The sequence below is a fragment of the Heterodontus francisci genome, chromosome 5, assembly GCF_036365525.1.
Source record: "Heterodontus francisci isolate sHetFra1 chromosome 5, sHetFra1.hap1, whole genome shotgun sequence".
NCBI classification, from domain to species: Eukaryota; Metazoa; Chordata; class Chondrichthyes; order Heterodontiformes; family Heterodontidae; genus Heterodontus; species Heterodontus francisci.
In genome coordinates, this window is record NC_090375.1 from 76518030 (window position 1) to 76590118 (window position 72089).

The 72089-nt window shown below is 43.5% G+C and overlaps 1 protein-coding gene across 3 annotated transcripts; it reads right to left on the bottom strand.

The window, feature by feature from the left end:
- Positions 1-6997: 6997 nt before the first annotated feature.
- On the bottom strand, positions 6998-57617 carry e2f5 (E2F transcription factor 5). Of its 3 annotated transcripts, none has more exons than XM_068031664.1 (9): positions 57380-57617; positions 46440-46549; positions 42370-42532; positions 39567-39597; positions 32434-32498; positions 19729-19993; positions 16400-16609; positions 11563-11607; positions 6998-9232 (listed from the first exon to the last, which is right to left on the bottom strand). In XM_068031664.1, exons 1-9 carry the CDS (start codon positions 57536-57538, stop codon positions 9117-9119), a joined length of 1164 nt encoding a protein of 387 aa, XP_067887765.1. In that variant the 5' UTR covers positions 57539-57617; the 3' UTR covers positions 6998-9116. The 3 variants fall into 3 exon arrangements, with proteins under 3 accessions (XP_067887765.1, XP_067887764.1, XP_067887766.1); XM_068031663.1 differs by having other exon boundaries at positions 39567-39608; positions 42369-42532; XM_068031665.1 differs by lacking the exons at positions 6998-9232; positions 11563-11607; positions 16400-16609; ... (1 more) ...; positions 32434-32498; positions 39567-39597 and having other exon boundaries at positions 42358-42532.
- Positions 57618-72089: the final 14472 nt, after the last annotated feature.

Below are 72089 nucleotides of genomic sequence, written 5' to 3' on the forward strand. Positions count from 1 at the left end.
TTTGCCTTGTTTAACCTCCCCAAATGCATCACCTCACACTTCTCTGCTCTGAATCCTATCAATATCAGGGGTGGCACAGTGGCGCAGTGGTTAGCACCGCAGCCTCACAGCTCCAGCGACCCAGGTTCAATTCTGGGTACTGCCTGTGTGGAGTTTGCAAGTTCTCCCTGTGTCTGCGTGGGTTTTCTCCGGGTGCTCCGGTTTCCTCCCACAAGCCAAAAGACTTGCAGGTTGGTAGGTAAATTGGCCATTATAAATTGCCCCTAGTATAGGTAGGTGGTAGGGAAATATAGGGACAGGTGGGGATGTGGTAGGGAACATGGGATTAGTGTAGGATTAGTATAAATGGGTGGTTGATGGTCGGCATGTTTCAGTGCTGTATCTCTAAACAAAATATCTTCCTGCAGTCTACAGCTATTCTCCTCGCTATCTACCACACGGCCAATCTTTGTGTCATCTGCAAACTTCTTGATCATGCCCCCTATATTTATGTCCAAATCATTAATATACACCACAAAAAGCAGGGGACCCAGTACTGAGCCGCAGAACGCCACTAGAAACAGCACTCCAGTCGCTAAAACAGCTGTCAACAATTACCCTTTGTTTCCTGCCACTGAGCCAATTTTGTACCAACCTTGCTGCTTTTTCCTTGCTCCCCTGGCATTTTATTTTTTTAATCAGTCTGCCATGTGGGACCTTGTCAAAAGCCTTGCTAAAATCCATGTAGATCATGCATTACCCTCTGTTTCTTCAAGTAACTAAAGTGAGCATTGGTCCCTTCGGGGGTAAGACTGGGGAATTAATAATGGGAAACAAGGAAATGGCAGAAGTGTTGAACAGATGTTTGGTGTCTGCCTTCACTGTTGACGACACAAAAAACATGCCAAGAATACTTGAAAATCAAGAGGTAAAAGGAAGGAACTTAAAACAATCACAATCACTAGGGAAAAGGTATTGGGAAAACAAATAGAACTAAAGGCTAACAAAACCCCTGGACCTGATGGTTTGCATCCTAGGGTCTTAAAAAAAGTGGATGCAGTGATAGTAGATGCATTGGTCGTGATCTTCCAAAATTCCCTAGATTCTGCAAAGGTCCCAGCAGATTGGAAAACGGCAAATGTAACACATTTATTCAAGAAAGGAGGGAGACAGAAAGCAGGAAACTATAGGCCTGTTAGCCTAACATCTGTCATAGGGAAAATGCTAGAATCAATTATTAAGGAGGTAGTAGCAGGACATTTAGAAAATCATAATGCAATCAGGCAGAGCCAACATGGTTTTGTGAAAAGGAAATCATGTTTGACTAATTTATTAGTGTTCTGTGAGGAAATAAGCAAGGTGGATAAAAGGGAACCTGTAGATGTGGTGTACTTGGATTTCCAAAAGGCATTCAATAAGGTGCCACATCACAGGTTACTACACAAATAAGATTCATGGTGTAGGGGGTTACATATTAGCATGGATAGAGGATTGGTTAGCTAACAGGAAGCAGAGATAGGGATAAATGGGTCATTTTCGGGTTGGCAAGTTGACAGATGGGGTTTGTCACAAGGAACTTGTTAGTGACTTCCTGTGTTTCCCATTCCTTGGTCCAAAGGATGTCTGCTGGTAGATCTTGCTCAGGAAGGTTGCTCCATATGGGGTGCCGAGTTGGAAGGCAGACAGTAGGTGGATTGAATCTGTCATTATGGAGTGGTAAGTGAGGTGCAGCATGGATGGTTTCAACCAGCTTGTGGGTTTTTGTCAGTTGGTGGATGTGTGAGGGAGGGATGTTCATGAGGTCAGGAAGTCAGGGGAGGGGTGTTGATTGGAGGGTTCCAATTATGATGCACATTGTTGCATTCAGTTGGTATAAACAAGATGTGTGTGTGATGACCTAGGCCAGATAGGTGCACTGTACTCTGCTGCTGAGTACGATAGGGCAAGTGATGAGGTCCAGAATGTTGTGGCAGCAGTGCCCCACATAGATCCAGCAAGTTTGTTTAATAGGTTGTTTCTGGTTTTGATATTTGCTGCTGTTTCCTTCGGATGCTCCAGAGGGACAAAGTCCTATCCCGAGTCATTCCCAAGTATGCTGGGTTGGGATTATGCTTTAGTCTCTGAACATCTATGTACTCAGTCCTTTTTTGGCAGTGGCATTGTGGAGGTGGCATAAACTGGATGTGGTTTTAAAGGGATTCACTGTGAGACACCATGTGCTGCAATAGTCCATCAACTTTTTAACATCTTCATTAAGGATCTGGTCCAGGGTGAAGAAGGATGGAGCTTGGGTGGCACAACAGATGTCATGAGCATAGATGAACTTGCAAGAAATGGTTGTTGGCAGGTCATTTGTATATATGTTGAACAGCATTGGGGCTATCAATGAATCCTGTGGTAGTCCGTTGGCCAGTCTTCTCCATACATCAACTCCTTGAGCTTGCTACATGGAGAAGATGACTAGCAACTTGGATCGGGTGATTTTTGGGCTACTCCAAGGTGGTGTATCGGGCCCCTGTGCAGCCAACCTCCACTGCTGGGGCTGCAGTATTTGTATATGTATTTGTGGAGAGACACAAACAATGCTGCACATTACCGCGGAGTGTCCTCTCTGCAGACTAAGTGGCGGAGTAATCACCTTAAATTCAGCACATGAGGAGGCTATCGCTTGGCTCTGGGGATTTGCATTCGCTAAAAAATAAAAATAATAATGAGAACTTGTGGAATATTAAATCATTAGTCAAAAAGAAAAAGGAAGCATTTGTAAGGGCTGGAAGGCTAGGGACAGATGAAGCACTTGAGGAATATAAAGACAGTAGGAAGGAACTTAAGCAAGGAGTTAGGAGGGCTAAAAGGGGTCATGAAAAGTCATTGGCAAACAGGATTAAGGAAAATCCCAAGGCTTTTTATACATATATAAAGAGCAAGAGAGTAACCAGGGAAAGGGTTGGCCCACTCAGGGACAGAGATGGGAATCTATGCTTGGAGCCAGAGGAAATGGGCGAGGTGCTGAATGAGTACTTTGCATCAGTATTCACCAAGGAGAAGGACTTGGTGGATGATGAGCCTAGGGAAGGGAGTGCAGATAGTCTCAGTCATCTCATTATCAAAAAGGAGGTGGTGTTGGGTGTCTTGCAAAGCATTAAGGTAGATGAGGCAGAAATCTTTGCATCCTCATTGGCTACAGGTGAGGTCCCAGAGGACAGGAGAATAGCCAATGTTGTTCCTTTGTTTAAGAAGGGTGACAAGGATAATCCAGGAAATTATAGGCCGGTGAGCCTTACATCAGTGGTAGGGAAACTATTAGAGAGGATTCTTCAGGACAGGATTTACTCCCATTTGGAAACAAACGAACTTATTAGCGAGAGACAGCATGGTTTTGTGAAGGGGAGGTCGTGTCTTACTAATTTGATTGAGTTTTTTGAGGAAGTGACGAAGATGATTGATGAGGGAAGGGCGGTGGATGTTGTCTATCTGGACTTTAGTAAAGCCTTTGACAAGGTCCCGCATGGCAGACTGGTGCAAAAGGTGAAGTCACACGGGATTAGAGGTGAGCTGGCAAGATGGATACAGAACTGGTTCAGTCACAGATGACAGAGGGTAACAATGGAAGGGTGATTTTCTGAATGGAGGGATGTGACTAGTGGTGTTCCGCAGGGATCAGTGCTGGGACCTTTGCTGTTTGTAGTATATATAAATGATTTGGAGGAAAATGTAGCTGGTCTGATTAGTAAGTTTGCGGACGACACAAAGGTTGGTGGAGTTGCGGATAATGATGAGGATTGTCAGAGGATACAGCAGGATATAGATCGGTTGGAGACTTGGACGGAGAAATGGCAGATGGAGTTTAATCCGGACAAATGTGAGGTAATGCATTTTGGAAGGTCTAATGCAGGTGGGAGGTATACAGTAAATGGCAGAACCCTTAGGAGTATTGACAGGCAGAGAGATCTGGGTGTACAGGTCCACAGGTCACTGAAAGTGGCAACGCAGGTGGATAAGGTAGTCAAGAAGGCATACGTCAGCTTGCCTTCATCGGTAGGGGCACAGAGTATAAAAATTGGCAAGTCATGTTGGAGCTGTACAGAACCTTAGTTAGGCCACACTTAGAATATTGCGTGCAATTCTGGTCGCCACACTACCAGAAGGACGTGGAGGCTTTGGAGAGGGTACAGAGGAGGTTTACCAGGATGTTGCCTGGTCTGGAGGGCATTAGCTATGAGGAGAGGTTGGAAAAACTCGGATTGTTTTCATTGGAACGACGAAGGTGGAGGGGTGACATGATAGAGGTTTACAAAGTGATGAGCGGCATGGACAGAGTGGATAGTCAGAAGCTTTTTCCCAGGGTAGAAGAGTCAGTTACTAGGGGACATAGGTTTAAGGTGCGAGGGGCAAAGTTTAGAGGGGATGTGCGAGGCAAGTCTTTTACACAGAGGGTGGTGAGTGCCTGGAACTTGCTGCCAGGGGAGGTGGTGGAAGCAGATACGATAGTGACGTTTAAGAGACATCTTGACAAATATATGAATAGGAAGGGAATAGAGGGATATGGGCCCTGGAAGTGCAAAAGGTATTAGTTTCGGCAGGCATCAAGATCGGCGCAGGCTTGGAGGGCCGAGTGGCCTGTTCCTATGCTGTACTGTTCTTTGTTCATTCGAGAGGATGGTGAACTTTCCCAACTTGCACAGAGATGCAATTTCATTGGATCACTACTCCTAGGATGCCTTAAGCAGATATCAACTTAATCTATATGTTAGTGCTGGCAGTTGATGGTGCTGTTGATTTAGTGAACAGGATTTGACTAAGACAGGTCTATGATTTGGAAGTGTGGTTAAACAGTTAAATGGCTACAGGTTGGCTGGTACATTCCCAGTTAAATTTTAAAGGACATCTTCAGTCTGAGCTGTATAGTGTTTATCATTAACAGTAAATAGTAATGATCTTCCGCATAGCCAACTTCTAGCTGTGGGAGAAAAATATTTAAGGTGTATGGTGACATACAACCTAAAATGTTCAACGCTGAAGGTAGAAAGAGAAATTAAAAAGCAATTTGTTTCCTACTCATCTGAAGATACTTTTAGTACCTTAACCATTGATCATGTGTGAGTTTAGGAGTGCAAATATACGACCTTGAGAGAGAGCAACACAAGAGACTCGAATCTCATCTTTGCTGCCTGTTCATGCATGGTAGGTAGCATAGTGGTTATATTACTAGTCTAGTAGTCCAGAGGGCTAAAATAACATTACAGAAAATCTAAGTTCAAATTTCAGTTTGAGAATTTTAATTTTTTTTTTAAAAGTTGGAAATAAAAACTGGGATCAACATAAAAAGTGACCATGCTCTGTCCTCTGAAGTGACTTAGCAAACCACTCAAGTCATCTCAAAAAATTTCTTCAACAAGGACACACTACTGTGTTCACCCACACAAGCAGTGTGTGAACCAGATTTTAATGGTGCCTGAGGAATTACAGTAAATTAGTCAGCACATAACCACCTTCTCAGGGATGGACAATAAATGCCAGCTTTGTCAGCAACACCCACATCCTGAGAACAAATTTAAAAAATGAATTTTCCAGCAACGATTCTTGCTTCTTCCCCTTAGCCCATGGATACTCTATGTTCCTCTGCGTGATATAATTCATAGGTATGGGGCACATGTCTGCTGATGATAACCAGTTCTCTTCCACTGCCTCTGTGCCGTCAGACTGCTCATCTGACTTGCAGTCTTGGTTGAGATACAATTAATTCCTGTTAAATAGTTGGAAGGTCAAAGCCATTGTGTTCAGTCGCTGCCAGAAACTCTGTGCCCTTTGTGCAATCCCATTCCACAGCTATTTCCTCAAACCGAACCAAGCTGTTTGCAATCTCTGTGCCCTAACTAATTTCAAGCAGGGCTTCAAGACCTCATATCCTCTCCATCATAAATGCCACCTCGGTGATATCACCCATCTCTGTCCCTGCTGAAGGATTATCATTTTTAATCCAAGACTCTATTCGCCAGGCGTAAAACCCCAGTTTTGGGAAAATGGCTGCGAAAAGGACCCTGTTAAAAACACAGTTACCAAAGGACAGGCTGTTGGGCTCAGACCAGAAAGGAGCTTTTTAAATGCTAAACCAAAACCCACCCCACCCAACAGAGGCATTTGCCTTCTGCTCTCAGCCAGCCACCCACATCATCACTGGCTCTAAACTGGCTAAGGAGACAATGAAATCTGAAACAAAAACAAGAAATGCTGGATTCACTCAGCAGGTCTGGCAGCATCTGTGGAAAGAAAAGCAGAGTTAACGTTTCGGGTCAGTGACCCTTCTTCGGAACTGAGACAATGAAATCCATTGGTTGATATAATCAAGTCAATCGGTCTGGACAACAGAACCCATCGGAAACAGTTCACACCTCACATAGTACTCAACTAGATGACACAAGACCAGCAGTTCCCATTGTTCCCCCCCCCACTCCCATCCGAAACCAGCTAGATGAGAGGCGGGAAAATTTCAAAGAAAGCTTTCTCTCCAGGGACCAATCGAAGCATTTTGCACCGTCTGACAAGATCAATCAGAAAACAAGGGAACATTAGGTTTTGGCGAAAAAAGACAAGACCGCTGAAACAGTAGAACTGAAGCAGCCCGAGGAAGGAGAGGAGGGTCGAACAGTTGATGTCAAACAGACACCAGCCACACAGCTCTACAGGACAGAAGATCAGAGCACGCTGCTCTCTTTACAACCAGAACCAAAGGAAGTCGCATGACCTAAGGAACGGGTACAGCCCTCAAGGACTTTGATCGTAGAAGACTCGACCCGGCAGCCAAAATCAGCAAGGTGAGCATTTCATCCGCAGCCTGCAGAATACTCAACTCACAGCTGCGTGTCCCGACCAAACCTTAGAAAATGGGGTTAGTGTAGTGTTGGGAGTTAACCGACCGTGAGTGGCTTAATTTAAGAAGTCCAAGGGGAAGTAATCTATTTGTTGTTAGTCATATAGGAGCGTTAGCATCAGTTTTACCACATTAATATTCGCTGTGCACATTAAACATACTTTTATTATTCGAAATCTGAAACCTGTGTTGATTGCATCATTCATCATCCTTCATTGTGACTCACAAGGGTAAGCCCAGACCTTCGACTGTAAATAAGTGGGTTCGGTTGTGACCAGCAAGGCTGAACGACCCTCACACAATCGGAAATACCCTACACTGCCTCAGTTCATCTGCTATTGAAATACTTGGTGCCTTTGTCACTTCCAAAGTGAACTATTCCAATACTCTACTGGTTGGCCTTTCATCATCCATAAATTTCAGCTCATCCAAAGCTCGGCTGTCTGTATCCTATCCAGTCCTGGAACACATAGGAATGCTGGCACAATCAGAGATCAGTTCACTTATAAAGAGGGAATTTTTTTTTCTTTTGCCTGACATTACAGCCAATCTCTATAGTAATCTTGATTTAGAAACTGAGAATGGTAACATCCAAAAAACCCCAGAAAATGCTGGAAATACTGAGCAGGTCTGGCCCCATCTATGGAGAGAGAAACAGAGTTAACGCTTCAGATTGATGATCTTCCATGAGTATTTCCAGCATTTTCTATTATTTCAAATTTTCAGCATCCGCAGTATTTTGCTTTTGTAATGGTAACATCCACATTGCTCAATGGTGGAGCCCTGGGAATTTGCAATGTAGTAGGTAGCCTGCACGGTGCAGCCACTTGTACTTGAAGCTGGTGAGGAGCTTTCCCCATAGGCAAGGAACATTTTAGAGGGAAAGTCATCATGGACTGCGTTTATAGTTCCTTTTGGTTAGAGCAACAGGATTTTGACAGAACGAGGACAGGTAATCTACCCATCGCCTTAAAGGATTTAATGTATGACTTTTGAAGCCATTTAAAGCAAAATTACAGATCGAGGAGAAATTATGTGAAGCTGTGACAAATCATCTGGATTTCTTTCAGAACCTAATAAAATACTGCTGCAGCCAGAAGGCTGTAACTCCATAGTCTTGCTCCACTGCTGTAAGTACAGCACTGAGAGAAACCGGATACATTGATAACCCGTAGTTTACTATACAGACTTGTTTTAAGGAAAAAAGGACTAACAGCAGAGACACAACACTAATCTTTTTAAAAAAAACAGCTTTGGTCAATATAAAAACTGAATAGTACAAAGAACTTTCTGGTTTGTAATTCTATACTAGAGGCACTCCAGGGGATAATTTTATCCACTTATATAAAATACATACTGTAAACATTTCATGAGATGTACAAGGTAGTCCAGCCCAAGCAAACATTTAGACCAACTGAATTATCCAAGTTATGTCACAAATCCATTTGAACACTGAACAGTTAGAGGAGGCAGGGCATATTTAAAGTTATCTGCAGAACAACCAATAGGCTACCAAAAACTAAACAATCCATTTACTGTCTTTTGTTGTAACCTGCACAGTGATTAGTCACATTGGTGTGCATCCTACTCACCAGTAGATTTTAGTACATACTGTATATATGAAAGACTTTGCAGCTGGATTAAAGTAAGGTCTTTTGGCCACATTCTGCTATTAGATATCCTTCCTCCACGCACACCTTCCCTTCAATCTGAAAGTGTGCTGGAATAGCAGAAATATAGTGAAATTGGTCTAAATAGACTACTTCTTTATAGAAACAAACATTTTTGTGATCAACTAACAGCACATTAGGAGACTACTTAAATCAGTTCTAAACAGGTTTTCCTGTACATTATAAGGCAAAAATCTCTCCTAAAGTGCAAGAACCAAAAGGCACTTTAAAAAATTGTGCAGTATATAAAAATAATCAAATTTCTCTGCCATCCTATTAAAAAAAGGCAGTAGAAAAGTAATTAGTGAAGTAAATATTTTTGCCGCAACATTAATGGGATTATTCCATGGCAGTATCACATTCAATTATAAGAAAAAAAGATGCTACATGGCAGTGCTATGAAACAAACGCAACCAGGCTATAAAAATGTCCGTGTAGGACTTAAACATGTAAAAAGACACAAGTTCAGAAACCTTAAACTTTTGTCTTGACCTTAATGCTGTACAGAACTTCACAAATAGGAACTAAGTAGTTTATGAAGGCTGAACTGGTGGTCCAGAGGTAGATACAATATCTCGGGATGGTGGTCACACTAATTAAAAGCGGCAATTCAAAATCTGTACATCAAAAAGATCACAGACACCTTCATTTTCATCCAGGTTGAAATTGTATTCATCAACTGGTGGAGGAGAAAGTCGAAGGAGAGGAAAGACTGTAAGATAAACAGAACACATTAATGGGGGAAAATTACTGGCTAAAATTAAAACAAAACTTCAGTCACCAGCTGTAACAGCTCCTTTTTCTTGTCACCAATTCTCTCCCGTATTTTGAAGACATGTGCCTGCTCCTCACTGGGGTATGTTTTTCTCTGTTGCAGATTCCACACAATAGCTTGCCCAAGTGGCTATTATTAATTTGTGAGCCTTAATGAGTAACGGCAGGTTGTGCAATTGTAGGAGCATCACAGCTGAATCCAATTCTGTTCTCAGCCAGTCTATACACATGCTCTTTCAAATGCAACTCTGATTTTTCATCCCTAGCCTGGAGCATTGAGGCCAATTGCAACTCTTTTACCAGCCCACTCATGTTGGAGATCAGCAGATGCAGCACTGACTGGGGTAAAATCTGGGGGGAATTTTCACAGGAATCTAGGGTTTCCATGGCTCTTTTGTCAAAGTTAAAGAGGATGAGCAGGAGAAACCCCTGAATTTCTCTTACAGGCTGTAATAATTAAGGTACTCACTGGTTGAACTCGCTGAGCACCAGTTTAAGAACAATTTGTCATTTAACTCAATGATCATCCCACTAATAACCTGACTCTACAGTTAGGGCATCTGGCTTCACTTTGAACATCCTCATCTATTTGCCTCTATCACCCTACCTGGCATATTATAAACAAGATTTAGAGACACTGGAGAAGGTGCACGAAAATATTCACAAGGATAATACCAGAACTGAGGAGATATACTTATCAGGAATGGCTGAACAGGCTTATCAGAAAAAGAGAAGGCTAAGGGATGACCTGATAGAGGTCCTTAAGCTTATGAAAGGATTTGATAGGGTACACATCTATGTTCCCTCTAAGGTGCGCGGGTGTACAGACGCACAATGAACAGACAAGCTGGCCATGCCAAGAAAACAGCAATTAGAGGGAACTTTGGTAGATGTAGAAAAAAGGCTTCCACTTGAGTGGGAGGCCAGAATGAGGGACCATAAATATAAGGTAGTCACTCATAAATTCAATAGGGAATTCAGGAGAAATTTGTTTGCCCGGATAATGGTTAGAATATGGAACTCATCATCACAAGGAGCAATTGAGGCAACTAGCATAGATACATTTAAGGGAAAGCTAGACAAACACATGAAGGCGAAAAGAATCAGACATGTTGAAGAAGTTAAATGAAGTAGGGTAAGAGGAGGCTAGTCTGGAGCATAAATACCAGTATGGATCTGTAGAGCTGATCGGCCTGTTTTCATGCTGTAAATAATATTTAAGATCCACACTGGACTTCAATCTACATGGACACTTCACTATGGCCATTTTGTGGACAGTATACAAAGAATAGAGGTAATTCACGATCTGGCATTTCCAGCAGGGAGCAGCATGTGCAAGGAATATGTGTTGGGAAATCACATACATGCATTAAAATTAATACTTGGAAAATAAGGGGCTGCACGCTAATAATGCTCTGTGATGTGCTTTGAGAACTGTTCTCTAAACAGGCAGCAGATGAGGGAATCACCAATATCTGGTGAGGATGTCTACAAAATGGTGGACTGAAGCAGTATGTGTGCCTTTAGCAGTAAGCATTACAGTTTATTGTACGCTATCAAGTGAACACAGTAATTTGGTGTTATGTTTCAAACTGGGCTGATAATTTCCTTTCCCGTTCATAGAATAATAGAATAGTACAGCGCAGGAGGACATTCAGCCTATTAAGTCTGCGCTGTACTATTCTTACTCTTACGAAGAGTAATCCAGTTAGTCCCACTTCCCTACTCTTTCCCCATAGCCCTGCAATATTTTTTCCACATAAGAATTTTTGTTCTCCTTCAAGTTCTGCACTATTTTGATATTTTTTTGTGGCGGCTGAACAAATGAGGGAAAATCTTAGTTTCCCTCCTGTAGCTTTGGCCTTTAAAAGGAATTCAACCATCAAGTGCAAAGTTTCTTTTGTTTGCTTACATCTCATCTTTTCCTCTGACCTGGCATAGCTTGAATCTGCTTTAAAATTTAGTGTTCTAGTGCTTTTGTCCATTGGGTCTTAATGTTGCTTCCTCTGGTCAAGGACATTGTCCAGAATGATGCCTACATAGAACAGTGAGATTCATTCAACTCTGTCAAATGTCTTAAAAGTTATGGCTTTTTTTTGTTTAAAGTGTTTTACCCTGTGGATCAACAAAAAAAAATTCTTATATTCATCTGGAGGCTAATTTTTTTCAAAGGATGAGCAGGGTCATACTTGTTGGAGGTACAATGGTCTTTTGAAAAATAAAACCAAATCCAAGTTACACAGCAGTGACTGATGAGATCAAACTTACCATCTGATGACATGAATTCATCCATAATGTCTCCATCAATAGTTCCTGAAATAAAAAATTTGTTACAGGTTTAGTTAGAAAACAAAGTCAAATGCCACATAACCGGAGATCTCCAAAAAAAATCACAGAATTATCCAACACATTGGGCTGAACTTTTGATCAGGGGTCAAATTGGTATATATTAATGGTTTGGACTTAAATGTGGGAGGCATGATTGGGAAATTTAATGATACAAAAATTGGCCGTGTAGTTAATAGTGAGGAGGAAAGCCGGATATCAATGGTTTGGTTGAGTGGGCGGAAAAGTGGCAAATGGAATTCAATCCAGAGAAGTGTGAGGTATTGCATTTGGGGAGGGCAAATAAAGCGAGGGAAGACATAATAAACGGGATGATATTGAGAGGGGTAGGAGTGAGAGACCTTGGAGTGCATGTCCACAGGTCCCTGAAGGTGGCAGGGCAGGTAGATAGAGTGGTGAAGAAGGCATATGGATTGATTTCCTTTATTGGCCAAGGTTTAGAGTACAAACGCAGGGATGTGATGCTGGAACTGTATAAAACGCTGGTTAGGCCACAGCTGGAGTATTGCATACAGCTCTGATCACCACATCACGGAAAGGACATAATTGCTCTGGAGAGAGTACAGAGGAGATTTACAAGAATGTTGCCAGGGCTTGAAAGTTGCAGCTATGAGGAAAGATTGGATAGGCTAGGGTTGTTTTCCCTGGAACTGAGGAGGCTGAGGGGTGACTTGATTGAGGCGTACAAAATTATGAAGGGCCTAGATAGAGTGAGCAGAAAGGGCCTGTTTCCCCTGCTGGGGAGGTCAGTTACCAGGGGACACAGATTTAAGGTGATTGGTAGAAGGATTAGAGGGGACATGAGGGAAACGTTTTCACCCAGAGGGTGATGGGTGTCTGGAATTCGCTGCCAGGAATGGTGGTGGAAGCAGAGACCATCAATTCTTTTAAAAGGTACCTGGACCTGTACCTGAAGTGCTGTAACCTGCCAAGTGCTGGAAGGTGGGATTAGTTTGAACGGCTAGTTTTCTGATGGTCACTGACCTGAAATGTTAACTCTGCTTCTCTCTCCACAGATGCTGCCAGACCTGCTGAGTATTTCCAGCATTTCTTGTTTTTATTTCAGATTTCCAGCATCTGCAGTATTTTGCTTTTATTTTAGTTGGCAAAGACATACTGATTACTTCAAGTAGTTGTGTTGATATCTCAGACTGTCATGAGTGTCTTATTTTTCTTATTGAAGAAACTTAATGGACTAAAATCTGACAAATCTCCAGGACCTGATGGCCTACATCCTAGGGTTATAAAAGAGATAGCTGCACAGATAGTGAATGCGCTAGCTTTGATTTCCCAAAATTCCTTCAATTTAGGAATGGGAATCAGTTGGCAAATGTTACACTGCTTTTCAAGAAAGGAGGGAGAAAGAAAACAAGGAACTACAGGCCATTTAGCCTATCAGGCATTGGGAAAATGCTGGAATCTATTATTAAGGAAGTCTTAACAATGCACTTAGAAAGTATGATTAGAACAAGTCAACATAGTTTTACTAAAGGGAGATCCTGTTTGACAAATTTATGAGAGTTTTGTGAGGATGTAACTAGTAGGCTAGATAAGGCGGCACAGTGGCTCAGTGGTTAGCACTGCAGCCTCACAGCTCCAGGGACCCGGGTTCGATTCTGGGTACTGCCTGTGCGGAGTTTGCAAGTTCTCCCTGTGTCTGCGTGGGTTTCCTCCGGGTGCTCCGGTTTCCTCCCACATGCCAAAGACTTGCAGGTTGATAGGTTAATTGGCCATTATAAATTGCCCCTAGTATAGGTAGGTGGTAAAGAAATATATAGGGACCGGTGGGGATGTTATTGGAATATGGGATTCGTGTAGGATTAGTATAAATGGGTGGTTGATGGTCGGCACAGACTTGGTGGGCCGAAGGGCCTGTTTCAGTGCTGTATCTCTAAACTAAACTAAAGGGGGAACCAGTAGATGTAGTATACCTGGATTTTCAAATGGCATTCGATAAGGTGCCACACAAAAGGTTAATAGGCAAGGTAAGGGCTCATGGAGTTGGGGGTAATACATTAGCATGGATAGATGATTGGTTAACAGACAGGAAACAATGGGTGGGCATAAACAGGGCATTTTCAATTTGGCAGGCAGTAAACAGTGGAGTGCTGCAAGGATCAGTGCTGGGGGCTCAGCTATTTACAATCTGTATTAATGACTTAGATACATTACCCTGTCTCTTCATCTAAGTTTGCTGATGATACAAAGGTAAGTGGAAAGATAGCTGTGGGGAGGACACAGAGATATGGACAGGTTAAGTGAGTGGGCATCAAGATGGCAGATAGAGGGAAATGTGAAGTTATTCGCTTTGGTTGTAAGAATAGAAAAGCAGAATTTTTTTTTAAAGTTTGAAACTTTTAAGTGTTGATGTTCAAAGGGGGAAAATGGAGTGGAATCCTAAGATTAGCCATGATTGTTTTGAATGGTAGAGCAGGCTTGATGGTCATATGGTCTACTCCTGCTCCTATTTCTTGTGTTCTTGTGTTACTGTACTAGTATCCAAATTTCTTCAGCTGATTTGCATCTTGCTACCAGGTTGCATTAATAGGAGAATAATTTGACCAGCTGATGTTATTTGTTCAAAAGGGAACAAATAATTAAGTTACAAATATTTAGTACTATAAATTAACATAATTTGGATCCCACACCCCAATTCATTGGATATAATTGAATGCAACCTTTCTTCTCATGACTGTAAGCATCAGGATAGGCAAAGAGCACTTGCTCAAGTTTAGAAGAATTTTAGATGTGGGTCTAACTCTTGGAGTCAGCCAGATGGACCAAAGTGGCTTACATTCCAATGCGACTGATTACCTTAACCTGTGAAAGTGGGCTCGCACTCAGTTAAGTTGAAAGTCAGAGCAGCAAAAAATGGATCAAAACTATAAAAACATTTCAACTGAGGATTAATTATTTGCACTTTACAGACAGTGGATTGTACAAGCTTTTAATAATTAAAAAAATGAACATTACAAATGTTGCACTGTACTCAAATCGTGCATTCTGCCATTAGTCTGCACAGTGGTACATATTAACTATTTGTTTAGCTACAGGTTACATATTGGCAAAAACGCAAACTGTTAATCCCAAAATTAAGATAAACTAGTAAGTTTGCAGACTATTTTATGTAACACAAGTATTTCCACTTTTAAGTGTGACAACAGACTCAATTCCTGACTCTAAAGTTTTTCCAACATTTAATAGGCTCAAATCACAAGTGTAATGGAATACTTGCTTGAATTGGTGCAGCCAGAGCAACACTCAAGTGGTTCAGTATCATCCAGGATAGAACAGTCTGCCTGACTGATACGAAGGCTATTGGATCCAACCCCCCTCCACACTGTGGCTGCAAAGTACTATGTATAGTATGTACTAAGGAGAGCAAGAGTTCACCTACCTAGGCTCAACTATCACCAGTAACCTGTCTCTAGATGCAGAAATCAACAAGCGCATGGGAAAAGCTTCCACTGCTATGTCCAGACTGGCCAAGAGAGTGTGGGAAAATGGCGCACTGACACGGAACACAAAAGTCCGAGTGTATCAAGCCTGTGTCCTCAGTACCTTGCTCTATGGCAGCGAGGCCTGGACAACGTATGTCAGCCAAGAGTGACGTCTCAATTCATTCCAACTTCGCTGCCTCCGGAGAATACTTGGCATCAGGTGGCAGGACCATATCTCCAACACAGAAGTCCTCGAGGCGGCCAACATCCCCAGCTTATACACACTACTGAGTCAGCGGCGCTTGAGATGGCTTGGCTATTTGAGCCGCATGGAGGATCCCCAAAGACACATTGTACAGCGAGCTCGCCACTGGTATCAGACCCACCGGCCGTCCATGTCTCCGCTTTAAAGACGCCTGCAAACGCGACATGAAGTCCTGTGACATTGATCACAAGTCGTGGGAGTCAGTTGCCAGCGTTCGCCAGAGCTGGCGGGCAGCCATAAAGGCGGGGCTAAAGTGTGGCGAGTCGAAGAGACTTAGCAGTTGGCAGGAAAAAAGACAAAAGCGCAAGGGGAGAGCCAACTGTGTAACAGCCCCGACAAACAAATTTTTCTGCAGTACCTGTGGAAGAGCCTGTCACTCTAGAATTGGCCTTTATAGCCATTCCAGGCACTGCTCCACACACCACTGACCATCTCCAGGCGCTTACCCATTGTCTCTCGAGATAAGGAGGAAAAGATGGAAGGAGGGCAAGAGCAGTAATGTCATAGGAACATCACCAAATTGTTAATTTTGGTCAATACTTTCAGATTTTTAAAAAAAAAACATTTGCCCCAACTGTCTTGAAGATAAACACACTGGGTATTCCATAGGCGATGCCAATCCTCTGGTATCTTGCCTAAGCAGTTATCTTTCAGGAGTCAGACTAAAGTAAATAAGACAGCACTAGTCAGAGGCAATGGACACAAACAAAGGATACTGTGCTAGCCCGTGCCTCCAGAGGCAGCACTACCTCTAAAGATAACATACAATGCAGACTAGAAAGAGTTATGATTCATTATTAGTGGCAGAAGACTGGCGTGCTTGCTCCAACCATGTATAGGTTAGTATTGTGAAGTTCTAATTTTTGCAGCCCAGAATGAAGAGGGAGATACAATTTAAAATTATACATCAGTGCATCATACAAACAAAAAAAAAATCAAGCTAAGACAAACCTAACAGACGAGAACAATAAAGGGTCAGAAAAAAATCTTGGCAGTTTTAAGTACTGCTTGTGCTATACAAACTCCATTACGATTGCCCTAGATTTTTCCTTACCACTTGAATCGTCCGTCTTTGTTTGCTCATATGACGTTGGAGGATGCTTGAGAATGCTCCCAATGTCTATGGGAAGCAGTGATTGTAATCCATTCTGTTCCCGAATGTTCTGTAGTGATTCAGTTGTCATCCCTCTGTAAGTTTCTGGTGTATCTGCCATGGTTGAGTAAGGGACAGCTGATGCAACACCAGGCAGCTGGAGGCCACAATCTAATTTTAAAATAGTCATATTTAAACCAGCACTTAGAAACAGACGTTGCCTTACCTTTCCTTTTAAGGGCAAGTGAAGAAAACAGTAATACTATAGCCGCAAGGCAAATCATGACCTATGATGTTGCAAATGTTAAGTACGAAGATTTTTGGAAGAATATTACTTGTATGCAATAAGAAAGTTACAATTATTGTTGCTCCATTAGTGTTATTTATATATTTTAGATTTATGACTCAAATTAAAGTGATGATCAGTTGACATCAGTAGTAGGAAAAATGTTGGAATCTTGTGATGTCAGTAGTAGGGATAATGTTGGAATCTATTATAAAGGATGAGATAACTGGACACTTGGAAAATAATATGATTGGGCAGAATCAACATGGATTTGTGAAAGGGAAATCACGTTTGACAAACCTGAGTTTCTGGAGGATGTTACTTGTAGCATAGATAAAGGAGAACCAGTGAGTATAGTGTATTTGGATTTTCAGAAGGCTTTTGATAAGGTCCCACACAGGAGGTTAGTAAACAAAATGAGAGGACATGGGATTGGGGGTAATATACTGCAATGGATTGAGAATTGGTTAACAGACAGAAAGCAGATAGTAGGAATAAATGGGTCATTCTCAGGGTGGCAGGCTGTTACTAGTGGGGTACTGCAAAGATCAGGGCTTGGGCCACAGCTGTTTACAATCTATATAAATTACCTGGATATGGGGACCAATTGCAATATTTCCAAATTTGCAGATGATAAAACTAGGAGGGAATATAAGTTGTGAGGAGGATGCACGGAGGCTTCAAGATGATTTGGACAGGCTAAGTGAATGGGCATGAACATGACAGATGGAATATAATATGAATAAGTGTGAAGTGATCCACTCTGGTAGAAAAAATAGAAAGGCAGAGTATTTCTTAAATGGTGAGAGGTTGGGAAGTGTTGATATTCAAAGAGACCTGGGTGTCCTTGTTAGTGAGTGACTAAAATGGGAAAATACTGAGGAGTGTAGAGGAAGTGAGGGACCTTGGAGTGAATGTCCACAGATCCCTGAAGGTAGCAGGACAGGTCGATAAGATGGTTAAGAAGGCATATGGAATCCTTTCCTTTATTAGCTGAGGTATAGAATATAAGACCAGGGAGGTTACACTGGAACTGTATAACTCAGTGGTTAGGCCACAACTTGAGTACTGTATGCAGTTCTAGTCACCTCATTACAGAAATGATGTAATTGCACTAGAGACAATACAGAGGAGATTTGCAAGGATGTTGTCAGAACTGGAAAAATGCAGCTCTGAGGAAAGATTGGATAGGCTAGGGTTGTTCTCTTTGGAACAGAGAAGACTGATGGGAGATCTGATTGAAATGTACAAAATTTTGAGGGGCTTGGATAGAGTGGAGATGAAGGGTCTATTCACCTTAGCGGAGGGGTCAGTGACGAGGGGGCATAGATTTAAAGTGATTGGTAGAAAAATTAGAGGGGAGATGAGGAAAAACTTTTTCACCCAGAGGGCGGTGGGGGTCATACAGTAATACAGCACAGAAACAGGCCCTTTGGCCCATCGTGTCTGTGCCGGCCATACAGCACCCAACTTTTCGAATCCCATATTCCTGCACTTGGCCCGTAGCCTTGTATGCTAATGGCGCTTCAAGTGCTCATCGAAATACTTCTTAAATGCTGTGAGGCTTCCTGCCTCCACCACCTCTTCAGGCAGTGCGTTCCAGATTCCAACCACCCTCTGGCTGAAAAAATGCTTCCTCAAATCCCCGCTAAACCTCCCGCCCCTTACCCTAAATCTATGCCCCCTGGTTCTTGACCCCTCCGCTAAAGGAAGAAGTTTTTTCCCATCTAACCTATCAATGCCGCTCATAATCTTGTACACCTCAATCATGTCCCCCCCCCCCTCAACCTTCTCTGCACCAAGGAAAACAACCCTAGCCTTTTCAGTCTCTCTTCATAGCTGAAATGCTCCAGCCCAGGCAACATCCTGGTGAATCTCCTCTGCACCCTCTCCAGTGCAATCACATCCTTCCTACAGTGTGGTGACCAGGGTCTGGAACTCACAGCTTGAAAGGGTAGTTGAGGCAGAAACCCTCAACTCATACAAAAGGAGTCTGGAAATGCACCTCAAGTGCCGTAATCTACAGGGCTACGGACCAAATGCTGGAAGGTGGGATTAGAATAGCTGTTTTTCGTCCGGCACAGACACAATGGGCCAAGTGGCCTCTTTCTGTGTCTTACACCTGCTATGATTCTATAAAAGCTAGTATACAGATGCAGCAAGCAATTAAGAAGGCAAATTGTATGTTGGCCTTCATTGTAAAGGGATTTGAATATCAGAGTAAAGATGTATTGCTTCAATTGTATAAAGCATTGGTGAGACTGCACCTGGAGTACTGTGTACTGTTTTGGTTTCCTTATCTAAGGAAGGATATACTTGCCATAGAGGAGATGCAAGGGAGGTTCACCAGGCTAATCCCTGGGATGGCGGGATCGTCTTATGAGGAGAGATTGAGAAAACCGGGCTTGTATTCTCTAAGAGTTTCAAAGAATGAGAAGTTATCTCATTGAAACTTACAAAATTCTTACAGGGGACAGGGTGGATGTGGATAGGATGTTTCCTCTGGCTGATGAGTCTAGAACAAGGGGACACAGTCTCAGAATAAGGGGGCAGGCCATTTAAGGCTGAGATGAGGAGGAATTTCTTTCCTCAGAGGGTGGTGAATCTGTGGAATTCTCTACCCCAGAAGGCTGTGGAAGTTCAATCATTGAGCATGTTCAAGACAGAAATCAATAGATTTCTGAATACTAATGACATCAAGGGATACAGAGATAGTGGGGAAAAATGACGTAGAGGTAGATGATCAGCCATGATCTGTATGAATGGCACAGCTGGCTCGATGGCCGAATGGCCTATGCCTGCTCCTATTTCCTATGATCTTATGATCCATTTTGAACTAGAGTCATGTAGCAACTCAAATTTTAACTTGACTTCACTTTCTCCTAATTCAGTTTTATATTGTCACATACAATGATATTTATCCGCAGAAAAAAGCGTACTGAAGACTGGGCATCTTTTGTACATAACCTGTGTAAATGTAAGTCACTAATTTTCCAAAACTCACCAGAGGATTGTCTTGGTAATGGTACCTGAACGAGGTACGGCTCCTTTATGGAGACAACTCGGTCTGACGGAAGTGGAATCGAAGAGAATTTTTCTGGGGATGATGGTATTGCAAGATCTTGTTGTGGCTGCATTAGGTCGTCTGGTGGAGGAACTGGAAACACTACAGGCTTCGAGGAGTTGGACTCTTTATTAATAAGTAGAACGTGAATAGGTCCTGATTGACTCTTCAAATTAATCTGGTATTTTTTTTGTCCATTTGGTCCCTTTTATTGGGAAGAGAAAACAATTTTATTTTAATTCCCAAGGTTAATACAAATAATTTGTATATAAAATGGAATTATATATTTGAGTATTTTTAAAAACAAGATACCAGTTGATCTCATGTACCTGCTCACAAACAGTTGATGCAATTGATGCTACCTGTATCACACTAATTCTTTCACTCCATAGTTCACCCATTTAAAAAAAATTCATTTGTGAGTAGTGAGCATCACTGGCATTTACTGCACATCTAATTATCCTAAGGTGGTAATAATAGGCCTTTTTCTTGAACCGCTGCAGCCTTGCAGTGAAGTTGCAGTGGTTTGATACAACTGAGTGACATGCGAGGCAACTTCATAGGGCAGTTAGGAGTCAGCTACATTGGTGTGGGACTGAAGTCACATATAGGATAGGCTGGATAAGGACTTTAGTGAAGCAGTTGGGTTTTTAATGACAATTGTTTTTCATTCTTTCATGGGATGTGGGCTTTGCTGTCAAGACTAGCGTTTGTTGCCCATCCCTAATTGCCCTCGAGAAGGTTGTGGTGACCTGCCTTCTTGAACCACTGCAGTCCATCTGGTACAGGTACTCCCACAGTGCTGTTAGGGAGTTCCAGGATTTTGACCCAGCGACAGTGAAGGAACAGCGATATAGTTCCAAGTGAGGATGGTGTGTGGCTTGGAGGGGAAGTTGCAGGTGGTGGTGTTCCCATGAGCCTGCTGCCCTTGTCCTTCTAGATGGTAGAGATCACAGGTTGGGAAGGTGCTGTCAAAGGAGCTACATGGTCACTTTTACTCATACCAGTTTTTAAATTTCCAAACTTAAGTTAAAAAAAATCTGTATTCAAATTATCAAACTACCATGATGGAACTTGCATTAGCTGAATTATTATTCTGGACCTTTGGATTACAAATGCAGTAACAATAACCACACCACCATTTTCATTATTAACTTTATGTCTTTGGCTTCCTTCCTCTTTCTATTTAAAGGTGCTCCTTTGTGTATTTCGTTTTATGTGTGCCCCATGTTCTGTCAGGTAATGAGTTATTCCATATTTAATGCCTACTCTTAGATGAGAAGTATTTCATATAGGCCACCGAATAGTGAATACCTTACTCCATATTTAGTGTTGCAGCTGTTGTGTTGGTAGTAATTAAAAAATGCAGGATAAAATTTCTCATATCCTCAGTATTTCCATATAGGTACATTTAATCAAATATGCTAATCACAGAGCTATCCTACAGAAATCCTTCATTATAATTAATCAAAGGTGCACTGTAGTTTCCAAACTTTCTTTTGAAGAAAATATAAAAAAAACTTTAAAACTCTATTAACCTTTTGATAAAAGCTTCCAAAATCAGGCAGGGCAGTCTGATCTCTGCAGTCGTTAGTAGCTCAGTGTCACAACTGTATACTGCACTTCACATTCTCGATTACAAGCGGTAAGATCCAACTGGAATGCCATGTATGGTTGAGAAGATAGTCTCTCTCTACCATGCAGATAACATTTCTGGGTCCCACTGTGCAGTTCCCCTGCCGTTAAAATAAAGTTTACCACAGATCAAGTCTAGGCCTTGGAGGGTGCATGAGTCTCTGAGCCTCCACATATGCAAGTAGGGGGCCTAATGCCATTTTGAGGTCCCAACTTAAAGACTGGGTTGTGCTCAATAAAACTAGAGCTTGCTTACCTAAACTTGGAATCAGGATGAACAACAGTGCCCCTCCTAACCTCATATTTAATGAAAAGCTCAAAGCTGCTCCAGAATCAACCCTGACATCCTCTCATGACCCTGGCCATGATCTTATTTCTGATAACAACCCAGGCACATTCCAGCCCCCTCCATCTCAGGATCTGAGTCCACCCCGGATCTCAGACCAGGCCCACTTACTGGGGGAGCTGCTGTGACTACAGCAGTGACCGGATCTTGCACTTGTTATGGCCACGTGCTGAGGGGTTTGGGTGGTTCCCATTGTTCAACTCCCACCTGACTGCAGAAAGCATTTTTGTTATTTGGGTTTAACCCCTTTGTGTTTTATTTGTCAAATAAACAGACAGAGACAGGTTTTCTTGTAGGTTTAAAACAGAAAATCAATTATTTATTGATCAATATGCCTTATTGTCGCAACTGCATCCACTCATTCATTCACTCCTCACACACACGCATGAAGTGACAAATAGAGAGGAAAAGGGGTCAAGTGGGTTTTAGTGGGGATAGGTCTCAGGGGTCATGGTAAACCTGTTGCATTCTCCTGGAAGACAAGTTCTCTTTGGTTCCAGGCCTGAGGCGTTTGTAGGTTTCCCTCTTGGTTGAAGGTTCAGTTGAAGACAGTGGATCACTTTTAATTCACTGCTGCATAAATATATATGTAGAATTCCATAGCAGGGTGCTTCCCTGCTGGCTTGCTGGGTTTCTCAAAGCTCCTGAGTTGGAAACAAGCTTCTTGGAAGCTTCTTTCTGGGTGTCTGTCTCTCTCTCTCCCCCTAGGGCTGCCTTTTAAGCTGGGAGATAAGGATCCTCTTCCCTGTAGTGGCCGACAATGGCCCAGGACGTGGCTGCTTTACACCGTCTTTGTTTTGGAAGAACCCATTCAAATCAGGACTGTTTCAGGATGGGTGCAGTTGACATCTCTTAGCTTTGAAGGTTTTTTTGTCCCCGTTGGACTGTTTGAATATACAAAGGCCAGGCCGCTTACCTTCAGTGGCCACTTTTATCAGCGTTGTCTGTTTTAAAAAAAAAAGTCAATTTTAAAACTCTTCAGTTTTTCATGATTTTTTTTCATCATCACACTTCTTGTATGCACGACGCCTTCTCCAAAAGGGGGAAAAAGTTAAATTATTTCATTTTTTATGCTGTTTGGTTTTTAGAAAGGAAAAAGTAAGATGGTTTAGGGGTCATACCATTGCACACATACCTCAATCTCACAACTGCTACAACTGGCCTCATCTGTAACAGCCATTTCTTGTTCAAGTCTAAGTTTTCTCATCATCCATCCTTTGGATGAGGTACCATTAAAAAACTGCATTTCTTTTGGTTATGTACTGTCAGATGGAGTTGTAGTTTCTCTAGCATCAGTTTCTAGTATTTTGGGAACATTAATCTCAATAAGCATGTGGTTGCTGGTGAAACTTGTAGTATGCAAATTTCTATTACCGTTGGTGGCAAGTTTCCCTGTCTCCTGTACAAGCTTTAACCCATTTAACTGCTGCTTCCACAACACATGGGTTTAACAATTCAGGTTTTAGCACATTGATAATTCTTATCTCTAGGGTGTTAGTGGGTGATAAATTGTTCTTTAGTCTCTGTGAGGTGTCTGAGATTTCCTCCTGCCCTTGTTCTTGCTGAGATCTGAATCTAAATTATTGGATTTGAATAGCTTTGGATTTGGAACTTGATTGCTTGATTCTTCAGTGGGTAGATCTACATTGACCTCACTTTTAGTTTTCTTGTGCTCAAGTACTGTTTACATTTGGGTATTTTACCTTCCCTGTTCCTTTTACTTCGGGGATGAGTTTTTCCCTAATCTGCCCTATGTTCCCTGTGGCTCTTCAACTAGGTGAGGCATCTTCCTCACTTTCGGCTTGCCTGCTTGGGAAATTTCCTCGTCCCTTTTTAAATCTTTAAAGAAGGTTTCGGCCAATCATATCTCTGGCGCTTTTTCTTCAACCTTTCCTTCTTTTATCTTAGCTTTTTAAAATGCTTCTGGCTTTATCTTGGCCTCTTTAAATTCCACTGGCTTTCCTTTACCCTCTTTAATATTTACTGGTCCAACACCACCCTCCCACCCACTCCCCACAAACTTTGTGGGATTTTTGGGACTTTCTCAGCCCTCTGCAGCTGTACAAAGTTTTGTTTGTTCTCCTCAGTTTCTCCAGTCTCCGTGGACTGTCCTGGACCCTCTGGGTATAATACTGTGCTTCCTGCCAAGTCACTGCCCAGCAATAGGTCGATCCCCTGCATTGGTATGCTTGAAATGATCCCGACGATCACTATACCAGTGACCAACTTACTCTGTAGGTAAACTTTAACTAAGGGAAGCTTCAAGCATTTGCCAGTAAGCCCTTTTACCAATACTGTGGTATTTGTTCTGCTTTCCGGTGGCATTTCTGTAAATTTGCTGCCAGTAGGGTTTGAAAACAACTGGTATCCCTGAGGATGGTTGTCTCCTTGCCTGGTGCCTGGGATACAAAAGGAGTCATTTTTCCTTTTTGTAAAAATTTGTGGGATGTGTTCTGTTCTTGGGTTATATTAGAACACAGACTTACCACTTTCATAGCCACAGACACTGGTTTGACTGCAGCGCCTCCTATTGGTGTTTTGGAATACTAACAATTTGCCTGGACATGCCCAGTTTTGCCACATTGAAACACACTGGGCTGACCCCTACTGGTTTATCACCTGGGTTCCTTCTTTTAAAAGTTGGAGACTGATCTATTTTCCTTCCCTACTCTCCTTTTCTCTTGAGCACATTTCTGCTTCCTTTGCATCCCTGCCATCTCTCCCTGCTTGTAAGAGTTACTAGATCCAAATTTATTCTGAGTTAGGGGTTTGTGAATTAATTCAATCATCAGCCATTTTTGTTGCTTCTCTTACCCTTGTGATTCTTTGTTCTTTGATGTGGGTCCTTATACTAACTGGGATGCTATTTTTAAATTCTTCCAGCAACATCACTTCTCTCAAATTTTCATATGAGGGTTCTAGCTAAGAGATTGTATCCAGCGATCAAAAGCCATACGTTTAATTCTTTCGAAGTCAATGCAAGTCTGTGTGAGTCTTTTCCGGGTATGGTTGAATTTCTGTCTATATGCTTCAGGGACTAGCTCATATGCATTTAGAATTGCAGTTTTAGTTTGTTCATAGTCAGAGGAACTCTTTTGTGATAACAGAGAAAAAGCTTCACAAACCCTACTCACAAACTCGCCTTGTAAGAGGAGAGTTCAAAATTCTTTTGGTCATTTTATCCTGGTAGCTATTTTCTCAAATGAGTTAAAATATGACTCAACCTCCTCTTCATTACATTTTGGCAGTAGTCTTGAGTGTTTCAGTACATCAAAGCTTTTGCTCTGAATTGGGGATAAGGTTCGAGTGGCTGGTGGCATTTTCATTTTAGGTTTGCAGCCTTGCTCACTCAAACAGTTTCACCTCTTTCCTCCTTTTCCTTCTGAAACTGCATCTCCTCTCTTCAACTGAAATTGTATTTCTTCCCTTTTCAACTGAATTTTAGCTAGGACTATCCTTTCAGTTTCAGATTCCATACTTTCTTCTTCTGGTTCAGGGGTAAGTTTAAAATGGTTAGCTAGACTTTTCACCAGTTCAGGTTTCTTTGCTTTTTGTTTGAAAGTGATCCCTATTTTCTGTCGCTAAGCTTTTTAAATCAACACTTATCTTGGGATATAGCTCCCTGCTCTACAAACTCCACAGCACTAAATGCGGCCATCTCTTTTGTTTCTAGCGCCGTAGTGAAAAAACAGAGTACAAAAAAACCTGTTTGTTTACTTTTCCACAATTCAGAGGTCAATCTTCCAAATCGCTCATTTGTCTGGTGGTTCAGATCCTGGCTTTGAGCCCCCAATTTGTTACGGCCACATGGTGAGGGGATAGGGTGGATCCCACTGTTCAACTCCCAACTGACTGCAGCAAATGTTTTTGCTAATAGGGTTTAACCCTTTTGTGTTTTGTCAAGTAAACAGACAGCGACAGGTTTCCTTGCTGGTTTAAAGCAGAAAATCAATTATTTATTGATCAATAAACCTTGTCCTGCAACCACATCCACTCACTCATTCACTCCTCTCTCTCTCTCTCTCTCTCTCTCTCTCTCTCAGACACACACACACACACACACAAATATAGACAAAAGACAGACAGCGAGGAAAAGGGGTAAGTGGGTTTTTAGTGGGGGTAGGTCTCAGGGGTCACAGTTAACCTGTTGAATTCTCTCAGAAGTCAAGTTCTCGTTGGTTGCAGGCCTGAGGTATTAGTAGGTTTCTTTCAATTGAAAGTTCAGTTGAAGACTGTGGATCACTTCTAATTTACTGCTACATAAATTTAGATGTAAAGTTCTACAGCAGGGAGTTTCCCTTCTGGCTTGCTGGATTTCTCCCAGCCCTTAGCTAGGAACAAACGTCTTGGGTGCTTCTTTCTGGGCGTCTCTCTCTCTTTCTGCGGCGGCCTTTTAAGGTAAAAGTTTGTTACATTTCGTCTCTGCTGGGAGATAAGGATTTTCCTAACTTTAGTGGCCAATAATAGACGGGATGTGGCTACTTCACACCTTCTTTGTTTTGGAAGAACCTATTCAATTCAGGATGGGTTTAGGATGGATACAATTGACACCTCTTAGCTTTGAAGGTATTCTATGTCACTGTTAAACATTTTTAGCAGCATTGCCCATTTTCTAAAATGAACATAGAACATAGAACAGTACAGCACAGTACAGGCCTTTCGGCCCACGATGTTGTGCCGACCCTTTAACCTACTCTAAGATCAAACTACCTACATACCCTCATTCTACGATCATCCATGTACCTATCCAAGAGTCGCTTAAATGTCCCTAATGTATCTGCTTCTACTACCACCGCTGGCAGTGCATTCCACGCACCCACCACTCTCTGTGTAAAGTACCTGACATCTCCCCTAAACCTTCCTCCAATCACCTTAAAATTATGCCCCTTGGTGATAGCCCTTTCCGCCCTGGGAAAAAGTCACTGGCTATCCACTCTATCTATGCCTCTCATCATCTTGTACACCTCTATCAAGTCACCTCTCATCCTTCTTCACTCCAATGAGAAAATCCCTAGCTCCCTCAACCTTTCTTCATAAGACATGCCCTTCAGTCCAGGCAGCATCCTGGTAAATCTCCTCTGCACCCTCTCTAAAGCTTCCACATCCTTCCTATAATGAGGCGACCAGAACTGAACACAATATTCCAAGTGTGGTCTAACCAGGGCTTTATAGAGCTGCAGCATCACCTCGCGGCTCTTAAACTCAATCCCCCTGTTAATGAAAGCCAACACCCCATACGCCTTCTTAACAACCCTATCAACTTGGATGGCAACTTTGAGGGATCTATGGACGTGGACCCCAAGATCCCTCTGTTCCTCCACACTGCCAAGAATCCTGTCTTTAAGCCTGTATTCTGCATTCAAATTCGACCTTCCAAAATGAATCACTTCACACTTTCCCAGGTTGAACTCCATCTGCCACTTCTCAGCCCAGCTCTGCATCCTGTCAATGTCCCGTTGCAACCTACAACAGCCCTCCACACTATCCACAACTCCAGCAACCTTTGTGTCATCGGCAAACTTACTAACCCAGCCTTCCACTTCCTCATCCAAGTCATTTATAAAAATCACAAAGAGCAGAGGTCCCAGAACAGATCGCTACGGAACACCACTGGTCACCGAGCTCCAGGCTGAATACTTTCCATCTACTACCACCCTCTGTCTTCTATGGGCCAGCCAATTCTGTATCCAGACAGCCAAATTTCCCTGTATCCCATGCCTCCTTACTTTCTGAATGAGCCTACCATGGGGAACCTTATCAAACGCCTTGCTAAAATCCATATACACCACATCCACTGCTCTTCCTTCATCAATGTGTTTTGTCACATCCTCAAAGTATTCAATAAGGCTTGTGAGGCATGACCTGCCCCTCACAAAGCCATGCTGACTATCTCTAATCAAACTATGCTTTTCTAAATAATCATAAATCCTGTCTCTCAGAACCCTCTCCAATAATTTGCCCATCACCGACATAAGACTGACTGGCCTGTAATTCCCAGGGTTATCCCTATTCCCTTTCTTGAACAAGGGAATAACATTTGCCACCCTCCAATCATCTGGTACTACTCCAGTGGACAGTGAGGACGCAAAGATTATCGCCAAAGGCACGGCAATCTCTTCCCTCGCTTCCCGTAATAACCTTGGGTATATCCAGTCTGGCCCCGGGGACTTATCTATTCTCATGTCTTTCAAAATTTCCAGCACATCCTCCTTCTTAACATCAACCTGTTCAAGCATATCAGCCTGTTTCACACTGTCCTCACAAACGTCCAGGTCCCTCCAACTAGTGAATACTGAAGCAAAGTATTCATTAAGGACCTCCCCTACCTCCTCCGACTCCAGGCACAAGTTCCCTCCACTATCCCTGATCGGCCCTACCCTCACTCTGGCCATCCTCTTGTTCCTCACATAAGTGTAGAACGCCTTGGGATTTTCCTTAATCCTACCCGCCAAGACTTTTTCATGTCCCCTTCTAGCTCTCCTAAGTCCATTCTTCAGTTCCTTCCTGGCTACCTTGTAACCCTCTAGAGCCCTGTCTGATCCTTGCTTCCTCAACCTTAAGTAAGCTTCCTTCTTCCTCTTGACTAGCTGTTCCACATCTCTTGTCATCCAAGGTTCCTTCACCCTACCATCCCTTCCTTGCCTCATCGGGACAAACCTATCCAGCAAGTGCTCCCTGAACAACCTCCACATTTCTGTCGTGCATTTCCCTGAGAACATCTGTTCCCAATTTAAGCTCCCCAGTTCCTGCCTAATAGCATTGTAATTCCCCCTCCCCCAATTAAATATTTTCCCATCCCGTCTGCTCCTGTCCCTCTCCATGACTATAGTAAAGGTCAGGGAGTTGTGATCACTATCACCGAAATGCTCTCCCACCGAGAGATCTGCCACCTGGCCTGGTTCATTGCCAAGCACCAAATCCAATATAGCCTCCCCTCTAGTCAGCCTATCTATATATTGAGTCAGGAAACCTTCCTGGACACACCTGACAAAAACTGCTCCATCCAAACTATTTGCACTAAGGAGGTTCCAATCAATATTAGGGAAGTTGAAGTCACCCATGACAACAACCCTGCTACTTCTGCACCTTTCCAAAATCTGCCTCCCAATCTGTTCCTCCGTGTCTCTGTTGCTATTGGTGGGTCTATAGAAAACTCCCAATAAAGTGACTGCTCCTTACCTGTTTCTGACTTCCACCCATACTGATTCAGTAGACAAACCCTCCTCGACGACCTCCCTTTCTGCAGCTGTGATACTATCCCTGATTAGCAATACCACTCCCCCACCTCTTTTACCTCCCTCCCTATTCCTTTTGAAACATCTAAACCCTGGAACATCCAACATCCATTCCTGCCCCTGTGATATCCACGTCTCAGTAATGGCCACAACATCGTAGCTCCAAGTACTGATCCATGCTCTAAGTTCATCACCCTTATTCCTGACACTTCTTGCGTTAAAACAGACACACTTCAACCTATCATACTGGCTGCAACTTTGCCCTGTCAACTGTCTAACCTTCCTCACAGACTCTCTGCACTCTGTATCTGCCTGCTCAACAGCTACCCCATCCACTGATCCGTAGCTCCGGTTCCCATCCCCCTGCCAAACTAGTTTAAACCCTCCCGTAGAGCTCTAGCAAACCTCCCGCCCAGGATATTGGTGCCCCTCCAGTTCAGATGCAACCCGTCCTTCTTGTACAGGTCCCACCTTCCCCAGAAGGTATCCCAATGATCCACATATCTGAAGCCCTTCCTCCTACACCAGCTCTGTAGCCACGTGTTCAGCTGCACTCGCTCTCTGTTTCTAGCCTCACTAGCACGTGGCACCGGTATCAATCCTGAGATCACTACTCTGCTCGTCCTGCCTTTTAGCTTCCAACCTAACTCCCTATATTCGCTTTTCAGGTCCTCATCCCTTTTCTTAGCTATGTCATTGGTACCGATGTGTACCACGACTTCTGGCTGCTCCCCGTCCCCCTTAAGAATCTGTAGACTCGATCCGAGACATCCCTGACCCTGGCACCCGGCAGGCAACATACCATCCGGGAGTCTCGTTTGCGACCACAGAATCTCCTGTCTGTTCCTCAAATCATTGAATCTCCTATCACTATCGCTCTCCTATTCTCCCCCCTTCCCTTCTGAGCCACTGAGCCAGGTTCAGTGCCAGAGACCTGGCCGCTGTGGCTTTCCCCTGGTAGGTCGTCCCCCCCCAACCGTATCCAAAACGGTATACTTATTATTGAGGGGAACGGCCACAGGGGATCCCTGCACTGTGCGCCTAATCCCTTTCCCTCCCCTGACGGTCACCCAGCTACCTTTATCCTGTAACTTAGGTGTCACTACTTCCCTATAACTGCTCTCTATCACCCCCTCAGCCTCCTGAATGATCCGAAGTTCAACCAGCTCCAGTTCCCTAACGCGGTCTGTGAGGAGCTGGAGTTGGGTGCACGTCTCACAGGTGAAGTCAGCAGGGACACAAGTGGTGACCCTCACCTCCCACATCCTGCAAGAGGAGCATGCAACTGCCCTAGCTTCCATCCCCTCTGCTCTAAATTGACAACAGAGAATAAAAAAATAAAATAAAGGAAAACCTTACCTTATCAAACCCTCCACACAAGAGTCCTTTTTTTTTTGGTTAGTGGAGGAGGATGGGTGGGAGACACTACACGTGTAGTGTTTCGGGTTTAGCCACTGCCCGAATATATAAGTTCACTTACCCAGCAGTCCCCGTGTCCGCGTCCGCCGAATCACGAGGTAAGTACTTTATAGCTCAACTTACCTTCCCGTTGCTCCTGCTGCTCCTCGGGCTGTTCTGGCTCCTCTCACTCTCTCCCTCACTGGTTTTGGCGTGCTTTTTGAAACCTCCGGTCCTGTTGCTCCTCGGGCTGTTCTGGCCGAGTCAATTTTTATAACTCTTCAGTTTTTGACTTTTGATTTTTCATTGTCGCACTTCTTGTACGTGTGGCACACTCCTCATTGTCAGCTGGCTGTTGCGTCTCGCTAGCTCCATTATAATGTGGCCCGATATCAGGAGTGCCTTTGGGCTTCACCATTTAGGTGCAGGGCATGAACTCTGTGTGCTCCCCAGGCCACTGTTGCTTCCCTCCCATTCCTTTTTCTCCCCACCAAACACCACCCCCCCCCACCATCGTTTCATCCCACAAATGCCCTTGCTTATTTTTGTTCATTATTGAAGAAGGGTATTTGCCGAAACACTAATCTGTTTTCTTCTCTTTACAGTTGCTGTAATTTCCAGCAATGTATTTTTATTTCTGATGGTTCAGTTTAAAAAAAACAATGTGCATAAGGGTTTTTATTTCACATTTCAGAAATGTTTCAAACTAAATGCAATCATTTAATCAAGTACTATAGGGCTGCTGTGCTATAAGCAGATTACTCATTTAAGTATTCAAAAGATACCAACAGGCTTACCTCAAGCAGTAGTTATAGGACTTTATTACAGCTATTTATAAAATCTTAAACTGATCCTGACAGCTAATCACTTGGAGAGTTTACATAACCATGGTCTTCAGTTTCTTTGAAGCCAGGCCTCAAATTATAAGAATGCAAGGGACAAACCCAAAAATATATTCTTCTGTATTCTCAGTATAAGTGACACGACTATCTCATGCCTTTTTCATTACAAGTTAGAAGTGCTTAAAGTGTTTTATTGTACATTTTAAAGTGACATTATCAGTAACTGGATTTAGATCATTTGTTTGCATGTAAGCAGCACCTTAGTGCTGATGTCATAACGCATCCTTAAAATACTGTTTTAAGATTTAGGGATTACCCATTTTATTCCTAGAGCTGTGCCATATTTCAACTAATTATTCCTGAATTCAACTAATCTGCATTACACGCCTTTATAACTAACCTGCTTTCGCAAGCCTAATGGATAATTATCCGAAGAGAAAAAATTTGCAGGGCTATGAGGAAAAGGCAAGAGGGTGGGACTAGGTGACCTGCCCTTGCAGAGAGCCGGCACAGACACAATGGCCGAATGGCCACCTTCTGTGATATAACCATTCTATGATTCATAGTACACAGAATATTTATAGTATCAAACTGTCATAATGAATTACACGAGGTGTAGTGACTTATGTGAGCAAATGCAATGGCCATTCTGCGGTTGAGGCATTCCACAAACAGTAATATGACGACTGGCTAATTACTCAGTTTAGTGAGGAGTGTTGACCAAGAAAATTCCTTCTTCAAATAGTCTCAGAATCCTAACGTTCACCTAATCAGATATATAGACCCGAACTCAATATCTCATTCAGTGGGATGGCACCTCTAGCAATGCTTTAATAATACACTGGTGTGTTACTCCATGTTAAATTTATGGCATAGGGCTTGAATTTAGCACCCTCTGACCCAGAACTGAGCGACACAAACTGAACTAAGGATAGTATTTTTTAAAAGTGCAGACAAGGTTACAATTAAACTATTATACAAATTAGATGCATTTAGGTTATTGTATGGACCTGACAGTTTCAAAACGATAATATCAACGAAGTCTGAACATGTGAAGCAAAGGAAAATTTGTTCAAACCTGGAGTGCACATGTATCTTCACTCCACATTAAATGTTGACTTATAATGGGAACATGAGAATGATCAATCTAACAGTGAAAGGGGAGTGAGTATTTGACAGTGAAACATACCAGTTCAGGAATTGGAACCTCCAGTTGTGTACCAGAAGGGGCCTGGATGGCAAGAAGTGTATCACCTGTTGTGGAAGCACGAATGGGTTAGAACTTTGTTTCTTATGAATTCTAAGTTGCAATCAAACTTTTATCATAGTTATATAAATGGATTAAGAATGCATACATTTTAAAAACAGTTACTTCAAGATATTGATTCTTCAAAAAGGATGCTTTCATCCAGACAACAAAAACATAAGACTGAATCACAGAATAATACAGTGCAGAAGAGGCCCTTCGGCCCATGGAGTCTGCACCGATGCATTAAAACACCTGACCTGTCTACCTAATCCCATTTGCCTGCACTTGGCCCATAGCCTTGAATGTTATGACGTGCCAAGTGCTCATCCAGGTACTTTTTAAAGGATGTGAGGCAACCTGCCTCTACCACCCTCCCAAGCTGGGCGTTCCAGACCGTCACCACCCTCTGGGTAAAAAAGTTCTTCCTCAAATCCCCCTTAAACCTCCTGCCCCTCACCTTAAACTTGTGACCCCTCGTAACTGACCCTTCAACTAAGGGGAACAGCTGCTCCCTATCCACCCTGTCCATGCCCCTCATAATCTTGTACACCTCGATCAGGTCACCCCTCAGTCTTCTCTGCTCCAGCGAAAACAACCCAAGCCTATCCAACCTCTCACATCCTTCTTATAATGTGGCGACCAGAAATGCACACAGTACTCCAGCTGTGGCCTTACCAAAGTTCAATACAACTCCAACATGACCTCCCTGCTTTTGTAATCTATGCCTCAACTGATAAAGGCAAGTGTCCCATATGCCTTTTTCACCACCCTATTAACCTGCCCTTCTGCCTTCAGAGATCTATGGACAAACACGCCAAGGTCCCTTTGTTCCTCGGAACTTCCCAGTGTCAGGCCATTCATTGATTACTTCTTCCAAAGTGTATCACCTCACACTTTTCAGCGTTAAATTCCATCTGCCACTTTTCTGCCCATTTGACCATCCCGTCTATATCTTCCTGTAACCTCAGACACTCCACCTCACTGTTAACCACTCGGCCAATCTTTGTGTCATCCGCGAACTTATTGATCCTACCCCCCACATAGTCATCTGTGTCGTTTATATAAATGACAAACAATAGGGGACCCACCTCTGGACACTGGCTTCCAGTCACTAAAACAGCCGTCTGTCATCACCCTCCGTCTCTGAAAGCTAATCCAATTTTGAATCCACCTTATCAAGTTACCTTGTATCCCATGTGCATTTGCTTTCTTGATAAGTCGCCCATGTGGGACCTTGTCAAAGGCTTTGCTGAAATCCATCTAAACTACATCAACTGCACTACCCTCATCTACACACCTGGTCACATGCTCAAAAAATTCAATCAAATTTGTTAGGCATGACCTCCCTCTGACAAAGCTATGCTGACTATTCCGAATCAAATTTTGCCTCTCCAAGCGGAGATAGATTCTCTCCTTCAGAATTTTCTCCAATAGTTTCCCTACCACTGACGTGAGACTCACTGGTCTGTAGTTCCCTGGCTTATCTCTACAACCTTTCTTAAATAGTGGGACCACATTAGCTGTTCTCCAGTCCTCTGGCACCTCCCGTGGCCAGAGAGGAATTAAAAATTAGGGTCAGAGCCCCTGCAATCTCCACCCTCACCTCCCACAGCATCCTGGGACACAAATCGTCCGGACCTGGAGATTTGTCCACTATTAAGCCTTCTAAAACCTCCAATACCTTGTCACTCCCTATGACAATTTGCTCAAGAACCTCACAGTCTCTCTCTCTGAGTTCCATATCTACATCCTCATTCTCTTGGGTGAAGACAGATGTGAAGTATTCATTCAACACCCTACCAATGTCCTCTGACTCCACCCACAAATTTCCCCCTTGGTCCCTAATGGGTCCTACTCTTTCCCTGGTTATTCTCTTCCCATTGATATACTTATAGAATATCTTGGGATTTTCCCTACTTTTACCAACCAGAGTTTTCTCATATCCCCTCTTTGCTCTCCTAATTGCTTTCTTAAGCTCCATCCTACACTTTCTGTATTCCTGATCAGGGGAATTTTTAAACACTGCATTATAACATCTTACGTCCTTGTATAAGTCTAAAGGAGATGTAGGTAATATAAGCAAATTTAAAATTAACAAAATTTGAATTTCCCAGAAATATCAGTATGCCAATGAACCAATGAATTCAACTTAATATCTCATACAAGGCCATTTTCTCTGCTTCCCTTTTTCTCTTTAGATTTTTCTGTGCTGTACAACAGGAATCAACTTCCATCAATATTTTTAATAAACAGAAAAGAGCAATGCCGTTTTCCACGCTGCCAGGGTAAGCAACATGACTCAGTTCCCTCAGGCTGTTCACATAAGAATAGAAAACTCAGGTTAAACTTCTCCTAATACTTCATGATAGAACAATAGGTTCTATGAGGAACTCCATAATATCATTAGTAGCATCCCCAACACCGAACACCTACTCCTGCTGGGGGACTTTAATGCCAGGGTTGGGGCCGACCATGACTCATGGCCTTCCTGCCTTGGGCGCTATGGCATTGGAAGGATGAATGAGAATGGACAGAGACTGCTTGAGTTGTGTACCTATCATAACCTCTGCATCACCAACTCATTCTTTCACACTAAACCCTGTCACCAGGTTTCTTGGAGGCACCCAAGATCACGTCGTTGGCACCAGTTGGACCTCATCATCACAAGGCGAGCCTCTTTAAACAGTGTTCAAATCACGCGCAGCTTCCACAGTGCGGACTAGGACACCGACCACTCCCTGGTGTGCAGCAAGGGTAGCCTCAAACCAAAGAAGCTGCATCACTCCAAGCAGAAGGGCTGCCCGTGCATCAACACTAGCAGAATTTCTCATCCACAGCTGTTACGCAAGTTTCTAAATGCACTTGAAAAAGCCCTCCAAAACACTCCCACAGGGGATGCAGGGACCAAGTGGGCCCACATCAGAGATGCCATCTATGACTCAGCAATGACCACCCATGGCAACTGTGTGAAGCAGAATGCAGACTGGTTTCAATCTCACATTGAAGAGCTGGAACCTGTCATAGCCACTAAGCGCATTGCACTGCTGAACGACAAGAAAGCCCCCAGCGAGTTAACATCTGTAGCACTTAAAGCTGCCAGAAGTGCTGCACAAAGAACAGCCAGGCGCTGCGCAAATGACTACGGGCAACACCTATGCAGTCATATTTAGCTGGCCTCAGACACAGGAAATATCAGAGGGATGTATGATGGCATTAAGAGAGCTTTTGGGCCAACCGTCAAGAAGATTGCCCCCCTCAAATCTAAATCAGGGGACACAATCACTGACCAACGCAAGCAAATGGACCGCTGGGTGGAACACTACCTAGAACTGTACTCCAGGGAAAATGTTGTCACTGAGACCGCCCTCAATGCAACTCTGTCTCTGCAGTCATGGATGAGTTGAACGTACAGCCAACAAAATCGGAACTCAGTGATGCCATTGATTCTCTAGCCAGCGGAAAAGCCCCTGGGAAGGACGGCATTACCCTTGAAATCATCAAGAGTGCCAAACCTGCTATACTTTCAGCTCTGCACGAACTGCTTTGCCTGTGCTGGGATGAGGGAGCAGTACCACAGGACATGCGCGATGCCAATATCATCACCCTCTATAAGAACAAGGGTGACCGTGTTGACTGCAACAACTACCGTCGAATCTCCCTGCTCAGCATAGTGGGGAAAGTCTTCGCTCGTGTCACTTTTAACAGGCTCCAGAAGCTGGGTGAGCGTGTCTATCCTGAGGCACAGTGTGGCTTTTGAGCAGAGAGATCCATCATTGACATGCTGTTCTCCCTTCGCCAGCTACAGGAGAAATGCCACGAACAACAGATGCCCCTCTAGGTTGCTTTCATTAATCTCACCAAAGCCTTTGACCTCGTCAGCAGAAGTGGTCTCTTCAGACTACTAGAAAAGATTGGATGCCCACCAAAGCTACTAAGTATCATCACCTCAGTCCACGACAATATGAAAGGCACAATTCAGCAGAGCGGCACCTCATCAGACCCCTTAACAATCCTGAGTGGCATGAAACAGGGTGTGTTCTCACACCTACACTGTTTGGGATCTTCTTCTCCCTGCTGCTCTCACATGCATTCAAGTCCTCAGAAGAAGGAATTTTTCTCCACACAAGATCAGGTGGCAGGTTGTTCAACCTTGCCCGTCTAAATGCGAAGACCAAAGTACGGAAAGTCCTCATCAGGGAACTCCTCTTTGCTGACGATGCTGCATTAACATCTCACACTGAAGAGTGTCTGCCGAGACTCATCGACAGGTTTGCGGCTGCCTGCAATAAATGTGGCCTAAATATCAGCCTCAAGAAAACGAACATCATGGGACAGGACGTCAGAAATGCCCCATCTATCAATATCGGCGACCACACTCTGGAAGTGGTTCAAGAGTTCACCTACCTAGGCTCAACTATCACCAGTAACCTGTCTCTCGATGCAGAAGTAAACAAGCACATGGGAAAGGCTTCCTCTGCTATGTCCAGACTGGCCAAGAGAATGTGGGAAAATGGTGCACTGACACAGAACACAAAAGTCCAAGTGTATCAAGCCTGTGTCCTCAGTACCTTGCTCTGCGGCAGCGAGGCCTGGACAACGTACGTCAGCCAAGAGCGACGTCTCAATTCATTCCAACTTCGCTGCCTCTGGAGAATCCTTGGCATCAGGTGGCAGGACCATATCTCCAACACAGAAGTCCTCGAGGTGGCCAACATCCCCAGCATATACACCCTACTAAGCCAGCGGCGCCCGAGATGACTTGGCCATGTGAGCTGCATGGAAGATGGTAGGATCCCCAAGAACACATTGTACTGCGAGCACGTCACTGGTATCAGACCCACCGGCCGTCCATAGCTCCGCTTTAAAGACGTCTGCAAACGCGACATGAAGTCCTGTGACATTGATCACAAGTCGTGGGAGTCAGTTGCCAGCGATCGCCAGAGCTGGCGGGCAACCATAAAGGTGGGACTAAAGCGTGGCGAGTCGAAGAGACTTAGCAGTTGGCAGGAAAAAAGTCAAAAGCGCAAGGAGAGAGCCAACTGTGTAACAGCCCCGACAACCAATTTTATCTGCAGCACCTGTGGAAGAGTCTGTCACTCTAGAATTGGCCTTTATAGCCACTCCAGGCGCTGCTGCACAAACCACTGACCACCTCCAGGCGCTTACCCATTGTCTCTCGAGACAAGGAGGCCAAAGAAGAAGAAGAATACTTCATGATAGAACCTATTGTTATACTATCACAGGACTTTGCAAATTCCAGCTCCTGGCAATACAGCTCGAAAAGCCAAGGTAACCCAGTTCTATTTGTTCTTATAGCTCTTTTTGATTTGTCCTATTTGAAATTTGTGGGTTTGACATTTGGAATGGGCTGTTCTTCGCAGTTATCTCATTGTGGCTAAATCCTAACTTAAAAAAAATGACAGCATCAACAGGATTTATACAGATTAATGGAAAAAAAAATTTTTATGTCAGGTTTCCAAGTCTCCATTATACAAACCTTTATGGCCCACAAAGATAAAAATCTTGGAGATCACTGTACAAGAAAACTATTTGGCTAGTAACAACTTATATTGCACCTTTAACATAGCAAAATGTCCCAACACGCTTCATTGGAGCATTATCAAACAAAATTGACACCGAGCAACACAGATATTAGGACTGATGACCAAAAGCTTGGTCAAAGAGGTAGGTTTTAAGGAGCATCTTAGAGGAAAGAGAGGAACAGAGGTTTAGGGAGGGAATTCCAGAGCTTAGGGCCTTGGCAGCTGAAGGCGCGGCTGCCAATGGTGGAGTGTTTAAAATCAGGGATGCTCAAGAGGACAGAATTGGAGGAGCACAAATATGCTGGAGGGTTGTGAGGCTCGAGGAGATTACAGAGATAGGGAGGACCGAGGCAATGGAGGGATTTGAAAACAACAATGAGAATTTTAAAAGTGAGGCATTGCTATACCAGGCATCAATGTAGGTCAGTGAGTACAGTGATGTGTGAATAGGACCTGGTGCAAGTTAGGATACGGTGACCAGAGTTTTGGATGATCTCAATTTTACAGAGGGTAGAACGTGAGAGGCCAGGAATGTGTTACAATAATCAATTCTACAGATAACAAAGGCATGGATGAGGGGTTTCAGCAGCAGATGAGCTGAGCCAGGGGGCAGTGAAACACAGAAGTTGGGCGATGTTACCGAGGAGGAAATAGGTAACTCATCTAAGGGTCAAATATGACACAGCCTGGTTCAGCCTCGGACAGTTGCCAAGGAGAGAGATGGAATCACTGGCTAGTGAACAGAGCTCGTGGCAGGGACCAAAGACAATGGTTTTGCTCTTCCCAATATTCAGTCGGAGGAAATTTCTGCTCATACTGGATGTTAGACAAGCAGCGTGATAATTTAAAGACAGCAGAAGGGTTGGGAGAGGTGGTGGTGAGATAGAGCTGGGTGCTGTCACTGTTCATGTGGACACTGACATTGTTTTCAGATGATGTTGCTGAGCACCAGCATGTAGGAGGGGCGCAAGGATCGACCTTTGGGGGACACCAGGGATAACGATGTGGGAGCGCGAAAAGAAGTCACTGCGGGTGATTCACTGGCTACGATTGGACAGATAAGAATGGAACCAGGTGAGTGCAGTTCCAGCCAGCTGAACGACAGTGGAGAGGCACTGGAGGAGGATGGTGTGGTCAACCATGCCAAACACTGCACAGGTCGAGAAGGACAAGGAGGGATAGTTTACCTTTGTTAGTCTTATAGGATGCCATTTATGACTTTGATAAGAGATTAGTTACTGAAATAAGCAACAACGCATGCTGGTGACAGTTTATTCACCACTGCACTGGTTTAATTCCAATCTGACACCTTTGAGCTGCTCAGTGGAGCAGCATGATATCTCCTCACTAGGGGTGTAGAAGGAAAGTAGCGCTGTCCCTGGATCACGATCACCATCTCATAGCAGGTGGCTCAGAGTAGTATTGGTCTTGGAGTAGGTTGGACACATGTCGATGCACAGTTTAGACAGAAATAGAAATTTGGGAGACTAAACAACTGACAAAGAATGGTAAAGATGTATATCAACAAACCTTGAAAGCACTTGCAGACATCTTCATGAGTTGTATAGGCCAATGTAAAAAGTTAAGGAGATTGAGAAAAAGCTATAAACACATTTAAGCAGCATTTTTGTACTAAGCTATTAGTTTACCAAAAACCCTTCAGATCCTTCTTCCCCTTCACTTTCCTCTGACCCTATCCCTTCTTCCAATCTCAAACCTTGCTGTGTTTCAACTATCCTCTCTGACCCCGAAATATGAGTCCTCAGCAAAGGCTTGAATTTAATCTCCTTATGTCCCCACTTTAAGTTTGGCACAACACAGTTCTTCTTCAGCCACCTTTGCACACAATTCTTTGGCTAGGAGTCTTTCCACCCCAGAATGGACCCTTTCTCCTGTCTTCGTTTCACCTGGAGCCCTCCCTCTGGCCTCTTTAGATATTTTCACTGGGAACTGCCGGCTTGACATCAGCAGTCTTAATTTCTCTGCTCCCCTGATTCACTCGAACCAATCTTTCTGAACTTGTAGCATCTGTTCGCTCGGGTTTAACCCGAACATCGTCTCTGCACTTACTGTCAAGGGTGGCATTGTTTTTGTTTGGTGAACCAACCTTCACTAGCAGAGGTTGATCGTCAACTCTCCAATACCTCCTCAGGACCATGACTCCACCACTAAAAATCAAGCCATCGTTTCCAAGACTGTAAGTGAACTCATCGCCTCTGGAGATCTTGCCCCACTATAGCCTCCAACCTCAGAGTGCCCAACCCTTTACAGTCCGCTGCTACCTCCTTCCCAAGAACCACAAACAGGACTGCCCTTGTAGGCCCATCATTTCAGCCTGACCCCGCCCCATGGAAGGGATTTATCTAAATTATTTTCGTTCTCCCCTTGTCCAGTCTCTTCCTACTTACATCCGCCACTCATTCGACATCCTTCCCCACCTTAATAGTTTCCAGCTTCTGGGCCCTGTCTCCTTTGCATCATGGGCATCCAACCCTTCTACATTTTCACTGTCCACCAGGACAGCTTGATTGTTTAGTCCCTTCCTTGAACAGAGGCTCAACCAATCCCCATCCACCAGCATCCTCCTCTGCTTGGCTGAACTTGTTCTCGTATTGAATAACTTCTCCTCTGACTCCACTCAATTCCTCCAATAAAAGGTGTTGCGGTGGCCACCCATATGGGTGCTAGCTATGCCTTTTTTTGTGGCAAATGTGGGACATTCTTTGTTCCAGTCCTACTCAGGCCCCCTCCCTCACCTCTGTTGCCAGTACATTGATGACTGTGTTGGTTCAATTTCCTGCCTTCACTCCAAACTGGAAAATTTCATCAACTTTGCTTCCAATTCCACCCCTCCTTCACCTTCACAAGGTCCATCTCTGACACATCCTTTTTTGGACTTCTCTGTCTCCATTTCTGGGGATAAGCTGTCAAGTATCTACTGTAGGCCCACTGGCTCTCACAGCTACTTTGACTACACTTCAACCCACCCTGCTTTCTGCAAGAACTCTATTCCATTCTCTCAGTTTCTATGTCGCATCTGTACTGACGGTGCTATCTCCCATACCAATGCTTCCAGTATGTCTTTCTTTTATCCTAACTGACTATTCCCCTTCCCTGTGGTTGACAGGGACCTTGACTGTGTCTGTTCCAGTTCCTGCACTTCACTACTCACTCCTTCCCCTCCCTCCCAGAACCACAATGGAGTTCCCTTGTCCTCACCTTCCATTTCATCAGCCTGTCAATTCCACCACCTCCAGCATGAAGCCACCAACACATCTTCCCCTCCTCTTTCAGCAGTCCAAAAGGTGCATTTTCCTTCACAACACTGTGGTCCAGTCTAGTCACACCCAACATCACCTCACCTTCCCATGGCACATTTCCAGGCAACAGCAGAGGCTGCTCTTCCTTCACATTGTTCAGGGCCCCAAACACTCCTCCCAGGTCAGAGATTTTACATGTACCTCTTTTAATTTAGTATACTGCATTTGCTGCTCATGATGCAGTCTTCTCTACACTGGGGAGACCAAACGCAGGCTGGGTGACTGCTTTGAAAAACATTTCCATTTAGTCCAGAAGCGTGACCCTGAGCTTCCGGTTGCCTGTACTTAAATTCTCCACCCCATTCCCACTTTGTCCTTGGTCTCCTATACTGCTCCAATGAAAATCAATCCAAGTGTGAGGAACAGCACCTCACCTCCCGGACTCAATAATGAGTTCAACAATTTCAGATCATAAACTCTGCCCTGCATTTTCGAACAGCAGCTGTTGGAATTGATTCTGCTAATCCCAGTTATACTTCCTCTAGATTCATCTTTCGTTTCTCTACTTATCCCATTAATCTCCTTTTTGCCTTGCACCATCATTCCTTGTTGCATCTCTATCCTTTTCTATGAAAGATCATTGACTTGAAATATTAACTGTTTCTCTCTCTCTCTCTCTCTCTACAGATGCTGCCTGACTTGTTAAGTATTTCCAGCATTTACTGTTTTTAATTCAAATTCCCAGCAACAGCAGCATTTCGATTTTGTATTAGTTTTCTCAATTTGTTTCTGATTTCAGATGTTTTTTCATACAACTTATAGTTTAACAGCATACTTACAGGTTATTAATCTGTATCCAATCTGAACTCCATTGCTTATGTAAAGCATTTGCTCCACATGAACATGTCTCTCAGCTCTGTGTCACTGGGATAACAGTGAGGAATGTTTAAAGGTATACGAGTATGCTGCATTTAAATTTACAGTATTCCAATGAAAAATACTGAACTGTTCTGTCTGCACAGAATATTGAGTTTATACTAGAGGTACAGGGTGTTGCTCAATTAGAAAGGATATCTATTGTTGTGTGTGCTGTCGGTTATGTTTTCAATACTCTGCTGTAGCCACATTTTTTGTTGATCGAGTTCTTTTTCCTTAGTTTCCAGTTCTTCAATCTCTGCCTTTAGATATCTCAACCGATCTATGATTTCCTTAGTGTTGCATCCTGGACCAACACCCCTATTAAAAGAAAAAGAAGTTATATGTGGCCTTTGTGAAGTGGGTAATTAAATTTACCACTTCCACGAAATAATCATGCCTTCATTGAATATATGAATAAATCACTACACTTATTATATAATAAAAATAACTTCAAATTAATTTAAACAATCTAAAATTAATTTGAAGACTCTTGCACACAAAAGTCTCATGCAGAACTCGGCACACATGCTACTGGACACACACATTTCCCAAACAAGATAAAAAAAACTTAATCATGCCCACAATTATAAATATGTTGTTTAACAAACCAAGTTAAAATATATCAAATAATACAGTTTTCCCATTAACCAGAGTAGATAAAATATACAAAATGTTTCAGAGATACAAACAAGCATTTATCTAAAGATACAGATGTAGGTACACACAAAACCTGTCTTGGTATTGGTAAGCTGGAGGATATACTATTATATATATTTCATTGTTATATCTCAGGAATTCACACTATATTGGCACAGCAAGACCTTGGCGTAATAGATATTAAAATTGTTATTACTGAGCTAAACTTAGTTCTCCAGAAGCTAAATTCACAGAACAGCGGGATTGATGTTATATGTATTAATTCCAGATGGGATGTCTGAACCAGCATCTCTGAAACAAGGAAAGACAATTTTACAGTCAAACAGATGCTCACACTCTTGCTGCTGCAACAATTCTATTCATTTGATCTCAGCAGGATTCATTGCCAAGTTAGGCTGTTAGATTCTGCTCTGGGGGTGGTCAGACTTTGACTAAAAGCTGACACTGGAGTCGAGCTTTTAAAAAGTAGTGAAAGGGGAACGCAGTCAGGCACAAAAATGCTATGAGAAGGTTAAGAGGACTTCCTGTGCTGTCTTGTAAAAAGGAGTGCACAAGTTATTCTGTTTAATTAAGACAACCCACTGAAGTGAAGTAGTACAGCATGGTCATTATCTTTATATTAGGTGAACAGAGTTTTACTGATTAAATGAACAGCATCTGATCATCACTGTAGCTCTGCATATTTACCTTATTGTGAAATAAAGCAGTTTAATTAATTGAATAAAGCTTCGCTTCACCTCGTGTTAATTCAGCACACCTTCAGATAGATTGAAGAAATGCACGTGCAAAAGACACAGATATCTGATTCAGATCACGAGGGGCTGTTCAGTTACACCTCTGGATTCCACCACTGTACAAGTATAGGAATGTAAGCTAACTTCCATAAAAATAAGATGCTGACCACTTACAGAAGTTAATGACTCCAGTGAACCTGTAAAGTTATTTCAGGCTGAATTCGTAACAATATGGTAACAGTATATTATCAGGAACACAGATTCCTGTGATTAAACAAGTGAAACTATATTTTTATTTCTTCAATGCATTATAGGAGTGTTAAGAAATTTTCAAGTTTGAATTAGGTGATCATTAGTGGTCTTGACTTTAATTTGTTTATTTACTTCAATTTTATCTCTTACATTGTTTGAAAAAAACATGTTGTTCCAGGTTGCATAAAAGGTAGCTGGTGTGTATCAGTACTGTACTGGGCGGTGGTGGAAGAGGTCATGTGATTTAGTAGTGTTAGGAGAGTGGTCTAGAAACCTGACAGTAGTAGGAGTGGCTCATGATTATGGCAGGAGCTGGAACGGACAGTAACAGTCCTTGAAGCACCCAGCTTCACCAGGAGAAACGTACAATTACATTTGTGGCCAAGAATTGACTAAGCTTTTTCAAGCGTTTATTGTTCCTTTATAATGTAAAGTAGCTATAGAGCCTTTCTTGCAGATGCTGATTGGCAGCAGGAATAAAACGTGGGGCGCTTGGTGTTGGAAGCAGCAAGAGAGAGCAGAAAGGGGACATAAATCAATCGGTGCACAGGGGCTGAGGAGCAGAAAGAAACATCAGACAAGAAATACAACCTTTACAGGCCTCGGGAAGGTGGGCATTGTGGAGTACAGTGCCTACCTTGGAGATGGAGTTGAGAAGACCCAGAGGAAAATATAATGAATAAGAAAGTTTAGGCAGGACAGACGATGTGACAGAAATAGGAAGTGATGCACTTTGTCAGGCAAACCCCCAACTGCCAAGACTGAGCCACATGAACATTAAAATTTTAAAAATTGTAATCTCTGATTGGAAAGACATTTCCATGGTATCAAACAATGTTGAAACAATGGAGACTCTGCAGTTGCTCTCCAATTCATAGAAGTGGTCAGACTAGTTTTAGTCACATGGTTAGCTGGATGGGGCAGAGAAATTTGAGCCTTCAACAAGGGACGTGTAGAGACTGTTCCATATAAGGAACTAGTCACATGACTAACCTGCTGAGCACCCTGGGAGTTTTTTTTGAATTTGAACTCCCAAACAAAGGAATTGCCAGGCAGAACGCCATGTGCTCTCCTGGAACTAAGAGCACCTCCTGCCTGCCTATCTTTCAGGGAATTGAAACCATTGAGGACACGTGAGATTCAAAGAAAGATTTGCCACGTGAACAAAGTTTTAAGAAGATTACTGCACCCCAACAAAACGCAAGAATATAACTTCAGTCAAGGACTACAGCACGCTCGAGAAATAGTAATAAGATATTGCCTCAAACTGTTCTACTTATTTCTTCATCTACTCTTTTCTGTCCCTCTCTTGCATGTTATATCATGTGTACATGCTAGCTTGAGCGCGTCAAATATCCACAGGTGTGAACCGTATTCAAGTTAAGTTTAAGGTTTAATAAATTTCATGTTTCTGCTTAAAACCAAACAAAGCCTGTTTGTGCTCAGTTATTTGCCTGATAATTGGAAACTGCGAACACGGATTCACAAAAAGGGGAGCTTTAAACACAGTGTGTTTAAAATTAATCCCTGTTACAATAAGACCAGGTGAAGACAGCAAGAGACCCCCTAGACACATTGCTCACCGGGTCATAACAACTCACAAACGTCTGTTATTACATACTAATCTATAAAAATAATCATACAGCACAGAATATTGTCATTTGGCCAATTGTACCTGCGTCAGATCTTTTAAAGAGTCATCCAATCAATGCCACTCCCCTACTTTTTCCCCATAGTCCAGCAATTTTTTCTTCTGAGTATATATCCAATTCTCTTTTGAAAACTATTGAATCTGCTTCCACCGTCTTTTTAGGCAGTGTATTCCAGAACATAACACCTCACTGACCAAAGAAAATTCTCCTCATTCCCTTCTGATTCTTTTGCCAAGTATCTTAAATCTGTGCCCTCTGGTTACTGGCCCTCATACCAGTGGAAACAGCTTCTCCTTACTTAATCAAAACTCATCACAATTTTGAAGATCTTTGTCATATCTCCCTTTAAACTTTTCTATGTGAAGAAAATTTCCAGCATTGTATCATTCTACTAAACCTTCTCTGCAACCTCTCCAAGGCCTTGACATTCTCCTTAAAGTGTGGTGCCCAGAATTGGCCATAACACTCCAGCTGAGCCCTAACCAGTGATATATCAAGGTTTAGCACAACTTCCTTGCTTTTGTACACCATGTCTCTACTTCTATGGACGAAGATACCCTTTTTTAAAAAAAAAGCTTTATTAACTTGTCCTGCCAACTTCAAAGATATGTGCATTTGAACCCCTGGCGCTCTCTCTGTTCTTGCACTCCCTCTAAAAGTGTACCATTTAATTTATATTGCCTCTCCTCATTTTTCCTTCAAAAACACATCACCATACTTCTCTGCATTAAATTTAATCTGCCACGTGGCTGCCCATTTCACCAGTCTATGTTCGCCTGAAATCTGGTCCTATCTTCCTCACTGTTAGATTTTCTTGTTTTGTGCCATCTGCAAACTTTAAAATTATGGCCTCTATAATGAACTCCAGGTCATCTAAAATATATGCATACATATCTATAAAAATATATATGTTGTGTTACTTTAACCCACTTCCACTGGATGCTGTTTTTTGATTTCTTCTCGATTAAGCCAATTCCTTCTAATACATTGGTGATATCATAGATTCTTCTTTTCTGCCTCACTGCAAGTATGTCAGCAGCCTGTTGATAAAGAGTAAGAACACACAAATATGATGAACAAAAAAAGTACTCAAATGAGAATTTCACTTATTACTGAAGTAATTTCAACAGAAAAACATCAGTACATTGAACACATTTACTTTTACTGAAATCTTAAGACAAATAAAAAGTAGAAAATAAGTACATGAAAGATAAACATCAGATTCACTCTAAGCTTCATTTGGCAAGATACACACAACACATCTTTGTGCTGCCATAACTGTAATGTGATAGGATGCTAAAAGTTGGCAAATATCATTAGTCCCCAAATTTTGTTCTTACATGAATCGTACAATGACAAACTAGGCATGGGAATGAAGGCAACATAAACAAGAAAAACAGAAAATGCTGGAAATACTCAGTAGGTCAGGTAGCATCTGTGGAGAAAGAAACAGCGTTAATAGACCCAATTTTAATTCTAAGTGAATGGGTTTTGAGTGAGTTAAAAATCTTGCCCAATGTCTCAAGTCATTGATGGTTTGTCAGAACTGGCACAAGTTAGAGACGTAACATGTTTTAAGCAAGTACAGAGGAAGGGAGTGGGAGGGTGGGGAAATGTTGCAGGAGGTAGGAGTGATTAAATAAAAAGACATTCATTTATATAGCATCTTTCACAACTAACAGGCTTTCCCAAAGTACTTTTGAAGTGTAGTCCCTGATGCAATGTAGGAAATGGGCAGACAATTTGCGGATAGAAAGCGCCCACAAACAGCAATGTGATAAGAACCAGATAATATGTTTTTGTGATGTTGATTGAGGGATAAATACTGGCCAGGACACGAGAGATAACTCCCCTGCTCTTAAAAATAGTGCCATGGGCTCTTTACATTCTCCTGAGAGGGCAGATGGTGCCTCGCTTTAATGCTTCAACTGAAAGACAGCACCTCCAACAGTGCTGCACTTCCTCAGTACTCCACAGAAGTATCAGCTTTGATCTTTGTGCACAAGTGGGAAAGGAGATAGCAATGAGACAAGTAAATAAACAAAAGATGTATCTAGTGAAGGTGTAAATGGGAATAGCAGGATCACCACCAACAACTGCAGTCCCAAAATAAAGAGGGTAGATGTTATGATCTGAATTTGTTCAACTCAATGTTGCGTCTGGAAGGTGATAAAGTGCCTATTCAAAAGATGAGATCGTGCTTCTCAAGCTTCTGTTGAGTTTCCTTAGAATAGCATAGGAAACCGAAGACAGAGGTCAGAGTGGGAGTGGGACAGAGATTCAAAATGCTAAGTGAACTCAGGGTCACACTTGCGGACTAAACGGAGATATTCAGCAAAACAATTATCCAGTCTGTATTTGGTCACCACAATGTAGAGGAGACTGCATCATGTGCAATATATACAGTATACTAAATTGAAATGAGTACAAGTAAATCACTGTTGCTCCTGGAAGGAGTGTTTGGAGGCCCATACCCCACTCCTGCGCCGTGGCAGTCACCCGAGCCATTTTCCGCTTCGTCTGGGGATCTAAAATGGACCGGGTCCGGAGGGACACGATGTTCAAATCTCTGGGCAAGGGCGGGAAAAATGTACCCAACGTGGCCCTCATCCTGATGACCACCTTCGTGTGCGGCTGCATCAAGCTGTGTGTAGATCCCCAGTACGCAAACTCCAAGTGTCACTACGTGCTGAGGTTCTATCTGTCCCCGGTGTTGCGAAGGATGGGCCTGGTCACATTGCCGCAGAACGCTCCATGCAGTTGGGCGGTGCCGTACCACCTATCCTTCGTGGAGCAGTTTCTGCGGGAAAACACCTTTGACCACCGGTCCATCAGGCAGTGGTCTGCACGGAATGTCCTCAAGGCCCTACGGGAAAAGGAAACGGTGGATCCTGTCGGATGGTTCCCCGAGCAGACCGTCAAAGTCATTTGGCGGAATGCCTCATCACCAGAACTTTCAAACAAGCACCAAGACGTAGCTTGGCTGGTGGTGAGAAGGGCCCTCCCCGTCAGATCCTTCATGCACACCCGAAGTCTCGCCCCCTCCGCACAGTGCCCCCGCGTTGGCTGTGGTGGGGAAGAGACAGTCGCCCACCTCCTCCTGGAATGTGCCTTTGCAAAGCAGGTGTGGAAAGAGATGCAGTGGTTTTTGTCAAGGTTCATCCCAAGCAGCTCTGTAACACAGGAGTCTGTGCTCTACGGGCTGTTCCCAGGGACGCACACCGAGACAAACATCAACTGCTTCTGGAGGACTATCAATTCGGTGAAAGACGCCCTTTGGTCTGCCCGAAACTTGCTGGTCTTCCAGCGCAAAGAGTTGTCCACCACCGAATGTTGCAGACTGGCACATTCCAAGGACCAGGACTACGTGCTGAGGGACGCACTAAAGCTTGGGGCAGCCGCAGCAAAGGCTCAATGGGGAAAGACCACAGTGTAAGGTTCCCCCACCAAGCTGGACTGAGGGGCTGGATCCATGGGAAACCCCTCGAACTGTATCATTAATATTCTCAATTGCTGTAAATGTAAAACTATAATTGACATGACAATTGTAAAACGGAAGGGTTGGGAAGAAACCCATGACAGTATTGAAGGAAACTGATCTCCCTTGCAATGTTTGTATTTTTTGGTGCTGTTTGGAAACTGTTTGGCAATGTAATTTTTACAGGTTTTTATGAATAAAGTATATTTTGGAAATAAAAAAAATAAAAAAAAAATGTTTGGAGCTCTGGGCAGCTGGAATGGAGGAGGTGAAAGGGCAGGTGTTCCAAGCGCAGGAGATGCATGGAAAGGTGCCATGGAAGGGGAGGTGTTGGAGGAGATTGAAGAGTGGGCCAGGGTGTTGCAAAGGCAATGGTCCCTTTGCGATGCTGAGTGTACAAAAATACGAATTAGGAGCAGGAGTAGGCCATTTGGCCCTTCGGCCTGCTCCGCCATTTGATAAGATCATGGCTGATCTGACTGTGGCCTCAACTCTATTTTCCTGTCTACCTGCTATAACCTTTAACTCCCTTGTCAATCAAGAATCTATCTAACTCAGCCTTAAGAATATTCAATGACCCTGCCCCCACTGCTGTCTGGGGAAGAGAATTCTCTCTGAGATCTCCATCTTAAATAGGAGACCCTAATTTTTTTTTTTATAAACGGTGTCCCCTAGTTCTAGTGCCTTCCATTAGGGAAAACATCCTTTCAGCATCCGCCCTGTCGAGTCCCATCTCCTAAACGTCAATGGATACAGGCCCAACCTGTCCAAACCTTGCTCCTAAGACAACCCCTTCATCCCAGGAATGAGTCGAATTAACCTTTGAACTGCTTCTAATGCAATTATATCCTTCTTAAATAAGGAGACCAAAACTGTACGTAGTACTCTAGATGTGGTCTCACCAACATCCTGTACAATTGTAGCAAAACTTTCCTACTTTTATATTCCATTTCCCTTGCGATGAACGATAACATTTCATTTGCCTTCCTAATCACTTGCTGTACCTGCATACTAACCTTTTGTAAATCAAGTACCAGGACACCTAGATCTGCACCACAGAGTTCTGCAATCTCTCTCCATTTAAATAGTTCACAGCTTTTTTATTCTTCCTGCCAAAGTGGACAAGTTCACATTTTCCCACATTATACTCCATTCGCCAAATTTTTGCCCACTCACTTAACCTGTCTCTATCCCTTTTCAGACGCTAATGTCCTTTTACTCTCCTACCTATCTTTGTGCCATCAGCAAATTTAGCAAACATAAATTGGGTCAAAATCCTGGAACTCCCTTCCTCACAGCACTGTGGGTGTACCTATCCCATATGGATAGCAGCGGTTCAAGACCACCTTCTCAAAGGCAATTAGGGATGGACAATAAATACTGACCTAGCCAGCGATGCCCACATCCCATGAATGAATAAAAAAAAACATTCTGTCCCTTCATCCAAGTTATTGACATAGATTGTAAATAGTTGAGCCAGCACCGATCCCTGTGGCACTTCACTAGTTAGAGCTTGCCAACCAAAAAATGCCCCATTTATCCCTACTCTCTTCCTGTTAGTTAACCAATCCATGCTAATGTTACCCCCACACCATGAGCTCTTATTCTGTGTAGTAATCTTTGATGTGGCACCTTATCAAATGCCTTTTGGAAATCCAAGGACACTACATCTACATGCTCCTCTTTATCCACCTTGCTTGCTACTTCCTCAAAGACCTCTAATAAATTAGTGAGACACGATTTCCCTTTCACAAAACCATGTTGACTCTGCCTAATCGCTTTGACAGTTTCTAAGTGCCCTGCTAGAAACTCCTTAAGATTCCAGCATTTTCCCTATGACAGATGTTAGGCTAACTGGCCTGTAGTTTCCTGCTTTCTGTCTCCCTCCTTTCTTGAATAGAGGAGTTACATTTGCTATTTTCTAATCCGATGGGACATTTCCAGAATCTGGGGAATTTTGGAAATTACAACCAATGCATCAACTACCTCAGCAGCTACTTCTTTTAAGACCCTAGGATGCAGGCTATCAGGTCCTGGAAACTTGTCAGCCTTTAGTTCTAACAGTTTTCTCATTACCTGTTCCCTGGTGATTGTAATTGTTTTAAGTTCCTCCCTCCCTTTCACCTCTGATTTACAAGTATTTCTGGGATGTTACTGTGTCTTCTACAGTGAAGACAGATGCAAAATATCTGTTCAACCCTTCTGTCATTTCCTTATTTCCCATTATTCCCCAGACACTCTCTCCAGAGGATCAATGCTCACTTTAGTTACTCTTTTCCTTTTTCCATACTTGTAGAAAGTCTTACTATCAGTTTTTAAAGCTTTCTCTCATACTCCAATTTCTCTCTCAATTTTATTTTTTGTCACTCTTTGCTGGTTTTTAAATTTGTCCAATCTTCTGACTTACCAATAATCTTTGCAGAATTGTCTGCTTTTTCTTTCAATTTGATACTATCCTTAACTTACTTAGCCACGGATGATGTGTCCTTCTCAGAGCCTTTCTTTCTCACTGGAATGTATCTTTGCTGAGTGTTATGAAATGTCTAGGCCCTAGGCCCAACCATCTTCAGCTACTTCATCAATGACCTACCTTCAATCATAACGTCAGAAATGGGGATGTTTGCTGATGATTGCACAATGTTCAGCAGCATTCGTGACTCCTCAGATACTGAAGCAGTCCGTGTAGAAATGCAGCAAGACCTGGACAATATCCAGGCTTGGGCTGATAAGTGGCAAGTAACATTCGCGCCACACAAGTGCCAGGCAATGACCATCTCCAACATGAGAGAATCTAACCATCTCCCCATGACATTCAATGGCATTACCATCGCTGAATCCCCCACTATCAACTTCCTAGGGGCTACCATTGACCAGAAACTGAACTGGAGTAGCCATTTAAAATACCATGGCTACAAGAGCAGGTCAGAGGCTAGGAATCCTGAGGCGAGTAACGCACCTCCTATCTCCCCAAAGCCTGTCCACCATCTACAAGGCACAAGTCAGGAGTGTGATGGAATACTCTCCACTTTACCTGGATGGGTGCAGCTCCAACAACACTCAAGAAGCTCAACACCATCCAGGACAAAGCAGCTCGCTTGATTGGAATCCCATCTACAAACATTCACTCCCTCCACCACCGACGCACAGTGGCAGCAGTGTGTACCATCTACAAGATGCACTGCAGCAATGCACCAAGGCTCCTTAGACAGCACCTTCCAAACCCACGACCTCTACCAACTAGAAGGACAAGGGCAGCAAATGCATGGGAACACCACCACCTGCAAGTTCCCCTCCAAGTCACACACTATCCTGACTTGGAATTATATCGGCATTCCTTCACTGTCGCTGGGTCAAAATCCTGGAACTCCCTTCCTAACAGCACACTGGGTGTACCCACCCCACATTGACTGCAGCGGTTCAAGAAGGCAGCTCACCACCACCTGCTCAAGGGCAATTAGGGATGGGCAATAAATGCTGGCCTGGCCAGTGACGCTCACATCCCATGAATAAAAAAACCCAAAAATCTCCTTAAATGTCTGTGACTGATTCTCTACTATCCTACCCTTTAACCTGATTTCCCAGTTCACTTTAGTCAACTCTGCCTTCATACCCTTGTAATTTCATTTAAGTTTAAAATACTAGACCCATATCTCACCCACAAACTGAATGTGAAATGAATGAGGGGAGGGAAGGGTGTGTTTGGTGCTGGCATCACATTAGATATGGCACAGCATGATCTGTTGAATGTGGAGGCTGATGAGGTGGAAGGTGAGGACAAGGGGAAATCTATCCTGGCTCTGGGAGGGATGGAGACAGAGTGAGAGCAGAAGTGTGGGAAATGGACATCTTCAAAGGCCCAATTAAGCATGTTGGAGGGGAATATTCAGTTGAGGAAAAAGGAAAACAATCATAAGCACCGGCATGGAAGGTGGCACTATCACAACAGATGCGACAGAGGCGGGAGAATAAAAAGGGTCCTCACAGGAAGCTGGGTGAGAGGAAGTTAATCAACCTTGCTGTGGGAGTTAGTGGGTTTATAGTAGAAATAAAAACTGAAAGTGCTGGTAATACTCAGCAGGTCTGGCAGTATTTGTGGAGATAATCTCCACATATGCGACCAGACCTGCTGAGTATTTCCAGTACGTTCTGTTTTTATTTCAGATTTCCAGCATCTGCAGTATTTTGCTTTTAATTTAGGGGCTTATATGAAAAGTCGGAGATGGAAGTGAAGGCAGGTTAGGTGGAAACTGGAAGCAAGGTTCATTAAATTTTCCAGTTCCGGGCAAGAGTAGGAAACAGTACCGATACTGTTGTCAATGTACTGGCAAAAAGTAGTGAGGGAGGGGGCTTGAGTAGGACCGGAACAAAGAATGTTTCACATATCCCATGAAAAAGGGATAGTAAGATCTGTATGCGTTCCCAAAGCAACACAGTCCATTTGAAAAATATTATGTTTTTTAATAGTCAAGGAACGGACATCTCATATTTCAAGATGATGCTATTAACTTCAAACAGTGCTTGGCTGTTTTTGTATTAGTCACTAATCAAATAATCCAGGATTTGTTTGGAATTGCGAGATGGTGCAAATCAGGATAAAAGTCAGAGCTTGGCGTACACCTTCCTGACTAAAATGCCTGTTCCCAAAAGTCTAACAGGATACACATGACCTTATCTTGGAGGTTTTTGAAGTAGATGCTCCAACAGTGGTGCCAACATCACATTCTTAGGGCACAAAAGAGGGTTGAAAGACTGCTGATTCACAAACTGACTAATTCCTTCCTTCAGTCCTGCACAACACAATCAACCTGCATCAGTACCTCTAAAATAGACTGGATCAAAATAACCTCCTGTAAAACAATAAACCCTTAGATCTGGAGTATTGTTTTGGCAGCTGGACTGCAGAATGCTGAAGAGTGGCTGTTGGCAACGCATTACACAAATCCATTCCATCTTCAAGAAAAAAGTCTGCTGGCAAAATATTCAACTGTTGTAAAAAGGACACTAGCATAGTACTTGATTTAAAGATGGCAAGAAGAGCCAACAAGATACTCAATTCATTTCAACAGAAAAGATCTTCCAAACACAATTACTAGGAGAGGAACAACTGGCACGGGTACAAAAAACAGGCTAAGGGCTGGCCCGTGGCCAAGACTTTTAAGACAGTGTGGGATTGGGAAGCAAGATCATTTCGGAAATTCTAAAATTCTGAGATCGGCAATAACTTTGTCATGTCAGCCGTGGCTCAGTTGGTAGCACTTTTGCCTCTGAGTCAGAAGGTTGTGGTTTCAAGTCCCGCTCCAGAGACTGGAGTACAAAAACCTAGGCTGGCACTCCAATGCAGTACTGAGGGAGTGCTGCATTGTCAGAGGTGCCATCCTTTAAAGGAGATGTTAAACCGAGGCCCTGTCTGCTCTCTCACGTGGGTGTAAAAGATCCGTGACACTACTTCAAAGTAGAACAGGGGAGTTCTTCCTAGTGTCCTGGCCAATATTTAAGCTGGCAGGGTGGGGGGGAAGCGGGGAGCGAACGGCTGGAGAGAGCGGGCGGTGTGGAGCGAGCGGCTGCAGGGGGGGGGGGGGGAAAGAGCGGGGAGTGAGCAGCCTGCAGTCAGTGACTGGGGGGGGGGGGTGCTCTCTCCCCGCTCCCCCCCCCCCACCCTGCTCTTTCCCCGCTTCACATGATGACATCATCTGCGCACGTGCCAACCAGTCCTGGCAATGTGGAATGCCGTGCATGCGCATAGAACAGGAGCCCATTGGCGCATGTGCACAGCTTGGTGCGGTCTGATGATGTCTGCGGCTGGCTACGTTGTCAGGAATCACTTTGAATATTTAACCCTCAGTCAACATTAGTAAAAAGATTACTTGGTCATTATCACACTACTGTTTTTGGGAGCTTGCTTTGTGCAAACTAGATGCCGATTTTCCTACCATGGCATCATCACTCCCACCCTCAAAGACCTCTGGCAAACTCAGACACACCATCCACCTCCAATGCCTTGCAGCCATCCCTAAATGAAGTGACTATACTGCAAAAGTACTTGGTTGTAAAGTGCTTGGGCATCCTAGGGTCATGAAATTCGCTATATAAATGTAAGACTTTTTCTCCTGGATGAATGAGGCCCATCTTAGAGCTACGTTAGTAAACACATCACAAAGTAATTTGTTTCCCCACATATTGGGCAGCACAGTGGCGCAGTGGTTAGCACCGCAGCCACACGGCTCCAGCGACCTGGGTTCAATTCTGGGTACTGCCTGCGTGGAGTTTGCAAGTTCTCCCTGTGCGTGGGTTTTCGCCGGGCGCTCCGGTTTCCTCCCACAGCCAAAGACTTGCAGGTTGATAGGTAAATTGGCCATTATAAATTGCCCCTAGTATAGGTAGGTGGTAGGGAAAATTGGGGATGTGGTAGGAATATAGGATTAGTATAAATGGTCGGCATGACTCGGTGGGCCGAAGGGCCTGTTGCAGAGCTGTATCTCTAAATAAAAATTAAAAAAAATAAAATATTCAGTGAAAGTTAAGGTTACAAACGCTTAAAGGTGCTACGTAATTTACAGACAAGAGGTAACTAATGATTAAAACGTGTACTTCAGTGAAGTTTTTAAACTGGGCCTGTCATTGGTAAGAACCATGACAACCAGTCTATCATGAGTAAACCAAGCACAGCAGTTCATTAACAAAAAACCAAGCACCTGTCTCAATCAAAAGACTCCGTAACCCCATTTCCAGAAAATAAGCCAAGTTTACCCAACTTTCCAAGATAAATCATAGGTTCAGTTTTCAAATGACCCTGCTGATTAGCAGCTACAAAAATCTGTTTGTGTAAAAAAGGTGTGCTTTAAACCAGTGTGCAGTTAACTAGAGTATGTAACACAAGACTAATGGCAAAAGAACCAGCATTGAAATATATTTAAGTTTAACCAAAATATGCACTTAGCCAATAAGCACTTCACTGCAGAGCTTGCATTTATATAGTACCTTATCACATCTTCAGGATGTCCCAAAGCATGTCACAGCCACTTATGCAGGCAAATGTGAGAGCTAACTTGCATGCAGCAAATCTCACAAACAAGTGAGATGAATGACTAGGTAATCTATTTTTAGTGCCATTAGTTGAAGCAGAAATGTTGACCAGAACTCAGAGACATTGCATTAATGTGACGATAGCCCATGCCCCTCCCATCCTCCAAGTCCTCTCTACAGCTTTTGACACAGTTGGCCACACTATCCTCCAATGCCTCTTTGTCATCATCAAGCTTGGTGACACTGTTCTCATTTGGTTCTACTTATATTTATCCAGTCATAGTGAGAGCATCTGTCCCAACAGCTTCTCATTTCAACTCGCAATGTCACCTTGAGAGGTTCCCAAAGATCAATCTATGGTTCCCTTCTCCTTGTCACCTTCACTTTGGTAGCATCATCTGGAGACATGGGGGGTTAGCTTTCACTCTAATGACATCCAGCTCTACCTCCCATCACCTCTCTGTATTGTCTTATATGATCTGCAATTTCCTACAACTGCACATGGTGTTTGCCCCACACCCCACAAATTCCCCAACCTTGCCTTCTATACCACTGTGACTTCAACTCCTCCCTGACCACTATCTCAGGCTGGACCAGACTATTCACGACTTCAGCAACCTATTAGACTCTAAACTAAGCTACCAACCTTAGAAATATTCCAATACAATGACAACTGTATCTACTGCCACAGCATTGCTCACCCCTTCTATTTGCTGCTAAAAATCTGCCTTTGTCACCTGCAGATTTAAATATTCCAATGTTTTCCTGGCTAGCCTCCCATTCTCCAGCTTCCACAAGATTCAGTTCATCCAAACCTTCCAAATCACACCATACACTCATCACACATATCGCTGATCTATACTGGGCAACCAGAAGCCAATGCTTAGGATTTTAAAGGATCACCTTGCATTTCAATTCCTCTATGGCCTCACACCTCCCTACATCCAACTTTTTTTGAGCCATACAAACCCATACTTTCCCAACACTATCCGGGTGTCGGTGGTATAAAAAGTAACATAATCCACACGTTAACCATAGCATTTATCCTGACGGTGATACGCAAAGATTGCCTGTACCGCAAGCGTCTCACTAAAACAAATCATTCACCTTTAAGGAGCCTATAATTTGTAATATTCCTCCAAAGGCATAGATGTGAACAGCCAGTTTAGAACCAACAATGTTAACAAAAAAAAAGACACGAAGTGAGTAAAGGTTCTAAAGATTAAATTGTGATGAAGGACACCCGAGCCGATAGATCTGGATGTTCTCCACCAGATGCAGTGAACACCTGGCAGGTTGACTGATGCCAGTGAGTTGTTTTTACCCATGTGCTCCCTCCCCTCCCCTCCAGCGGTGGTGTGGCCCTGACCTGCTTGAGGTCCAACACTCCGTCCTTGGCCTCCTGCAGCAGCGACACGAATCTGGTGGTGAGGAGCCCGAGACTCTTCTCATGCCGGCTCGAACTCGAGCCCCTGCTTCCATGGCCCGCGCCGTTCCACACGTTCGCGTCACGGCCGGACTCGGCCATCGCCACGGACGATTGTGACGTTCCGGCAGCAACAAACGAAGGAGCCAATCAACCGCCACGAAACGTGCTGGCCGCAGTTTAAAATCCAGGAAGTGACGTCTGTGGCAAGGCAGCACCATGGCAACTGAGGAGCACAGAATATCCCGGTGACAGTTGGTGAATGCTTCTGGAAAGCTGGCTAGTCCTGACTCAGGAAAAGTAGGCAACATAAGTTGCAAAAATATTTAATTAAAATTACACTCAGTGTTTAAACGGAATTTGCTATTGTATTAATGTTTCCCCAGTTTAAAACATCTTCGTTACCCAGGCAGTTTTCACATGCCCAGATCTCCCTGAACACCATTTATCTCGACTCTTCCACTGTCTCTAAATTATTAGACTGCTTATCTGATATCCACGACTGGATGAGCAGAAATTTCCTCCAATTAAATATTGGGAAGACTGAAGCCATTGTTTTCAGTCTCTGCTACAAACTCCTTCCCTTTTGTTCTTCTCCCCGCTTCACTTGCCCAAAGCCTAATATTTGTCAGTTCTGATGAAAGGTCACAGACCTGATATGTTAACTGTTTCTCTCTCCACAGATGCTGCCAGACCTGTTCAGTATTTCCAGCAGTTTCTGTTTTTATTCCATTCCCTAGCCACTGACTCCATGCCTCTCTTTGGCAACTGTCTGAGGCTGAACCAGACTCTTCACAATCTTGGTGTTGTATTTGACCTCAAGATCACCAGGTCCATCCTCCTGTAATCTCCTCCAGCCTCACAACCCTCCGAGATATCTGTTCTTGGGGCACTGGCACCAGTACTGGGGAAAGTGGGGGCTGTACCGTTGTGACGGTCTCCTGAACCATGCTGGGGCTGGTGTTCTAGCGAGCTGCATAACTAGGGAAGTAGAGAGGGGTTTAAACTAAATAATGGGGACAAGGGATCAATTGGGAAGATGTGCTAAATTAAAGAGTGGAGACAAGGCAAGAGAGAAAGGTATTAATATGGGAAAAGATAAACAGTGCATGACATGAAGGGACAGTGCATACAAATCTAAGAGTAGATCAGCAGACAAGGCTAGAGGTTACAAAAATAAAAGGACAAAATTAAAGGCTCTGTATCTGAATGCACATTGCACTGGAAACAAAATAGATGAACTGATAGCGAAATAGAAATAATTAAGTAAGATTACAGAAACATGGCTGCAGGATGACAAGATTGGAACCTGAATATTGAAAGGTACATGACATTTAGGAAGGACAGGAAGCTAGGAAAAGGTGGAGGGGTGGTTCTGCTAATTAATAATGTTATTAGCAGATTAGAGAAGAATGACCAAAGTTCAGGAAACCAGGATGTAGAATCAGTTTAGATAGAGATGAGAAATGATAAAGGTAAGAAGTCACTCGTGGGAATGGTGTACAGGCCCGCTAACAGTAACCACATGGTAGGGCAGAGTATAAAGAAAAAATAATGGGAGCTTGTCAGAAAGGTACAGCGATAATCATGGGGGATTTTAATCTACATATAGACTGGAAGAATCAGATGGGCAAAGGTAGCCTAGATGAGGAGTTCATAGAATGGTTTCGGGATAGTTTCTTAGAACAGCACATTCTAGAGCCAACCAGAGAGCAGGCTATACTAGACCTGGTATTGTGCAATGAGGTGGGATTAATTGATGACCTCATAGTGAAGGCCCCCCTAGGTAGCAGAGATCATAATACGATTGAATTTTACATTCAGTTTGAGGGAGAGAAGAATGGGTCCAAGACTAGTATATTAAAGGTCAATTTTGAGGGCATGAAAGCAGAGCGAGCTAAAGTGAAGTGGCAAATTAGGTTAAGGGATAGGTCAATAGAGATGCACTGGCAGACATTTAAGGGGATATTTCAGAATACACAGAATAGATACATTCCAATGAGAAAGAAAAATTCCAAGGGGAGGACCCACCATCCATGGTTAACTAAAAAAGTTAAAGATAGTATCAAACTTAAAGAAAAAGCATATAATTACGCAAAGATGGGTGGCAAGTCAGAAGATTGGACAGAATATAAAAAACGGCAACGAATGACTAAAAGATTGATAAGGAGGGAAAAATTAGCGTATGGGAGAAAGCTAGCTAGAAATATAAAAACAGATAGTAAAAGTTTCTATAGATATTTTAAAAAGAATGAACAAAGTGAGTGTTCGTCCTATAGAAAGTGAGTCTGAGGAATTAATAAGGGAAAATAAGGAGATGGCAGATGAATTGAACAGGTATTTTGCATTGGTCTTCACCATAGAAGATACAAGTAACATTCCATAAATAGTTGTAAATCAGAAAATGGAAGGGAGGGAGGATCTCAAGAAAATTACAATCAAATCCCCGGGTCCTGAAGGACTTCATCCTAGGGTCCTAAAAGAAGTGGCTATTGCGATAGTTGATGTGTTGGTTATAATTTTTCAAAATTCCCTAGATTCGGGGAAGGTTCCATTAGATTGGAAAATAGCCAATGTAACTCCTTTATTCAAAAAGCGAGGGAGACATAAAGTAGGAAACTACAGGCCAGTAAGTTTAACATCTGTCTTAGGGAAAATGTCAGAAGCTATTATTAAAGACGTTCTCACAGGGCACTTAGAAAAATTCAAGGTAGAGTCAACATGGTTTTGTAAAAGGGAAATCATGTTTAACCAATTTATTAGAGTTCTTTGAAGAAGTAACATGTGCTGTGGATAAAGGGGAACCGGTGGATGTACTGTAATTAGATTTTCAGAAGGCATTTGATAAGGTGCCACATAAGGTTATTGCACAATGTAGGTGCTCATGGTGTAGGGGTAACACATTGGCATGGATAGAAGATTGGCTAGCTAACAGGAAACAGAAAGTAGACATAAATGGATCATTTTCTGGTTGGCAAGATGTAACGAGTGGTGTGCCGCAGTGATCAGTGCTGGACCCCTCAACCTTTTACAATTTATATTGTCATGATCCTTTTTTTTTCTCCTCAGGAAATATTGCGGTACGCCTTTAAGGCTGTAAAAGATCAGTACTTCTTTCAGCAGCTCCAGGGACCGAGTGAAAGTGCATTTTAGTTGCTAAGCTACAACTGTACAGCGAGGGAGAACAGGATATACAATGTCTCCATTTTGTTTTTGAAAACTGGCTAACTGTTTTGTTCAGAGACAGATAGACACACTGTGTCGGCATGTACTGAAGGGAGAAAGGACAGCTCTCTAAGACAATTTGTATAGTTTCTCTCTCAAAGTTCTAAAAACTTAAAGCCTAATTAATTCCTTGAAGAAAGTAACCAATTATTGATCTGCTGTGTTCATCGCTGGAAGACAGAAGAAAAGTTTGATGCTTCAGATGCTGAACTGAACTGCTGAATTCCTATCTCTAGGATTCTAGGAAAGGATTCTTTCCTCATCAGACCTTGAAAGACTGCAAGTGGACTTTGACTGTGTTGTATCAGAGGACTGTTCGTCAGGAAGCGTAATATGCAAAGACTTTATTGTTATTTCTATTTTTTAGGGCAGCTAATTATAAATACCAAAGTACCGTTAGTTTGGGTATATGTATGCGAATGCCAGAGTTAGATTCTTTAAATAAGGTATAAGGTCTTTAGATATTGGTTTATCTTAGTAGTGTTTAAGATTTTAGTTTTTTTTAAATAAATAGTTAATTTGTTGATATCTAAAGCTACCTGGTTTGGTTCACCTCATTCGGGGGTTAGTAGATTGTTTCAATTTGGCTGCTGCTTTCTTTGATTTGGAAAGCTTAAAGATATGTATGATGCAACCTGTGGAGCTGCAGAACTGAATTGACAGTGCGTTGCTCCCACCGCAATCAGAATCATATATTTTGATTGGGGACTTTGTCTTGAGCAGTTGTACCATAACAATATCAATGACTTGGATGAAGGGACTGAAGGTATGGTTGCTAAATTTGCTGATAACCACAAAGATAGGTAGGAAAGTAAGTTGTGACGAGGACATAAGGACACTACAAAGGGATATAGATATAGATTAAGTGAGTGGGCAAAGATCTGGCAAATGGAGTATAATGTGGGAAAATGTGCAATTGCCCATTTTGGAAGGAAGAATAAAAAAGAAGCATATTATTTAAATGGTGAGAGATTGCAGAGCTCTGAAATGCAGAGGGTGTCCTAGTGTATGAATTGCAAAAGGTACATCAAGTAATTAGGAAAGCTAATAGAATGTCATTGTTTATTGCGAGGGGAATTGAGTACAAAATTAGACAGGTCATGCTTCAGCTATACAGGGCATTGGGATGACATCTGGAGTACTATATACAGCATTGATCTCCTTCTTTAAGGAAGGATGTAAATGTGTTGGAAGCAGTTCAGAGGTTTACTAGACTAATACCTGAAATGGGCGGGTTGTCTTATGAGGAAAGGTTGGACAGGCTAGGCTTGTATCTGCTGGAGTTTAGAAGAGTAAGAGACGACTTGATTGAAACATATAAGATCCTGAGGGGTCTTGACAGGGTGTTTCCCCTTGTGGGAGAATCTAGAACTAGGGGTCACTATTTATAAATAAGGTGTCGCTCATTTAAGACAGAAATGAGGAGAAATTTTTCTCTCAGAGGGCTTTGGAACTCTCTTCCTCAAATGGCAGTGGAAGCAGAGTCTTTAAATATTTTTAAGGCAGAGATAGATAGATTCTTGATAAGCAGGGGGTGAAAGGCTATCCAGATAGGAGGGAATGTGGAGTCGAGGTTACAATCTAATCAGCCATGATCTTATTGAATGGCAGAGCAGGCACGAGGGGCCGAGTGGCCTACTCTTGCTCCTAATTCGTGTGTTTTTATGTATATCTGCGCTCCTCCAATTTTCACCTCGTGAGCATCCCTGAAATTTATCACTTCACTGCCTGGGCCCTAAGCTCTGGAATTCACTCCCTAAACCTCAATGTGATTTTTATTTTATTTTATTTAGAGATACAGCACTGAAACAGGCCCTTCAGCCCACCGAGTCTGTGCTGACCAACAACCACCCATTTATACTAACCCTGCAGTAATCCCATATTCCCTACCACCTACCTATACTAGGGGCAATTTACAATGGCCAATTTACCTATCAACCTGCAAGTCTTTGGCAGGAAACCGGAGCACCTGGCAAAAACCCACACGGTCACAGGGAGAACTTGCAAACTCCGCACAGGCAGTACCCAGAATCGAACCCGGGTCCCTGGAGCTGTGAGGCTAACCACTGCACCACTGTGCTGCCCTGTGCCTTGGGTCATTATATTACATTAAAGGTGCTACATAAATGTAAATTATTGCTGTTAATAGGCTCAACCAGCTGGGTCTCTGAACTTCATTGACCTTCCGCGACTGAGAGTTGACACCAAGAACAACATTAAGATTTAATTTGTAAAGCATCCTTTTGTTTTACTTATAATTTGGAGTTTATTGTTGTTTGTGCCCCTTTTAAAAAGGGGGCACGTTTGTTAATTTAATTTCAACTGATGGCACCTGTGCCATTCTAACTGCCATTTTATGTGTTAGAAAAGCAAAGACTCATGGGATGATTTGATTAGGTTTATATAATAATAAAGGGCCAAAATTGTATATATGTAGACCAGTTATTGCAACTGAATAGGCGAGGGAGGATCAGGGACCACTCTTGCATCTCTTCCACATCACCCAACCTTCCACCATTTGAAATGATATTACTTAGTTCTATATTTAAAGACCAAAATACCACCTTTCATTGATATAACAGATAGAGGTCATTCAGCACATCGTTCCAGTGCTGACTCTTTGGAACAGCTATCCAATGTGAAACGTTACCTGTAGAATGCTTTTTATGAGCCCCATGACAACAAGCTAATGTATTCTGTTCCACAATGTAAAATTATATAATGTAAACCTGCAGAGACATTTGTCCACTGAGGAATATCTGATCACAATGTACATAAACTGTCTCCACACAAATACTTGGAAGGATCTAATGAGCAAAAAAAATTAAGCAGTCGCAACTGTTACTTCATGATAACTGCTTATGACTGGATAGGCAGAAGACTCTACTAATGGAGGATGTGCAGATATTGCTGTCAGTAATGTAAGCCTCAGATGTCTCGGCAGAGAAGTTGAACTTTTAGCAGAAGACGGGACATCAATACCAAAGAGCTCGCTACTATCCAGGAAGCCTCCAAGTTTGAGAAAAGAGCTATGGAATTTCACCAATGTAATCTGAGAGGTGACAGATGGTGAAACAGGTGGGCAAGTACCCAAATGGTTCATAGTTTTCTTCCATTTGCCTCCTGCTAATCTAAGTAATTGTCAGTGTCAACTCTGGTGACATTTCTTGAAAGAGGAAAGTGATGATTAGTTGGATAAGTACACCTTGGGTTCATTCTACATTTGCTTTTATGATTGTCCTCCTATGTCTTCCCAGGGACAACACAGCAAGCAGACACCAGAATCTCCAGGAAGTAGCTCTCCTAGCACCCTGTCACAATGGGGTGGCACAGTGGTTAGCACCGCAGCCTCACAGCTCCAGCGACCCGGGTTCAATTCTGGGTACTGCCTGTGTGGAGTTTGCAAGTTCTCCCTGTGTCTGCGTGGGTTTCCTCCCGGTGCTCCGGTTTCCTCCCACATGCCAAAGACTTGCGGGTTGATAGGTAAATTGGCCATTATAAATTGTCCCTAGTATAGATAGGTGGTAGGGAAATATAGGGACAGGTGGGGATGTGGTAGGAATATGGAATTAGTGTAGGATTAGTATATAAATAGGTGGTTGATGGTCAGCACAGACTCAGTGGGCCGAAGGGCCTGTTTCAGTGCTGTATCTCTAAACTAAACTAAACAGAATCCACTACCTCAGTGCTTTCAAACTGCTTGTTCACCATTCAGGGCTGAATTTTAATAGCTTGTCGCTATTCTTGGCAGCGAGCTTGAAAAAGTGTGCAGCGCACGCACACACGAGACATATGTGGTGCAGCTGCCGCAATATTTTGCGTGCTGGCTCATTAGCATGGAGGGGGCAGAGCGCCTGCCCCCAATGCCATAGACAGGGCGGGCGCTCCATCCCTGGCAAGGGCGTCCGGTGCCACCGCGTTGCGCCAGGGCCATTTTTAAAGGGCTTCAAGCCCTTCAGTGCCATTTAAATGTTTAAAGATTTAATTAAAATTTTATCAACATTTCCAACCCCCTCTCCCACCCCCCCACCAAAAACAATCCGTTGATTTTTTGTCCTATCCCCCCCCAAAAAAGTGAGTTTTCACTCACGACCTTCCCCCTCCGAACTTTATTCCCTTTTACCCTAAACCCCTTCCCAGCATCCCTGCGACCAATCACATTGCTTTTTGCATCTCTCCCCACCCTGAAAAATTCACTCCTCCCCCCTCCCCACCATTATCATGCCTCGGATCTCCGAATGGAGATCCGAAGTTGTGGGACTTCTGGCAACCAGCTGGAATATCAGCGTGGGATGGCCTTCACTATCAGGTAAGTGTTTATTAATTAATTGTAATGTGATTAGTATATTTAGATTAAGGCTTTGCCACTTTGCGGCGGGGGGTGGGGTCACTCCGAAGCCTTGCCATCGCTGGTAAAATGTGGCAGGGCCTTCCCAATGTTAAGGCCCATGGTGGGCATCTTCCAGACGGATTTTCCAGATCCTCCTGCTACGACCCTCGACGTCGGAGGGCTGGTAAAATTCAGCCCTCAATCTCAGATAAACTACACTTTCATCTAACTATACTTTGGGAAGAATGAAGCCATCATCTTCAGCCCGCACCACAAATTCCATACCCATGCTATTGAATCCGTACCTGCCAATGTCTCAGGCTGAACCTGCCTGTTCATAACCTCTGTAACCCTATTTGATACCAAGCTGAGCTTCTGACCCAAATATCCTCTGCTTCACAAAGACTACTTACTTCCACCTTTGCAATGTTGTCTGCCTCCATGCCCACCTCATGCCATTTGCTATCAATATTGCTATCTTAGACATTGAATGGTTATTTTGTTGTTCTGTTATATTGAGTTGAAAGCAGCAATCACTGTGCTATTGTATTAAAATCAAGTTATTACTATGCTTATGATTTTGTTTCTATAAATTTGTTCTACATAAGGAACTACCATTGTATCTCATGTGGTATTGCTCACAATAGGTCAGAAGATTGGCTATTTTATAGGTTTATATCATGTAAGGAATAACTTCAGGACTACAGCATTACAGTGATTAAGCCAAACTCCATTTCCTATTAAGTAGTATTATGTGATTTTCCCCAGTACTTGGGAATTGAATGCCACAACGCTGCTCATTATTTTGTGATAACTATAATACATAAAGACTTACATTTATATAGTGCCTTTTATTACCTCAGGACACACCAAAGCACTTTACAGCTAATAAAGTACTTTTGAAGTGTAGTCACTGTTTTAATATAGGAAACACAGCAGCCAATTTGCACACAGCAAGCTCCCATAAACAGCAATGTGATAATGACCAGATAATCTGTTTCTGTAATGTTGATTGAGGGATAAATATTGGCCAGGACACCAGTGATAACTTCCCTGCTCTTCACAATAGTGCCATGGGATCTTTTATATCCACCTCAGAGGGCAGATTGGGAGTCGGTTTAACATCTCATCAGTCAATCTCCCATGGTGTTGCACAGGGCTAGTCAAGACAAAGTGTAGCCTTGAGGAAATGGAATTGGAGGGAATAGTTTGATCAGGGTATGCAGACTTAAGATTTTTAACAATATTTAGCAATGACAAGAAATCAGTACCTTTGGGTTATCCAAAAGTTGTTTCTCTGATATAAAAACACTTTATAAAACTATAAAGCATTTGATAAATAGCTTATAAAATATTTGCTGGTAGTGAACTGTATCCTTTAGATTTTTTTAAAGCTCAGGGTTTCTCCTCTGTCTGCTGGTTGCAATTGTTCTTTTCGAGAAATCGCACTGACTTAGGTTAGGGAGCCTGACTAATAGAAGCAGAGACAGTAGCAGAGACAGTGCAGAGCCATGGTCCTCTATCCTTGAGAGGCTGTTTTGTGAGACCCATCAAACAGCTTTGGGCAGATGCTGACACAAAAGATGCACTAGTGGTTCGGGGCACAAAACTGGTCGGTTAAGTGGGGAAAATGTGCGGGATAATGGAGATCTCCCTTAACGGTGGAATATCAGTTTGTGCACGGAAATAGTATGGAAATGAGTCTGGTGAGTTCTCAAAGAAATGCAGAGAAAGTATGGGAGATATTAAGAACTTCAGGTCACTTTATATCAGTAACTATACATGACCTAAACCATAGGAAAGGTCTACAGTCCCAAACATTCACGGAAAGTACCTGCACAGAACTGCAAGATGTTTATTTCCTCTTTTTAAAAATAATAAATTTTACTATTTTAATTTTGACAGAATGATAAATGCTTATTATGCTAATTATGTTGGTCAGAAGAATGATGAGAGACAGTATAAGCTGAAGGATACAAATCTAAAGCAGGTGCAGGAGCAGGGGTATACCTGGAGGTACACGTCCACAAGTCATTGAAGGTGGTAGAGCAGGATCAGAAAGTGGTTAAAAAAGCAAATGGGAGCCTGGGCTTTATAAATAGATGCAAAGGCTGGAATTTTATACTGGCGACAGGGGTCCTGATGTCCAGAGAAAGCTACGCTGATAAATCTGCGTTGCCTCTTTAGTGGAAAGCTGCTGAATCTAGTGCCAATTAGGCATATAAGTGGATAGTGGCGGGCGGGCGTTCCACGGGATCAAGGACCGCGGCGCTGGAAGTCCTGTCCTCAGAGAGCTGCTGGCCAATCAGAGGCTGGCAGCTCTTCTACTGAGCAGCACTTCCGCAGTGGTGGTGGCTACTGGCAGTGGACCACCTACCTGAGGCCCGGGAGCATCACTGGACCCAGGCCACAGGTAAGTCAGGGCAGGAGTGGTCTCGGGTGGGGGTCGCAGGGGAGTGCGATGTAGGGGGGGTCGGTAGCAAGGGCAGGAGGGTGGCTCTCAGTGGCCCACCCCTTCCTGATGTCGAGTCCCTCATTCAGGCACTTAAGTGCCTTTTAATGAGGGACCACCCTCTGGAGCTGGGAAGCAGCCTGCACGGTTTTTCATGCTGTGCCTCCTGTGCGGCGACAGAACTGCCCAAAGCATGGTTAATTGCGGTGGTGGGATGAGGCCCTTAATTGGGGATCAATTGCCCAGTTATGGGCCTCAATTGGCAGTGGGGTGGGAAGGCCATTTACAGGCTTTCCCGCCCCGTACTTAATTTTGGAGAAGGCAGGGTCCCTCCGCCACCATCACGCAGCGGGTTTGGAGGCAGGGAGAACATAAAATTCCCCCCATTCGGCCCTCCAAGCCTGCGCCGATCTTGATGCCTGCCTAAACTAAAACCTTCTGCACTTCTGGGGTCCATATCCCTCTATTCCTATCCTATTCATGTATTTGTCAAGATGCCTCTTAAACGTCTCTATTGTACCTGTTTCCACCACCTCCCCCGGCAGCAAGTTCCAGGCACTCACCACCCTCTGTGTAAAGAACTTGCCTCGCACATCCCCTCTAAACTTTGCTCCTCTCACCTTAAACTTATGTCCCCTGGTAACTGACTCTTCCACCCTGGGAAAAAGCTTCTGACTATCCACTCTGTCCATGCCACTCATAACTTTGTAAACCTCTATCATGTCGCCCCTCCACCTCCGTCATTCCGGTGAAAACAATCCGAGTTTATCCAACCTCTCCTCATAGCTAATGCCCTCCAGACCAGGCAACATCCTGGTAAACCTCTTCTGTACCCTCTCCAAATCCTCCATGTCCTTCTGATAGTGTGGCGACCAGAATTGCACGCAATATTCTAAGTGTGGCCTAAATAAAGTTCTGTACAGCTGCAGCATGACTTGCCTATTTTTATACTCTATGCCCCGACCGATGAAGGCAAGCATGCCGTATGCCTTCTTGACTACCTTATCCACTTGCGTTGCCACTTTCAGTGACCTGTGGACCTGTACGCCCAGATCTCTCTGCCTGTCAATACTCCTAAGGGTTCTGCCATTTACTGTATACTTCCCACCTGCATTAGACTTTCCAAAATGCATTACCTCACATTTGTCCGAATTAAACTCCATTTGCCATTTCTCCGCCCAAATCTCCAACCGATCTATATCCTCTGACAATCATCATCACTATCCGCAACTCCACCAACCTTTGTGTCGTCCGCAAACTTACTGCTCAGACCAGCTACATTTTCCTCCAAATCATTTATATATACTACAAACAGCAAAGGTCCCAGCACTGATCCCTGTGGAACACCACTAGTGACATCCCTCCATTCAGAAAAGCACCCTTCCACTGCTACCCTCTGTCTTCTATGACTGAGCCAGTTCTATATCCATCTTGCCAGCTCCCCTCTGATCCTGTGTGACTTCACCTTTTGTACCAGTCTGTCATGAGGGACCTTGACAAAGGCTATACTGAAGACAATATATATAACATCCACTGCCCTTCATTTATTTTTTTATTTTTATTTATTTAGATATACAGCACTGAAACAGGCCCTTCGGCCCACCGAGTCTGTGCCGACCATCAACCACCCATTTATACTAATCCTACACTAATTCCATATTCCTACCACATCCCCATCTGTCCCTATATTTCCCTACCACCTACCTATACTAGGGGCAATTTATAATGGCCAATTAACCTATCAACCTGCAAGTCTTTGGCATGTGGGAGGAAACCGGAGCACCCAAAGGAAACCCACGCAGACACAGGGAGAACTTGCAAACTCCACACAGGCAGTACCCAGAATTGAACCCGGGTCACTGGAACTGTGAGGCTGCGGTGCTAACCACTGCACCACTGTGCCGCCCTTCATCAATCATCTTTGTCACTCCCTCAAAAATCTCAATCAAATTAGTGAGACACGACGTCCCCTTCACAAAACCATGCTGCCTCTCGCTAATAAGTTTGTTTGTTTCCAAATGGGAGTAAATCCTGTCCCGAAGAATCCTCTCCAATAATTTCTCTACCACTGACGTAAGGCTCACCGGCCGATAATTTCCTGGATTATCCTTGCTACCCTTCCTAAACAAAAGAACAACGTTGGCTATTCTCCAGTCCTCTGGGACCTCACCTGTAGCCAATGAGGATGCAAAGATTTCTGTCATGGCCCCAGCAATTTCTTCCCTTGCCTCCCTCAGTATTCTGGGGTAGATCCCATCAGGCCCTGGAGACTTATCTACCTTAATGCTTTGCAAGGCACCTAACACCACCTCCTTTTCGATAATGAGATGACTGGGACTATTTACACTCCCTTCCCTAGGCTCATCATCCACCAAGTCCTTCTCTTTGGTGCATACTGATGCAAAGTACTCATTTATTACCTCACCCATTTTCTCTGGCTCCACACTTAGATTCCCTTCCTTGTCCTTGAGTGGGCCAACCCGTTCCCGAGTTACCCTCTTGCTCTTTATATACGTATAAAAAGCCTTGGGATTTTCCTTAATCCTGTTTGCCAATGACTCTTCATGACCCCTTTTAGCCCTCCTGACTCCTTGCTTAAGTTCCTTCCTACTGTCTTTGTATTCCTCAAGGGATTCGTCTGTTCCTAGCCTTCCTGCCCTTACGAATGCTTCCTTTTTCTTTTTGACGAGGCTCACAATATCCTGCATTATCCAAGGTTCCCGAAACTTGCCAAACTTATCCTTCTTCCTCACCGGAACATGCCGGTCCTGGATTCTAATCAACTGACATTTGAAAGACTCCCACATGTCAGACGTTGAATTACCCTCAAACAGCCGCCCCCAATCTAAATTCTTCAGTTTCTGCCTAATATTGTTATAATTAGCCTTCCCCCAATTTAGCACCTTCACCCGAGGACTACTCTTATCCTTACCCACAAGTACCTTAAAACTTATGGAATTATGGTCACTGTTCCCGAAATGCTCCCCTACTGAAACTTCGACCACCTGGCCAGGCTCATTCCCCAATACCAGGTCCAGTACGGCCCCATCCCAAGTTGCTCTATCTACATATTGTTTCAAGAAGCCCTCCTGGATGCTCCTTACAAATTCTGCCCCATCGAAGCCCCTAGCACTAAGTGAGTCCCAGTTAATATAGGGGAAGTTAAAATCACCCACCACTACAACCCTGTTACCTTTACATCTTTCCAAAATCTGTCTACATATCTGCTCCTCTATCTCCAGCTGGCTGTTGGGAGGCCTGTAGAAAACCCCCAACATCGTGACTGCACCCTTCCTATTCCTGAGCTCCACCCACATTGCCTCACTGCACAACCCCTCCGAGGTGTCCTCCCGCAGTATAGCTGTGATATTCTCCTTAACAAGTAATGCAACTCCCCCACCCCTTTTACATCCCCCTCTATCCCGCCTGAAGCTTCTAAATCCCAGAACATTTAGCTGCCAATCTTGTCCTTCCCTCAACCAAGTCTCTGTAATAGCAACATCATAGTTCCAAGTACTAATCCAAGCTCTAAGTTCATCTGCCTTACCTGTTATACTTCTCGCATTGAAACAAATGCACTTCAGACCACCAGTCCCGCTGTGCTCAGCAACATCTCCCTGCCTGCTCTTCCTCTTAGTCTTACTGGCCTTATTTACGAGTTCCCCCTCATTTATTTCACTTGCTATCCAACTGCTCTGGTTCCCACCCCCCTGCCACACTAGTTTAAACCCTCCCGAGTGACGCTAGCAAACCTCGCAGCCAGGATATTTGTGCCCCTCCAGTTTAGATGCAACCCGTCCTTCTTATACATGTCCCATCTGTCCCTGAAGAGATCCCAATGGTCCAGATATCTGAAACCCTCCCTTCTACACCAGCTGTTCAGCCACGTGTTTCGCTGCATTATCTACCTATTTCTAGCCTCACTGGCACGTGGCACAGGGAGTAATCCTGAGATTACAACCCTCGAGGTCCTGTCTTTTAACTTACTACCTAACTCCCTAAACTCCCCCTGCAGGACCTCGTCACTCTTCCTGCCTATGTCATTAGTACCAATGTGTACCACAACCTCTGGCTGTTCACCCTCCCCTTCAGAATGCCCCCTGTCCGTTCAGAGACATCCTTCACCCTGGCACCAGGGAGGCAACATACCATCCTGTAGTCTCTTTCACGTCCACAGAAGTGCCTATTTGTGCCCCTGACTATAGAGTCCCCTATAACTATTGCTCTTCTGCGCTTTGTCCCTCCCTGCTGAACAACAGTGCCAGCCGTGCTGCCACTGCTCTGGCTGCTGCTGTTTTCCCCTGATAGGCCATCCCCCCCAACAGTATCCAAAACGGTATACATGTTAGAGAGGGGGATAGCCACAGGGGATTCCTGCACTGATTGCCTGCCCCTTCCAGCGGTCACCCATCTTTCTGCCTACACCTTGGGTGTAACCATTTCTCTCAAATTCCTGTCTATGATGCTGTCTGCCACCTGCATGCTCCTAAGTGCATCCAGTTGCCGCTCCAACCGATCCATGCGGTCTGTAAGGAGCTGCAACTGGGTACACTTCCTGCAGATGTAGTCGTCCGGAATGCTGGAAGCGTCACATCATTGAAAGGGAGATGTATTAGTTGTTTTTGCGGGCTTGAAAGTGGATAAAT

Coding starts and splice junctions, on each gene's coding strand:
- e2f5 (XM_068031663.1), bottom strand. CDS start 57,538: ATGGCCGAGTCCGGCCGTGACGCGAACGTGTGGAACGGCGCGGGCCAT. Junction 19,994..32,433: donor AGGTTCCAATTCCTGAACTG/GTATGTTTCACT, acceptor TCCCAATAAAAG/GGACCAAATGGACAAAAAAA. Junction 11,608..16,399: donor AAAGACGGACGATTCAAGTG/GTAAGGAAAAAT, acceptor TTTTTATTTCAG/GAACTATTGATGGAGACATT.